We start from the raw sequence: 72089 nt of genomic DNA on the forward strand, positions 1-72089 counted from the left end.
AGCCTGGGAACTTCCATATGCCTCGGGTACGGCCCTAAAAAGCCAAAAAAAAAAAAAAGAATGTGACATCCTTGCAGTCAGGACACTTTAAAAAAAGTATCCACGCATCATCATTTGCCCAGCAATGCCTAGGGCCTTAAATGAAAGTCAGAAAATGCTTGATGAACCAAGTTATGGGCCCTCCTTAGGAGGACATTAGTGGAGAAGAGAAGAGACACCCTCTTGTCAAATGTATTTTGATTGATGCCACCATCAACACAGGGCATTCAGTTAATACACAGGTCCGCAAACCACAGCCCCAGGCCATGGATAGCCCTGGACTCTTGCTTTTGTAAGTCAAGTGTTTTTTTGGAACACAGCCACTCCCATTTGTTTACCCAGTATTGCCTGTAGCTGCTTTCACAGGAGAATGGCAGAGTTGAGTGGTTATGCCAATAGACTGGCTGGTCCTTTACAGAAAAAGTTTGCTAACCTCTGAGTTAGAGAATCACAGGATATAGGCATAGTCAAGTACAGCCATGTGAACGGCCCCTAAATGCTGTCTATGGTAAAGACTCTCTCCGTGTCATTTCCTTCCTCTACAGTATGGATAGTGCCTTCCTCGGCTCAGTTTTCCTAGGCACTGTGTTGGTACAATGACCACAGACCCCTCCCCACCTGAGGGGGCTAGAAGATGGAGGTGCCCCCAAAGCAGGCTTCAGCTGGGAAAGATGCCAACTCTCTTTTCATCTGATCTGCAACCCCCCTGACACCCAACCAGCAATATCATTTTCCCCATCTTCTTGCAAAGCCAAGCAACTTTGCCCACCCATTTGCCATTCGACAAAGTCTTTTAAACAGATGACTTTTAATAAGTTAATCCATTCATTGTCTGGAGCTCTGAAAACTGACATAAAAGCACAATGACGCCTAATTAAACTTGTTCTGTGAAAACTAATTTGTCAAACCCAGAAGCACAGTTCATAGATAAATGCTAATATTTGAAAGTCAAATTAAAGTTGAAAAGGTTTGTAATAACAGTTAATTAACTCTTGTTTTGTTTTCCTTCACTGCAAACTGGAACCAACTGCATTGCGGGCGCCTCTTTAACATTTTGGACCACAAAGATAAAATTCAAAGCTTTGAGATACGCCTTTGATGTTGGTATTCTCTGCAGATTCGATATTATTTTAAGTCTCTTTGTTTAAAAATTCATTTTTATTATCCCTGCATGAAATGCATGGCAATTCCCCAAATAACGAGCCATCAGTGCAATTAACATCGTCGATCGACACCCGCGTCCTGATAATTAATACAGACGCGCTGCCTCCCCAGCGAGAACTGTGAGGGCTTGATTTTTCAGAGCAACTGTTCATTTACAGACTCAGCTTCAACCTAATGAAAATGGATTGTGAAACTTTAATGAACAAGACTTTGCTGTCATAATAATAAAGACTTTGAAACAACGCGGAGGCCTCCATAGCAAGCGTCTGGCACTGTGCTTGTTGCTACGGTACATCAAACCAATTAAGCCATATGATGAATATTTACACCGAGGTTTTTTTCAACTCTATGACATAAGATAAACTCGTAAAAGTGAGCATTAATTCTGCATCAACAGTTTCTGACATTACATCGCAGCAAAGACGCATCTGCCCAGCCAAAAGGCTGTGTCTGCCTACCTCTGTTTTGTCTTAATAAATGTCAACAAAGGATTAGAACGTTCTGAAAATCCAATTTGCATGTGCAGGTTGTGAGTACAAGTGCAAGGAAAATATCTTCCTTGAGGTGCAAGTATGTTTGTGTATGTGTGTGTGTGTGTTTTGCTTGTGGGTATGTGTATGATAGTATCCGGGTGGGCCTGCTTTGTATGTGTGCATCTCTTGCCCTGAGGGAGTGTGTGTCTGCCTTGTGTACATGGGCCTGTGGAGGCAGGGTGTGTGTAATAGTGCATAAACTCATTTCTCTGTGCATATATCATATACGTTACATTTATATTTCTGGGAATGGATATATGAGAGTGATTTTATAGGTTTTAGGTCCATGTGACTATTTATTGTATCCATTTAATAATATTTACTGAGCACCTATTATGTACTAGACAATGTGAAGCTTCAATGATTATAAAATCTTTGAAAGCATCTCTACTCAGGGCCACTATGATCTGGTGGAGACCCTATACATCAACTAGTATCTAATCAGAGAAAAGCATGCTAAGTGCTAAGATGGGAAAGGGAACCTATTTTGGGTATGCATAACAGGGACATTTAAATTAAGAGAGATTAGGAAAGGCTTCTTGAAAAAAACTGGGATGTAAACTGAGACTTAAAGATAAGGAGTTAGCCAGGCAAAGACAGGGAGACAGGTGAATGAAGAGGCATCTAGGTGAAACTGTGTGCCTACATGTGTTGTGAGCATGGAAGATGGATTTTGTCTGTCTGTGTGGTGTCTGTGTGTGTGCTTTGAGGAACACATCCCAGCATGCACCTCTGTATACCCAGGTCTCAGTGTGTCAAGAATCAGAGCACTCCTTGGCAGGAAGCATCTCAAAACCAGACATCATTCATCTGGGTTGTAAAGGATGCAAATGGAAAGCAAAGGGCTATGACTTTGGAAGGCTCAGGGTGGTAACTCTGGATTAAAAGATCTGTCACCTTCATTTCTAATCTATCCCAAGTTTGTAAATCGAGCTCTCACAAACCCATGATTGCCTGAGGTTCTTATTTACAAAGCACAGAACTTCCCAGAGGCTAATGGAAGATGGGTTTACCCTGTGATTTTGAGCACATGCTCAATAGCTTAGAACTTTTCAAGTTAGGGATTTCTAAGCAATTTTCTTCTAGAAGCAAGAGAGTCGGATACAGACAAGTCCACAAAATACAGTAACTTCCAAACCTAGCTGTATCTCTGCATATCCAATGGTGCACTTGTGCATGGACACAAAACAACAATTCCTGATTCTACCGTGGTTAAAAAAACTGGAAGATAGGTTGTAACTGACACTGCATGGTGGAAGATAGGTTGTAACTGATGCTACATGTGTTCAGAGAATATCCAGGTAAAAGGAAGTAAGAAATCAGGTCAAAAGAGCTGGCACAAACCATGCCCTTTATCCACAGGGAGGTTTTCAGGCATTTGAAAACTCATTTCACATTCAAAATTCTTGGATGCTCTTTTCCTAGCCGACAGAAGAGGAGAGGCAGTCAATTAAACTTGTTGAGAGAGCTACTTTTTGCAGATGCATCAGCGAAAGTGATGAGGCTGAGTGTGTTCTGGGGCCATTTATCATGGAGGCACACAGCCCTGCCTACCTTCCCAAGGGCCTCTCTGAGCAGTGGTAGTGTTTATCATGATGACTCTGAGTCCCCAAGAGAAGGTCAAACCACTCAGTTTCTCTGGTGAAGAAAGGTATAAAGATCTGCAGCATAATCATTTTTAAAAGATCCAAATGTTTAAAGGGGTAGCCCTTGGCTATCTAGAAAATTCAAATACCCTAGTTCAGATTCACTAGCATATGCTGGGTGCCAAATGGGCATTGGGACAGATATTTTAACCAGTCATCTCATGGAATCCTTATCAAAATTCTGAGAAGTTGAATTTATTACCCTTATTTTAGAAGAGATAGAAGCATAAAGAAGTTGGGGAGTAAAGGTTAGGGATACTGCTTTTAGTTCTCACTCTTTCTACTTCTAGGTACTTATTCCAGAACAGCAAGTTGCCCTGGGGTTCCAGAGACATAAAATCTTACAACAGATGCTTAAAATTTTTCCATATATCCATTGGCAGGCCACCACTATTTTAGAGGTTCTCTTCTTTTGCATTTATTCAAATCCTCTGCCGGCATCATAGTTCTGTCTTGGCTTCCCTCTCAGGACTAGCAGAAACAGGGATTTCTGAAGGCAAAGCCTGAAAAAGGATTGGATTATGCACAGTGATGCATCAGAAGACACAGATCCCCTTGACATAGCCAAAGGGTTTGGAGAAAGGCAAGTGACAGTTATGCTTTTTGGTATGTTCTCTCATTTAGTCTGTGCAATGGTCTTATAAGTATATACATCTACAGTGTGCATATGTACATAAGTGCATAGTATAGAATTCCCCTATGCTGTGCCAGTCACCGTGCAGTAACTATCTCTGCTCGTAAAGGTATGGCAAGTGGGTAACACAATCCAAAGAAATCTGAGGTACAAAGAAGTTTAGCACATTACCCAAAGTCATGAAACTATGAGTGGTAATGCTGGGATTTGAACAAAGGATGTGTGACTCTGACTCTAGTGTTCTTTCTGTTTTATTGTGCTGCCTCTGAGAATAACCCTCCAGGCTGAAAGGGGCTAAGCTTATCACATCTACAAGGATCTGTCCAGTCTAGTGTTCATGATACAGAAAAAGAGGGTTGATAGTCTCTTATCATGGGCTACTGGGACAGCCCACCTTTCTGGCTGGAGTCTCCCGAGTCTTACAAGGCATGGGGAGAAGACCTAGTTCTATGCCTCCTTAAAGCACAAAAGCCTTGGAATTCCCATAGTGGCTCAGTGGTTAATGAATCTGACTAGGAACCATGAGGTTGCGGGTTCGATCCCTGGCTTCGCTCAGTGGGTTAATGATCCAGCATTGCCATGGGCTGTGGTATAGGTCGAAGACATGGCTTAGATCCCAAGTTGCTATGCCTGTGGCATAGGCCGGCAGCTATAGCTTGGATTGGACCCCTAGCCTGGGAACCTCCATATGCCGCAGGTGCAGCCCTAAAAAGACAAAAGACCAAAAAAAAAAAAAAAAAAAAAAAAAAAGCACAAAACCCTCATCACCCATCCTAGAGATTTAGAATAGAGACCCCAAGGTTCTGTGGTCCTCAAGCATCATGTCTATCCTCTTCGTCATATCCTCTATTGAAAAACTCTCAGTGGCTACAAATTCATCCCAAATGTGTTCCATTCTATCTTTATAGAGAGATTGTGTTCTACAGAATTAAACTAGAGTTAAAATCTGTCTCTTTATAGCTTCCACCCACTGGTCCAACATGGAGCCCTTCCTCTAAGGGATCTCCTTTCCATTCCAAGTGTAGAAGCAGTGAGGTCACGTGCTTCTCCTTGGTATTCAGGCCTGGAGGTTCTCAATATTCTCCACTTTCCTCATTGAGCTTCACTGGGCCTTAGACTTAGGGACTGTCTGGCAGTCAGACCAGCAGTGAGTCCCAGGAGGATCTAACCAGCCCCCTCTGCAGAGGGGCTGAGGGCAGGGTGTGTGTGCTCTGGTCAGGGTTCAGCCTCTGCAGCCTCTGCTGGTCAGACCTTCCGAGAGAGTCCCATCCCATCAGACTGTACCTCCTTTCCAGCCTCAACACTGGAGCCTAGGATCTTTATGAATTATCACCTCCAGGGGTCTAAAGGTCTTTTAAGTCCTTAGCAAAGTACCTGAGTGCCCACGGAGTATATTATTACATTATATTTCTATTAGTACTATCATTTCTGTTGTTACTTGACAATAGTACCCCAGGGTAATGAGCCAGGTTCCAAGGGTGGGAGTGGGGGGATGGAGCACTAAGGTTCACCAAGACCCTATACTGCCTTTGATCTGATAAGAAAATCTGAGTTCTAATTACAGTTTCACCAATAAAAAATGAGGGGGAGGAGGAAGAGGATTTATGATAAGGGCCTCGCCAAGAGCAATCACAATTTCTACCTGGCTGATAAGCACCAGGGACATTGAATTGAATGCTGACAACAACCCTGTGGAGTGGATACTTTTGTTTGCCTCACATTACCGATGAGGAAATTGAGGCTTGGTAACTTGTCAGGGTCACATAACAGGTAAGTAATGGGATGAGAATGTTGGTGGTCCAAGAGAGCTTGCATCCCCACTATTAACCATTGTATGATATTTCCTGTCACTAACCTGCTGTGTGAGTTTGGGCAAGACACTTCCTCTCCCTGGTCTTCAATTCCACATTGCCTGGGGTTTTTACAGTTCCTTTAGGCCAAAGAATTGACTTGACAAAGTTGGTGGAGGTCCAGGGGAGGCTGAATCTTCCCCACTGGGCAGCCACCCTCTACCTTCCTGCATCTGAATTCCCTCCTGGCTGCCAGGGCAGCTCTCAGGCTCATCTGAACATGCAAATCAGAATTAATTATTCAAGACTGGGCCTACTTTGCATGCCAATTCCATTTTCTTCTGTGTGGGAAGGTTCTCACCCCTTTTAACAGTTTAGAATAATGTGCATCAGACCTCCAAAATGAAAACAAAAGTTAAAAAAAAAAAATGGAGGAAGACAGGATAAGCTGGTTTTTTCCTCTGAGTGTTCTCTGGCTGGGACTGGGCTGGACTGGCTGGAAACCAGGAGGGCAGAGGCCTTTGCCGGCTGGATGGTCTCTGCCATTAATGGTGGACCAGGAGTTCTTGAATTTCTGCATGGTGGCTATCTCTGAGAATCAGATGAAAGTTGTGGAGTCTCATGTCCTGAGAAGACGCACATCTATAAAATGTGGCATACAGTTATGGAGTGTTTCCTGAGAACCTGAAACTCAGCTCTGGACTCTTGGTAGGGAGCCAGGAATGGCTCAAATCAGAAATATGAGGATGAAGGTCCATCGGATTCCTGAACATACAGGTATGTCAGGGAGAGTTAGGAAACCTAGTCAAGCACAGTTTACCTGAGATGCCTAAAGCTCCCTGGTCCTTCACTGAGCTAAAGTTGGACAAGGGCCAATCTCAAGGCACAAAAGCCTTGATTGGCTCCCCTGAGAGTACGTGCTTCAAGGAAGATATCTTCAAGCACATTTCTGCAGAAGATTAAAAAAAGGGTTGTTTATAAATTACACTTCTTTATATCATTACAACTGTAACGTAATCACATGGAAACAAAGATGAGCACAAAATAAGTAAAACTTTTGTGGAAGTTATCACTGAGTATAACAATAGGTACTATTTTTCTCTTTGCTGATTTTCTATTTTTTTTCTAATTTTCAATAATGAAAAGTTTTGCCTCATGATGGAAAAAAACACAAAATTTACCTTAAACATTAAAATGGAAGACCCATGGGTGGCCCATGATTAGTCTCTGAAAACAGAGGAAAATGGGCTCTATTGTGATATTAAATATAAAAATAATAAATGTTGGATTAATATGTAGGGACAGCTATGATGATCTGAATGCAAGCAGAGGAAAAAAAAAATGACCAGAGGAGAAAGAGAAGAATGAACAATATGCTCAGAGAGAGGCAGAGCCTATGTACCCTCTACCCCCCACCCCAAAAAAGGGAGAAAAAGTCACACCCTGTCCCCTGACTCTCTCAGGAGATCTGGCTGAGTTCTGTGACCCCGCTTTCATCTTTCTGCAAAATCTGCTTTTTGCCTAAACTGGTTTGGGTAGGCTTGGTCACGTGTAACCAAATAATACCTAAGACAGCAGGAAGCTGAACAGGACACATAAGTCTCATCAATGATCTAGGGTCTGTGACATCTGGTTGAGTGTGGGTGACATCTGAGAAATTATGTGTAACATCTGCATGGGTGTGTTTGTGTAACAGGCTGAGTGTGTGTAACATCCAAGCATTTGTGACATGTTGAGAGAGAGTGTGTGTGAGATCAAAGGCAGTGTATGTAGCACCGGAATAAGTATGCATAGTTAGCTGGAGTCAATAAATGTTTAAATCTGTGACCTGTCAGTTGTAATTTCTATCAATTTCCCCTCCACAATCTGGTCTTACACTGAGCCCAAGGGTTCCATCTCTGCAAATCTCACTTGGTGCCAGGGCAGACTTTCTCAGGATTCTTTTCTGCCCAGCTCCCCAGGCCTGTGGAGAGCAAAGCAGCCTGTCAAGTTCAACCCCTCCCTGCTCTTCAGGCAATATCAGCAGATTCTCTGCAACCCCATTGGAAAACTTAAGCCCAGAGCCAAGAGGCATCTCCGCCTTGATCTTAGCATCAGGCTAGGATCTCATCTGATGCTCAGAGCAACTCTTGAGTGTCATCAGAGCAGAGAAAACTATTCCCATGTCACAGATGAATAAAACTGAGGTCCATAGTGATGAAAAGATCATCCATGTCACACAGGATCTGGGATGAACAGTCAGGATTTGGACTTAAGTCTCTATTCCAGAGCCTGTGTCCTCCCCAGTATGTTCCACTCCTCCCAACCAGACGCTGCAGGTGCCATGATTACTCTTTCTCACCCTGCTCTGGTCTCGGTTCTCTTCCAATTTCCCATCAAGGGCTCCCAGATGGGCATCCATGGCAACACTGAGCCTGTGGCAGCAGGAGTAACTATAGCCACTTGCTATTGGCTTTGAGCCTACTGGCACAGGAGCTGACACAGGGACGAAGGACATCAAGCCTGCAAAATGTAAGGGGCCACCCCTGAGTGGCACTGGAAAGGCAGATTCATTCTGTGAGTTTCTTAGGATTGATTTTACTTGGAACACAGAGATTGCTGCACACAAAGCCCTGCTAAAAGTATTTCACCAAGGCTGGATGCAGAATCCTGAAAGCCCTGACAATAGGGCCTAGTTGAGCAAGGGTATGTTTCTAAAGCTCTTTTAGGAAAATGGGGAGACTCTAGCCATATCCAATGGGTTACGAAGGCATGATTCTTGGCCAAGGTCTAGAAGAATGTATTGTTTCATTAAATGTTGAGGCCACTGGTATTTGTGGCATCAGGAACTGATCTTATTTCATCCTGTTTCTCCCCCTATTGGTTCAGTGAAATCTGCCCAGCCCACAAGGCCAGCTGCAGTGACCAATGAAATTATGTGGGTTGGAGTTCCCATTGTGGCTCAGTGGTTAATGAACCCTACTAGCATCCATAAGGACTTAGGTTTGATCCCTGGCCTCCTCGCTCAGTGGGTTAAGGATCCAGTGTTGCCATGAGCTGTGGCATAGGCCAGTAGCTACAGCTCTGATTGGACCTCTAGCCTGGGAATCTCCATATGCTGCAGGTGCAGCCCTAAAAAGACAAAAAAGAAAAAGAAAAGAAAGGAAAAAGAAAAAAAAGAAATTATGTTGGTTAACTCCTATTCCATTACCCCAAACTGTGTGACTTTCCCAGTAGCAAATTCCTACAACTACAACAAGGCTTGAAACTCCAATAGGATTTGATCTCTAAAGGGAACCTTCTGGTTCTAACCCCATTCCCACCTAGGGATCATGCAGAGCAATAGCCTTCCTTGACAGCTCACTGTGAATAAATCCATCAGAGCATTTACTAAGAGTGAGATTCTATGGCAAAGAGGTGGGGCTATATATGGAATCTGCCCAATGTTGGGGAGAGGTAGAAAGTATGGAAGCACAGAGACATAAAGGCAAGCTGAAAGCATGGAAGACAAGCTGTACCAACACCTCAAATTGCATAAGGCCTGTCCACTCGCGTTCAAAGTAGAGATCCTTGTGGTTGAGCACTGATGGAATGATTTCTGCATGTTGGGCACAGTTGCGAGATTAATGCTCTTAATCTCTTTTTTACTCCAGCTCTTGGGCTCACTACTTTGCACAAAAAAGTAATTCATGGGCTGAAATGTTACCAAAATGGCTAAGATTGATAGCTGGGATAGTGTGATAGTAGTAAGAAGAAGGAAAGAGAATGAACTAAGGGAAATTCCTTTGTGTAACTGACATTAGATTTGAAAATGTTTTCCTGCCCAGATTTTTCATAAACTCTTTTCAGTAATCAATTTTTGTCTTGGCTGTCTTTTTCCCACTTGGCTAAGAAACCATTGAATGAAAAATGGTAGATTTCTATTAGAAATAGAGGGGAAATCACAAGCACCACTATTAATGAGGTGATTTAAAAATATATATATTCAATCAAGAGTAATTGGGGCTGAGCATAGTAAGTCATGGAAAATTATAAGCTCTGCCCACTCTAGGGCATGACTGACTATTAAAATCTTTTTCACACCATTGCCTACAGAAAGCAGCTGGGCACCATGCCACCAGGGAGGTGGCAGCAGAATGGCCTCATTCCCTAAACAAGCTTGCAAAAGAGAGGACAATCGGTTGGATTGCTGAATCAAACTTAACCCTTTTTATGCCACATCAAGTGAATTTTTGACAGAGAACAGTCAAGAGTTAACTCCTTAAGAGCAAGCCATGGAATGGCTTATTCATTTGAAAAACATTTATTGACTGCATTTATGGCATGTTCACTGTGAGATTTTGCATCAGTTATACATACCATTTCCTTTATTTTGGTTATTGTATTTTGCATCTCTGCTGGTTGAATCTTTAAATTTTATATTTCTTTGTTCAATGATTCTTGTAATTTTTTTTTTGACCTTTTAGGGCTGCACCCACACCATGTGGAGGTTCTCAGGCTAGGGGTCCAATCGGAGCTGCAGCTGCTGGCCTACGCCAGAGCCACAGCCACACAAGCAGGATCCAAGCCACATCTGCGACCTACACCACAGCTCCCAGCAACGCTGGATCCTTAACCCACTGAACAAGGCCAGGGATCGAACCCACAACCTCATGGGTTCCTAGGGTACCTAGGTCAGATTTGTTTCCGCTGCGCCACGACAGGAACTCCTGTTTCTTGTAATTTAATGATCTTTGCCTCCAATTCTTTTCTAAGATCTTGGATCATCTTTACTATCATTACTCTAATGTCTTTTTCATAGAGGTGCTAATCTCCAGTTCACTTAGCTGTTTTTCTGAGCTTTTGTCCTATTCCTTCATCTGGCTCATATTTCTCTGACTTTTCATTTTGTAGAGCTTTTTGTGTGGTCTCCTTTATGTAGGCTATAGGGTTGTAGCCTCTCTTGCTTCTGATATCTGGCTCCTGGTGGGAAAGGTTGATATAGGGGCTTGTGGCAGGTTTCCTGATGGAAGGGACTGGTACTTGCCCACTGGTAGATGGAGCTGAGTCTTTTCCCCCTGGTGGGTGGGGCTTTGTCTCTGCCTGTGATTAGAGGCAGCTGTGTACCTAGGAAGACTTTAGGTAGCCTGTTTGCTGATGGGTGAGGCTGTATTCCCACTTGTTTGTTGTTTAGCCTGGGGCTTCTCAGCCCTGATGGGTGGGGCCAGATTATTCCAAAATGGCCACCTCCCAGGGAGCTCATGCTGATGATTATTCCTAGGACCTCTGCCTCCAATGTCCTGCCGCCACAGTGAGCCACAGCCACCCCCTGCTTTCCCAGGAGACCCTCCAAGACCCTCAGGTATGTCTGACCCAGATTTTTATGGAGTCCCTGCTTTGCCCTTGGACCCAGTGCACATGAAACCCTGTGTGTGCCCTCCAAGAGTGGAGTCTCTGTTTCTCCCAGTCCTGTGGAGCATTTGTGCACAAGCCTTACTGGCTTTCAACGCCAAATGCTCCAGGGGGGTCCTTCTCCCAATACCAGGCCCCCAGGCTGGCGAACCTGACATGGGGCTCAGAAGTCTCACTCCTGTAGGAGAGCCTCTGCAATATAGCTGTTTTCCAGTCTGTGGGTTGCCCACCAGACAGGTATGGGACTTGCTTATATCACAAAAGCACCCCTCCTACTGTCTTGATGTGACTTCTTTGTCTTTGAGTGTAGGAAATCTTTTTTGGTTTCCAGTCTATTTTGTTGATGGTTGTTCAGCAGTTAGTTGTAATTTTGGTGTTTTAATGAGGGAAGGTGAGCTTGAGTCCTTCTACTCTGCCATCTTGTCCCAATCTTCCCATTTCCTTTAATTCTCAAATGTATATATGTGTATGTGTGTGTATATATATATATTCCATTTGATTCACCCTTGTTCATAAAGGCTAAAACTGGAGTTCAGAGAAGCCAAGGTGATCTTCCCGAGGCCACATGGTCAATCCATGGCAGAGCTGCAGTGGTACATGCCAACTCCACTCCCAGAGCTCTTATAAGCCCACAAACACATCATTTGCTTGTTCTGCATTAATTCAGCCATGGTTCAACCTCAGATAACCAGGACTTGCACCTCGGGATTTTCTTGAGTGTTCTTCCCTATTTGACTTGTAGTTAAAGAGAAAACCCTCCCATCTCAACCTTGGTAGGTGATAAACTTGGAGCAATGTCTGGACCTCTTTTATGTACTGGCCTGTGCAGAGAACGTGGTGAATTAGTCTTTCTAGGAAGGAACCACTTGCAGAAATGATTTCCTTGATCATATTTCTCTTGGTCCAGGACTATGAGTGGTGGGAATCCCAGAATCCCTGCCTGGCCAGGTTCTCATATGCAGACTCTTATCTTCTTGCCTCTCCTTTCTTTTCCCCTGCCCCCACCCCCCTGACATGTTACAGATTAGGACCCAGAAAGAGGCAGGGGCTTGGTTGACTTAGGTATATCCTGATCCTAGCATGTATCTTTCTTTCTTATTAATAAATCCTTTACATGAAGCTGCTTCATTCTATTTCACATCATATTCCAAAAAAAGGCAAAGGAAAAATTTATATGATATTTTAGTGAAGTATTTGATTAGTTAGAATCTATTTTGTCAAGGTTAGAGGCCACATTATATGATGGAAAGAACTCTAAACCAAGAATTAGTTAACAAGGGTTCCAGCCTCAAATTCACCATCTGTTACAGGTGTGACCATGTGTCAATTTCTTCAACTTCAGGTGGAAATAATAGTACTTACCTACTTCACAAGATGGTTGTGAAAATCAACTAATAAAATGAGTATTAAAAGTATTTGGAACATGTAAAAGCGCTGTCAAAATTGTATACGACTTGTGCTTGTGACTTAGCCCAGCAGCATCTGCATTTTTGATACATGTAATTTAAGCATTACCAGGGCCTAAATAGATAGCATGAAAAGAGCAAAGTCTTTGGGATCAAACTGGCGCTGGTTCAAATGTTGAATCTACCACTTGCTATTCGAATGCCCTTGAATAAATTAATTATGCTCACTGAGTCTCAATTTTTCACCTATAGAGTGAAAATAGCAATACTTTTCTCATTGAGTTGTGGAGAGGACTAAAATGGTGTGTGCTCTTAAATGTTTAACGATCAGCTTTCTGAACTGGAAAAAAAAAAAAAAAAAAAAGCCTTGGTTTGTGGCATTTGCTGGTTTCCATGGTGTAAATACGCTCATCACAGCTGACTTCAGGTTACTATCACTGGTTGCTGAATTAGGAAGCTTTGAGCACTTGGCCCTGCCAGCCTGAGATAGTAGCCAGCACCTGCCCACCTCTCAGGTTAGATGAGTTAAGAAATGTGAAGGCCCAGGACAGCTTTTCCATTTACCAGGAAATCAGTAAATGGACTTGACTTTATTTTGCTTGGACCCTGTCCTCCAAGGCTCAGAATCTGAAGCAAGCACTGAAGCCAGGTGGGAGGCAGGGATTACGGATGGCTGGTGGGATCTACAAGAAGATTCATTCCTGGGATAAAGGAAGAGAGGGTGATAACTAGGAGGAAGGGGCATCCCAGGGCTGCAGTGAGGATCAGATAATTAGAGGAAGATAACAGACAAAGAAGGAATCCTTCCCCCAAGCCCTGGATGCAGTGAAGGATCGGATTTCACACCCAGTCTTGATGCCATCCAGGTCCTCTTCATTCCACCATCACCTAGGTAACTGGGGCAGTGCAGGATTAGTTGCCTGGCAACACCACCCACCTCTCTACTCCTGTGCACATCACCTGTATGCCCTGACTTCTGGTGACATTCCTGCCTGCAGGCCACTGCCTGTCCCAGCCACACATCTTCTGCTGCCCCCAGCCCCTGGCTAAGCCAGGCTCAGGGCCCATGTCACCAGAGCACACCAGCCCAGAAATCCACAAGTCTTCTGCTCTCATAGAAGAAAGGCACCAAGGACAAAGAGCCCGGACCAAGAGCCAGGTGTCTTGGAGCCTAGTCTCAACTCCACATAGGACCTGCCGCTGTGGGGCCTTGGGCAGGTTGCTTAACCTTTCTGAGTTTTTGTTTCTTCATCCTCCTAACTGGAGATTTCCCTCTCATCTGTACCATGGGGATTTTCTTTCATCTGAAAAATGGGAATTATAACGCTTGCTGAGCCAATACACAGAGTGTCCTTCGGTCCCTGTGAGAGAAGAGGCCTCCTATCAAGTGCAAGGGGTGACAAGTTGACTATTAAAATTGCCAGCAATCCTGGCATCACACAGGCTTCCAGCCTTTCGCATTCCCTGAAGCTAGGCAGAGGCCTTGGCACCAGGAAACCAAGGGATGAATGAATACGAATCTCTTCCAGGACAAAGCAGGTGACGTGTTCTAATAGATTCTGAAAAGGGTTGGTGTTCCTGTCCTTAACCATCATGGAGCCATTCGTGCAGGCAGCCCGGAATCCTGCCCAGCTCTTTCTCCCTGAGAAGAAAATTGGCAGCCCTGGGAAGTGAGCAGCTCTCAGGTTGGACTTGATTAGGGACCAATTTGGGCCTGTTAGCAGAGCCTCCAGTATCATCTCGGCCAATTACTGGCCCAGCCTGGCCTGCAGCTGGCTGCTCCCTTCCAAGCAGGACACTTTTATTTCCAGCAAAGCTCTCCCTGCGCCTGAGGCAAGAGACCAGGGTGACTGTGGCCCATTAAAAAGATGGAGAGAGAAATAACTCACTCAGTAAGGTAATGGTGTAGGCGGGGCTTGAGCTGGAGCTTTAATTAAAAAAAAAAAAATCCTCAATAAACAGTCTTGTGCCTTGCGTGTAATAAGTATGGGAATTTATAAACTCTCCCCAGCTATGGGGCTCTGATGACTATTAAACTCCGTGTCTGGCGGAGGAATTTTGGCCTTATGGGCTAACTGTGCTACTTTACCTCTGCCAAGGCAAACAGACTGGCAACCCAACCCGGGAGGGAAGCTGGTGAAACTGTGTTCAAACTGCCCCCCACCTGCCCAGAGCTCCTGGGGTCGGGCTATCCCACTAACAGCGCTAGAGCCTGGCCCTTTGGAAAACCAGGATCTGCCAAAAGACTCTCCTTCCGGCTCCTTCCCCTGCCTCTGCAGGAACCTGGCACTGACTCCGGCTCCCTCCAGTCAAAGCATTGCTCCCAGGAATGCAAGCAAGAAGGGTCAAATCTCAGAATAATGTATTACCTCTCCCCCATGGTGAGCGCTGCCTTGTGTATTTAACAGCCCTCATTTCTCAGCATGGCATTCAAAGCCCCCCACAATCTGGCCTCTTCTTACCTCATTTCTTGCCACTTTCTGCCTCCCAGTTAGCCCTCGTGTACTCTTCATATACAGACTCCTGCCACTGGGCCTCTGCTTATGCGCTGCTGCCCCTGCCTAGCTGCCCATTCCCTTATTCTTGTCTGGAGTACCGTAGCCCTTAAGTGCATGGACCCCAGGGCCAACCTAGAGTTTGAATCCTTGCTCACCAGCTGTTTTACTTTTGCAAATTTAACCTGTTAAGGCCTCAGTCTCCTCAACTATAGAGATTATATATGATACCTCGATCATCAGGTTAATGTGAGAATTAAATGAGCACGTGTGTATTTATACATGGGCACTGCATTTGGCCTATCAGAAGCATAGCTATTTGTCATCATCATTATTTTTTAAGAGAAATGTCAGCAAACTACGGCTTGCATAACAAATCCATCTACCTGTCTTCATAAAGCTTTATTGGAGCATAGTAACAGCCACACCCCCTTGTTGACATACTGTCTATGACTGTTTTCCTGCTACAATGGCAGAGTTGGGCAATTGTGACAGAGACACCATGGCCCCAAAGCCTAAACTGTTTATACTCTCTACATCTTTAAACTATTTATTATCTGCCAACTGTGTTGGCCCCTGTTTTAAGATCCAGTTAAAGAAGATGCTGATGCTAACGCCCCTCCATCCCAGGCTGCCTTGGGCACCATTTTTTTCTGTCCCCACTGCCCCACCCCAATCCTTTCCCATTTAGCACATGCTGTGATGATCTACTGCGGGTCTGCTTCCACCATTAAACCATGAGCCCTTCAAGGCAAAGAGCCCTATTTGCTTTGCTTTTCTTCCATAGTTCATAGCAAATAAATTATGACTAATGGATGAACTAGGAACGATCATACCTTGAGACACAAGAGATTCAAACTGAACAGTGCATCCCAATTTGGGACAGGGCACACCTAGCTCACTGAGAGGGGACACCTGGGACCTTGACGGGCATCCTTAGCCTTCTCTGCTTCTTGTCTGGGCTTCCCAAGACAGAGCCATTTCAGGTGGAAATAGCTTCAAAAACATGAGCTGATGAGGCAGAACAACCTTGATATCTATGCACAAGTTTTTGTTATTAGCTGTCCATGTTCCAATGTCTCTCTTCTCCTCCTTCTCCATATCTCACTAATCTAGTGTAGAGCTCAGAGGTGGCTCACCAAGTTATATGCATGGTTTGAGGGAATTGGTGGTGATGAGGCAGGAACAGGGCTGGGGAGCCAAGAAACACAATAGGAAATAACATTCCCAAGCCTGAAGGAGGCTGAGAAAACGGAAAGGTGGCCAAGTCTGAGGTTTTCCAGAACTTTCTTCCACCTAGCCTTCAGTCAAAGGGTCACTTGGCTGTAGAGCAGAAATTGGCACAACATTGTAAATCAACTATACTTTTAAAAAAATGAAAAAAGAAAGACATCTAATCTTGAAGGTAAAAGTGGTAGGAGAAAGGATGCAATGATCTTGATGAACACCTTTTGTCACAATCATACAAGCAGGAGCTCTTAACTCAGAGCCTTTAGAGAAATGATTGTCTTGACATCAGAGATGGAAAGTCCTTTATGAGTCATAGAGAGAAAGAGGGGATTTAATGATGGGTAAAGAACACACAGGTGCAGAAGGAAGCTCAGTCCCTGCCTTCAGAGAGTCCATCATCGAATGAGAGGTTAAAAACAGTAGGACTGTAATTGTCCTTGTAAACCTGGATGAAAACCCAACCAACAATGTGCACAATGAACCCCAGAGACTAAGTCAGTTCCTATTACTATGAAATCTCAGTTTAACCAAAGATTCCCAGCCAGTGACGCACTGACTGTAAGCAATATTTAAAACAATAAAATCACCCTGTAACAGGAAAAGAATTCAAAGAAGCCCTTGGGGTCTCTATAAAAAGTTTGGCCTACATAAACACTTGCTGCATAATTGAGAACCTAAGAATGCTGGGCAAAAGATTAGGTGAGATGTAACTTTGACAAAGTTACCAATAGGACCGAGGGTAGCAGGAATTTCATAATAGGAAGGTGCTACAAACTTAGCATTTTCTTTTCCTTTTTTTTTAATTTTTATTTTATTTATTTATTTTTTGGTCTTTTTGCTATTTCTTGGGCCACTCCCGTGGCATATGGAGGTTCCCAGGCTTGGGGTCGAATCGGAGCTGTAGCCACCGGCCTCTACCAGAGCCACAGCAACGCAGAATCCGAGCCGCGTCTGCAACCTACACCACAGCTCACGACAACGCCGGATCGTTAACCCACTGAGCAAGGGCAGGGATCGAACCCGCAACCTCATGGTTCCTAGTCGGATTCGTTAACCACTGCGCCACGACGGGAACTCCCAGCATTTTCTGAAGTATATTCCTTGGGATGTTTCTAGATACTTTACCTAGAAATTGTTAAGTGGCATTTTACAGTAGAACCTTTGATATCTTCTTACTTTGTAAGACTCTTTGAAAGGGATAAGGTAGATGGCATTTCTTAAATTTCTTACCGGTATTTGATCAGGAAACATCTTTCCTATAGCGTATCACCCAGATCTCATGTTCTGCAGAGAGAGGAAAATAATAAAAGTGTGCATAACATTGTGAACTCTTTGTGGAAAAGCTGCTGTATTTCTTTTGGCCTTGCCAGTACCCAGGACCACACTTGGCACTCAGTGCTTAGAGAAGAGTGGAGAGGAACCGCCTAAATTAAGAAGCTGTTGGGAGTTCCCATCATGCCTCAGTGGGTTAAGAACCTGACATAGGGTCCATGAGGATGCAGGTTCCATCCCTGGCCTTGAGTCAGACTCCAAAATGGTGAGGGCCTATGAACCTTCTTTCAGAACCTGAAGTAACCAACCAGTTCGTGACTCCCCCAAGGTAGCCATCACCCAAAGAAAATGCCATGTGTCACTTTCATTAGAAATTACCAGGATTTCCTGAATACTAATATTTTACAGAACATTGAGTAGAAATACCCAGGCCAGATATAAATGAGTTTCTAATAATCTCATGAACAAAATTGTGTTCTATAACACTCTTGCTGTAGCCTTATATACACTATTAAAGTGCCTGAAAATTATAGAAATTATTTTATCGGCTATGTTAATTTCCTCTTGAAACATCTCAACATATCAACTTGAAATTAAGCATCAGAATTCTGCGGTTGCATTTAAATATGTTAATAATCTTAGGTAAACAAACCCAAGGCTGAAATTGTCTACAAAGAATGGAAGGCAGCTTGTTGAAGGTTCACAAACACAATATCGAATAATTATACATTACAACACTTAACCTTGGGAACACGCAGAAAATTTACAAAGATCAATTGCTCATAAAAAAAAGAAAAAAATTTAATCAAATGAGAGCGTTATCTAGTAAATGGTTAGGCAACTTGATGGGAATTCCTTTGATAATACCATTTTGATTTGATTAGTTGTACTATTTCTGTATCTTTAGTAAACAGAGTTTGATTATACTGATGAGTTTCTTTTCTGCAGAAATATTACAAACCCATTAGTGGTGAAGAAGAAGATGTAGGAGGAGGATTCAAAATACGTTTTTAAAATTACAACCCACCCTTCTCTCTCTTTCTCCTTGTTTTCTGGTGATCCTAGTTTGTGAGGGCCACTGTAATATAGTATAGTAGCCCCCCCATCCACAGAGGATATGACCCAAGATCCCCAGTGGATGCCCAAAACCAAACCGTAGGTATACAGTTGGCCCTCCATATTCATAGGTTGTGCATCCACCAATCCAACCAACCATAGATCAAAAATATTTTTTAAAAAAAATTCTGGAACATTCCAAAAAGCAAAACTTGAATTTGCCATGTGCCAGCAATCATTGACATAGCTTTTACATTGTATTAGGTACTATAAGTAATCTAGAGATGATTTAAAGCATAAGGGAGGAAGTATAAAGGTTGTATGCAAATGCCACAACATTTCATGCAAGGGACTTGAGCATCTGTGGATTTTGGTATCAGGGGACTTGGAATAAATCCCTTCTGGATACAGAGGGATAGCTGTACTATGCTTTTCCTATACCTACATACCTATAATAAAGTTTAGTTTATAAATTAGGCACAGTAAGGGATTAATAACAATAACTAATTAAAAATAACAACTATAATGATATGTTGTAATAAAAGTTCTGAGAATGTGGTCTCTCTCTCTCAAAACATCTTATTATACAAAAGTAATGCCTTTTCCATCTTAAGCACCTATCGTACCATGTGGCTGTCACTTTTGCAGCCTGAGGCATGACAGTAAAACTAGCATAGATTTCCTTTTCCTCCTTGACAATTTTATGGGTAGGTGATTCGTTCTTACCATAGATCTTAGCAACTTCAGCATACAATTTTTTTTTCCTTATTACAAACTTTCACCTTTTACTTAAAGGAAGCACTTTACAGCTTCTCTTTGGTCTATCCAAATTGCCAGCATCACTACTCTTGCACTTTGGGGCCATTTTAAAATAAAACAAAGATGACCTGAACATAAGCTTTGTGATACCAAGACAGTTTCTCTGATAACCTAGATGGCTACCAAGTGACCAAGGTAGGATGTACTGGACAGAGGGACAGTTCACATCTTGGAGGCATGAAGCAGCACAGCATGGGATGGTGCAAGACTTCATCACCCTACTCAGAATGGTGTGCAGTTCAAAACTGATGAATTGTTTATTTTCTGACCACATTTGACTTGAATAATTGAAACCAAGCAAGCAAAGCATGGATAAGGGGAGACTACTATACCACAGACTTTGTGACCTAATAGAAATTGAGGTTCTCACAATTTTGGAGGCCAGAAATCTGAAATCAAAGTGTTGGCAGGTTGGTTCCTTCTGAGACCTGTCTCCAGGGCTTGTGGATGGTTGTCTTTTCCCTGTGTCTTCACGTGGTCTTCCTCCATATCTACCTTTGTCCAAATTTCCTCCTCTTATAAGGATACCAGTTGTATTGGCTTAGGACTCACCCTAGCAACTTCATTTTAGCTTAATCAGTTTCTTAAAGGCCCCATTCCAAATACAGTCACAGGAGTTCCCAGTGGTAATGAACCTGGCTAGTATCCATGAGGATGCAGGTCACTCTCTGACCCTGCTCAGTGGGTTAAGAATCTAGCATAGCTGTGAGGTGTGGTGTAGGTAGAAGAATCGGCTTGGATCCTGCATTGCTTTGGCTGTGGTGTTGCTGGCAACTGCAACTCCCATTCAGCCCCTAGCCTGGGAACTTTCATATGCCACAGGTGAGGACCTAAAAGGAAAAAAAAAAAAAAGAGGTGTCCAAATTCAGTCACATTCTAAGGTACTAGGGGTTAGAACTTCAACATATGAATTAGGGGGCGGGTGCACAATTAATACCATAACACTTCTCTTCCTCCATTTTAAAATTTTTCCTTTTAAATATTTCCATTATTCTCTGTCATTCATATTGAATCACAATTCTTTCTATTGATTTTTATCTCCTCAATTTCTTTCTCATTTTTCTTCCTCAAGTCCTCATTATCCCTTACTTAGATTCCTACAGCAGCCTATTCCCTGACTTCTCCCATCATCCAGCAGCCAGAGTGATCTTTCATAAAAATCTTGTAGCTGCTCCCCTGCTTAAAACTTTTCCTTAATATTTAAATATCCAAAATTCTAAGAAGCTATAAATTACACTTCTAAGGATTTATCCAAAGGAAAGAATCAGAAAACTGTACAAGTATGTACTTGCAAAGATTTTCTTATAGAATTGTTTGCAATAGAGAAAATTGAAAATCACCCAAACCCCCAATAATATAAGACTAGTTAAATACAACTTAGATGTGTATTCACGAAATAAAATACCATTCAGCCATGAAAGTGATGAGATCAAGGAATATGTTTGTTGACAATTTAAAAATATCCTCTGTTAAATTTTTAAAAATGCTAAACACTATCTATACTATGTTCTTACTTAAAATATAGACGAATAAAGGATGGATAGATTAAGGGAATTCTGGAGAGACAAAGATCAAATTTTGCCAGTGTTTATCTTTGGTAGTATTACAAGTGATTTTTTTGTTTATCTTGTACCATCTGTTTCTTCAAAAACAGCAATATATTGCTCATAGGATATATTAAATTTTAACAAGAAAAACTCTGCTAATCCTCTTTTCCCCACAGATATAAATTCAACCTTCTTAGCATTTGTCCAAATATCTTCACCTTGGAGCTAGACTAACTTTCCAGGCACACTTCCTATTACCCCACATTGCCATCCTCCAACCCAACCCTCTGCCACTCTCTGTTCCCCTAGCATGTCCGGCAGTCTCCTGTCTCTATGCCCTTTCATAGGTTTTTCTCTCTATTACTGAATTAACTTTCTTCACAATGTTTGACTGACAAACTCCTATGCATCCTTCAAAACCAATTTCAAACATCACCTCCCATGTGAACTTTTCCCTACCCCTCAAGATACAGTTGCTCCCTCTTCTGGATCCCCACAGTTCTTTGTTTACAAGCTCAACATATAGTTTCTTTCATCTTGATTATTTTTTATGTTCCTTTTACTACACTGTGGCAACTTCAAAGACTAAATTCAAACCTTAGTAGTTAAAGATCCCACAGGAAGTTGGCCCCCATTTATGATGGGGTACATCTGCTGTAGGGAGGAATGGGAGGATTGAAAGATGGCTTGAGAACTTAGATCCAGTCCCCCTTTCTCAGGGCTTTTTCTGACCATCCCTACTCTTGCCTCAGGCTAGACCATGTCCCTCCAGGTTATCTTGGCCATTTCCTCCACTGATTACTGCCAGCCTCCCTCTTGAGACTTTCTCCCTAGGAGCAGGATCCATGCAACTCAATGTGCATGTCCAATGCTCAGCACTATAAGCACTCAGATCTTTTTTTAATAACTAAGTGAGAAAAGTTGCCAGCGCAGTGCCTGCCCCACAGCAGCCTCAATCTAGGCAACGTGTCCCCTTTCCCGAAGCCTTCCTCAGATGCTCTGAATATTCCGCATTCTGTTCTGTGCCCAAGAAAACCCTACCCTCTACAGGAGTCCCTGGCAGAAATCACATCACTGTTCTCTTTCAGAATGATTTTGAAATATTCCCACCAGAGATGTTCTTTTAAGGCTGGAGGAAGCTCTACCTCATGCTCCATAATGAGCTGTGACATTTCTCTCAGCTTTATTTATGGCTCTTTTAGGAAGGACCCCTTTCAGGACCATTAAGAAGAATGTAGACAAGGATATATGCACTGGGAAGAAAAAAAAAAGAATAAAAGGAAATATAATAAAATGTAAACCCTGGCTTTCTCAGGGTAGTGGGCCAGTGTGAGAGATTCTTCTCCATACTTTTCTATGATTTCTATATTGAACATGCATTGTGTTTATAATAATAAAATAGCATCCTTTTAAAGAGAAAGGCTGGAGTTCCTGCTGTGGTGCAGTGGGTTAAGAATCTTATTGCAGTGGCTCTGGTTGCTGAAGAGGTACGGGTTTAATCTCTAGCCTGGTGTAGTGGGTTAAAGGATCCAGCATTGCCACAGCTGCAGAAGAGGTCACAGCTGTGCCTCAGATCCAGTCCCTGGCCCAGAAACTTCCATATGACATGGGTGTGGCCATAAAAAAAATAACTAAAAAATAAAGAGAAAAACTGTCCTGTTATGTCTGCAATAACATATGAGTAAATTTCAGATTGCATTCCATCACTGTTACATGCAGACATAATCTCACACCCTGGGAAAATGAGCCCTTGTGGGACAGCAGAATGGGGCACAAAATGGCCTCAGTCTCCTTCCCAGCTCATGGGATACCCACCTGTCTGGGCCAAAGAAGCAGGAGGTAGTCCCAGGAAAGCTCCATGGGCCTCAGGAGGAAAGTCACGGAGCCTCCAGAAATGAAGAGAGGTCTGAGAGTCTCTGAAAATATTCCAGAATGATTTTCCTGGCCTCACTCTCAGGTGGTTTTGTTTCCTTTCTGACAGACTAAAACCTTTCACTTGATTCAACTAGTCACATATGACCTTATTTCCATCCATCTGGTTCCCTCAGTCTGTGGCAGCTCCCTCTTCAAATGTGCCTCCAGATCTGTCATGACCACAGCAGGCTGCTTTAGGAGCCTCGCCTCCCTTATGGGGAACACTATACACTCATGAATCTTAAGATCCAGCTACTATAAAAGATTAAGAGCAGAGAGTGTGGAACTAGAAGGCTCAGTTGAAATCTCAGCTCGGATACTGTGTGACATCTCCCCCAAACTCTGACATCTCTGCCCCTTGGTTAGGTTGATGGTAATGATAGTACCTACCTCAGGGAGTAGGTAGGATTATTAATGGGGTCCCTCCATGTAAAGCATTTAGCATAGTTCCAGGTACAAGGAATGTGAGGCAAGTATTAGCTGTTACTCTCATTGTGATCAAAACTGCACTGGTTTTCCTTTAGGTTTTTCTGTTTGGGTTTTGTGAGGGGAGAGGAGTTTAGCTGCTAAAACTCGCCATCAATGGATAGGAAGATTAAAGTCAACCCTGCACCCCTCAGATCTTGGACTTTCCACTTGTCAGAATTGTGCAATTGATTTTCGAACCTAGAGGCAGCACAAGGAATTTGCATATTTTCCAAAGAAATTCCAGAGAGAAAGTGAGAGGCCAAGTGAGAGAGGAGCAGAGAAAGAACAGTGATAGAGACAGAGAAACAGAACAGATTGAAACTGCTAGCCTGGCAACAAGAATGAGGGCCTCAGAAAAGCTGTTCATTTTCCCAGCTGGGGTGTTTTTTTTCTTCCGTTTTTTTTCCCCGGCTTTCCTTTTTTCATTTGTGTTCACACTTCCCCCTCTTGTGGCTCATCAGAAAATCACAAGTGCTCATGGTTTTCCAGCAGATTTTGAAGTTGGTGAATAGTCAAACTGGCAGTCCTAGGTGAAGCAGCTGGATCAAACCCAGAGGTAGGGATGGAGGGAGCAGGCCACACCTGCTCCTTATTCAAGTGTCCTGAGAGCAGAAAGAGCCTGCTCCTCTCTCTCTCTCCATTAAAGAAAGACCCACTCAGAGTTCCTGTCGTGGCACAGCAGAAACGAATCTGACTAGGAACCATGAGGTTGTGGGTTTGATCCCTGGCCTCGCTCAGTGGGTTAAGGATCCTGCATTGCTGTGGCTCTGGCATAGGCCAGCTGCTGAAGCTCTGATTAGACCCCTGGTCTGAGAATCTCCATATGCCACAGGTGTGGCCCTAAAAAAAAAAAAAAAAAAGACGAACTCTAGGAATGGGTGTCATTTCCTCAGATGGATCTCCCAATGGGCTTTTTTGGGGGGAAGGGGAGGGTGTAGACTCCTTTGGGAACAGGCCAGTAGGAGAGCAAATGATCCAAGTTCAAGGAGAACTGTGTCCCTCATTGCTCATACGCACCCTCTTCCAAAGCATCTCAGTGTCTCTGCTCACCCTAACCTACACCAAGTGCCCATCCTTCAAGAACTAGGGTAAATGTCACCCCTTTCATGATCTTTTTAACCCCTGCTTCCAAAACCCTTACTCCCAGTGGAGGTGGTTTTTTTTTTTTCTTGTCCCTCCCCACAGTACCTATCTAGGATGCTAATGTGACACCAGTCTGCTTTGCTTTCTGGTGCAATTATACATACCTATGTCTTATCATCCCATGAGAGAGTGAAGCAGAAAGCGGAGGGCCTGGGTTTCATTAATCCCCAAAGACCCAAGTCTCCAGCACAAAGCCTGCTCTGTGGGAGGGGCTTAGAATACACTGGACCAATGCTCTTGGGTTTCACACTGGGATGTGTGACTTCACCCACGGGCAATGGTACCATTCCATGGTAGAGGGGCCAGGTGAGGCTGGATCTGAGGGTCTAGGAGTCCCCAAGTGCATCCAGTCCTTTCCATGAGGACTTTCCTGACAAAGGCCATCACACTTATCTATACGTCCATTTCAAATTTATAGCCCACCTGCATTTGAAAAGTATTTAAATGATATCTACCACTTATTTCCAAAGGATTCAGAAGCAAAGGAAGGTAGTGAAGGAGGGAGGGAGGGAAATAGGGTGGGAGGAAAGGAGGAAGGGGGGGAGGAGAGGAAGACAACAGTGAAGAAGAAGATGGGGTGAAAGAAAGATACAACAACAAATGTCATGGTTGGCGAATCCAATCCCAGGGTATGTGGACGGCCATTGTACTTTTCTTTCCATTTTTCCGTACTTTGGACATTTTTTCTAAAATGTTGGAGAAAATGAAAAAGAGAACATTGTTTGCAAGTTTAAAAATAAAGGAAATGGCAGAGTAAGAAATACAATCAGGGCACAATAAAAATTACTGTCTTAACCTACGGACTATGTATGGGCTTTGGGGGTTACAAAGCTCAGGAAATTTTAAGTACAAATGCTATGTTAGTGCATTCTCCTAAGGAGGAGGTTTACTTTTTTCACGAGATTCTCAAGGGGTTTGTAATATTGCATGCACCTCAAAAGTGTTAAAATAGTAACCTAAAAGGAACCGAGAGAATAGCCGTTACCAGACATGGGAGAATCAGTGGCCGTAAAATGACAGACTTGAGTAATCAAATTTCAGAGACAAGAAATACCTTGGAGATCGCACAGCCCAGACCTCTATATCCAGATGGGGAAACTAAGTCCATGGAAAGGTCAGTGAGTTTGACTCCAACAAATGTAACATGTTTCACTGGCTCATAAATGATAACTGGGCCCACCATGTTCTCCTTATGCCAGGGGGAATTTCTCCCCCTAGAAAAGCCATCCTGAAACACATCACCAGACAATGGCCATTTGTCGGCCCCACTAGACAAGGACACACATCTTTGTTCTGAGCCAGATGACTACATTCTTACAGGGCTGATTGCAAAGGAAGCTTTGTCGAGGAGGTTATGGGTGTCTCAGTGGGACCGGGAACACGGAGCGGTAGGGTAGAAGGAGCGGGGCCACTAACTAAGATTGATGGATGGTGCGAGCCCAGGCAGGCCAAACACAATGCAGAGACGGCCAAGCGGGGGAGCAAAATTAGTTTGCAAGATTAGAACGTATTAACACAAGTCAGACAACTGTCATGTCACAGCTCCTCACCGTAATGCTGATTGGCAGGCAAGCATTTCTGATTCTGATGGCCACGGAAGCGAGGTGTCTGCAATCTGTCTCGCATGACATCCGCCGGCTGTCAGATCCCCCCTGCTTGGAGAAGTCAGCTTTTCTTGGAAAACTGTGTCCCCTGGGTCTCATTGGGCCAGCCTCCTGGGCCAAAGGTGTGTGGCAAGATAGGAGAAAGTGGGGAGGATGTGGCGGCTGTCAAGAATTTCAGCTGAAGTAGAAAGATAGAGCTCAATTCCTGAGCTCAGTGCAACAGGTAATTTCAGGTCACTCACAGGCCTGAAACTGGATGGGGACGGCAGGGAGATGCAAGAGGCTCCATGATTTGGGCCTTAAGGAATGTTTGATTTCACTGGGGAGCCCAGATATACATGTGGCCAAGTTCAGCAAGGATGCATAGCAAGCCAGAGGCAGCAAAGACTATCCCTGGCCAAGCTCCATCCAGTTGATTCTAAGGAATGCCCACTTATCTCTGCCCCACTCACTCTTCTTTAGACTAATAGGTCAGCAGTTCAGTATCATTATCATTCAAACCTGAAAATTTGGAAATAGTTATGGCTGGTTACCCAAGTCTTGGGTGGCACTTTTTCTTTGCTTGTTTGCATTGTTTGACTGAGAATCTGGGTTTAATAGATACAAAGTATTGCCTTTGGAATGGATAGGCAATGAGATCCTGCTGTATAGAACTGGGAACTATATCTAGTCACTTGTGATGGAGCGTGATAGAGGATGGTGTGAGAAAAGGAATGTGTATAAGTGTGACTGGGTCACTTTGCTGTATAGTAGAAAATTGACAGAACACTGTAAACCAACTATAATGGAAAAAATAAAGATCATTTAAAAAAAAAAGAAATGTTGGGAGTTCCCTTCATGGCGCAAAGGAAACAAATCCATCTAGGAACCATAAGGTTGCAGGTCTGACCCCTGGTCTCACTCAGTGGGTTAAGGATCTGGCATTGCCATGAACTGTGGTGTACGTTGCAGACATGGTTCAGATCTGGCATTGCTGTGGCTGTGGTGTAGGCCAGTGGCTGTTGCTCCCTTAGTCTAGGAACCTCCATATGCCATGGGTGCGCCCCCCCCAAAAAAAGAACTTTTGAAAAAGCATATGTACTAGTCTACATAGGCCAGCTTATACTTGGGTGACAAACAAGCCTGAAATGCTACTGGCTTCACATAACAAATACGGATTTCTTTTTCTTTTCTTTTCTTTTTTTCTTTTTTTTGCTTTTTAAGGCTGCACGTGCAGCATATGGAAGTTCCCAGGCTAGGGGTCTAATCGGAACTGTAGCCTCCAGCCTATACCACAGCCACAACAACACCAGATCCAAGCCACATCTGCAATCTACACCACAGTGCACAGCACTAACCCACATCCTCATAGATACTAGTTGGGTTGGTTAACCACTGAGCCACAAAAGGAACTCTGGATATCTTATTCTACAAAATCAGCTGCTAATCCAGACAACTCCTTATGATAATTTTTCAAAATAGTGATATTCAGCAATTCAGGCTGCTTCGGTCTTGTGGTCCCTCCATCTCAATGTGAAGCCATGGCAGGAAAAGAGTCAGCTGAAAATCACCATACCAACTTTTTTATGCTTTGGTCCAGAAATCAATCAATCAATCAATCTCTCTCTCTCTCTCTCTCTCTCTCTCTCTCTCTCTCTCTCTCTCTCTCTCTCTCTCTCACACACACACACACACACACCCCAATTCTGCCTACAGCTCCAGTTCTTCCTACAGCTAATTGGCTTGGACCAGTCAGATGGCCTTAACTTAAGGGACTGGGAGGGAACAGATGACATGTCTCTGTACAATGTGTAAACATAGAGCACACAATTTTGTACTCACCAATGAACTGAAGAGCATTATTAGTATGTGTGCCCTCTGTCACCTTCTCAGAAGCCAGCCCCTTTCAGTCCCCCCTCAGAAGTAACTGTCCTCCTGAATTTTGTATTTATTATTTCCTTGTTTTTCTTTACATTTTACCACATATTATTGTAACTTGAAAGAACATAGTTGTTCAGTTATGCATTTTTTGAACTTCATACAAATGGATGCATGAACTTTGTGACATTCCTTTTTTACTCAAGATTTATTCATTTTTTTGGCATGGCTGGGGTTCAAACATTTTTCACTGTTTTATAGATTGCTACTGAAGGAATATTAGCAAGTGACCCTTCATACTCTTGAATGGACATTCGGGTTTTCTCCACTTTGGAATATTATAGAGGATGCTGCTATATACATTTTTGCATATGTCCCCGGGGTGGACTTGGGCAAAAATTTCTCTATAGGAAGTTATCTGAGATGCAAGAAATAATGTTGAGCATAGGTGTTAGTAATTATGTGACTCTAAAAACAATCATGTCTTCTGGGTTAGAAAAAAAGGATAAATACAAATGAAACCATAACAGTTGTCTGACAAGGATTGATTTGAAGTTAAAATACCTTAAGGTCCTTGGAATGCTTTGGAGGATAGTAAATATATTGTTTAATTTTTTTTTTTTTTTACTTTGACAAGTTAATCAGCAAGATTCACTTTTAGGGTAACCACGAAAAGACAAGACATTAAGTAAAGATGAATAATACAAAGGAAAAAATTATTCAAAAATGGCAAAAAGAAAGAGAAATGGTAAGACATATAGAAAGCACAAAAGAAGCTGGTAGAAATGAATAGTTACAATCAATGTAAATAGACTGGGTCTCTTTAAAGACAAATATTATCAGACTGCTTTAAAAAATGAAGCAGCCAGAGTTCCTATTGAGGCTCAGCAGGTTAAGAACCTGACTAGTCTGGAGTTCCCATCGTGGTGCAGCAGAAACGAATCTGACTAGGAACGGGTTGCAGGTTTGATCCCTGGCCTCACTCAGTGGGTGAAGGATTTGGCGTTGCCATGAGCTGTGGTGTAGGTCGCAGATGCGGCTCGGATCTGGCATGGCTGTGGCTGTGGTGGAGGCCGGCGGCAACAGGTCCAATTAGACCCCTAGCCTGGGAACTTCCATATGCGACGGGTATGGCCCTAAAAAGACAACAAAAAGTCACACACACAAAAAGAACCTGACTAGTCTCTGTGAGGATGAGAGTTCAATCCCTGGTTTCTCTCAGTGGGTTAAGGATTCAGCACTGCAGCAAGCTGCATTGTAGGTCACAGATGTGGCTCAGATCCTGCATTGCTGTTGCTGTGGTGTAGGCCAGCAGCTGCAGCCCAGATTCTACCCCTAGCCTGAGAACTCCCATATGCTGCAGGTATGGCCCTAAAACGAAAAAAAAAAAAAAAAATTAAGCGATCATCTCTTACCAGGAGGTACCTCCAACAGTAGATGAGGTCATCACACAGGGCTCTCTGGAACTAGGAGTGACCCCCACATCGAATATCTACCCTCAAGCTTTGGGTTTAAGGCTTCCAGGACAGAATATGCATTCATACTATAACAGTTTCTTGAAATAAATTGCAACCCTTCCATATTTGTCCCTGGACTGGAATAGTTGTCCAGTTAAAGTCCTTTAAATGTTAGCTCCAACTCAGCTCTCAAACCCATCTATTTTAGATGCAATTTATAAAGTTTCCTCATGGATGCAGTTAAGGAAAAACATGTACAAAAAACTTATTAATGCTTAAATGAAAGTTGGAGTTAAGCTGATGTGCTGTTGGACTCAATGTGGGTTATGAGAGAAAGGTGGAATGAGGTATCCATTGAAGCCTTTCAGCCTGAGCCCTGAAATCATGGCTAATGTTTCTCTGAGATGAAGGCGGCTGTAGGAGCACAAGAAAATTTCCTCTAGGGTATGTTAAAGCATCCAGGCCACCTGATATAAATTTTTTTTGTCACATGAAGGGCAGTTATATACAAATCTTTAGTGAAAATTTTCAGAAGAGTGAAAAGGTTAGCACTAAGAAAATTCAAAAATCATTTCTCTTGAAGAAGTATCAAGTTTCATTAATTATGCCAAAGAACCATGATGATTTGCAAAATTCCGTGTACGTGGGTAGTCAACAGTTTGGGTCTGGGGAATTTGGGGAGAACCTGGCCTTAGGGTGCAGTGTTGGATAGCCCCAGGGACATTTAACTCTGCTACAATGTGAGCAGTGACCCCTGGGAATTGTGCAATCAATGGCCCTGGCCTGACCAATCTAATGCTACTCAGAAGAGCTGTGGAGAGAGACAGGAGAGCAAACCTCTGTAGCAGGCACCTCTAATGAAAAGCTTCCTTGATGAACACTGAACAGATGTGGACTTGAACTTCCAATGGAATGAAGCCTGGCTTTTAAGCCAATCAATAATGTAGACATGTTGCTTTCTTCTTACTGAAAAAGCATGAGTCTTCACTCTGTGGGCAAAACTTTGACTCCCATGGAGCTAAACAGTGAAGACCTTTTGGGGGGTCATTTTTGAAGACTTTCTGAGTACAGGGGAGAAATGTGACTGTGCTTTGGCAGACTCTGCAAAGCTCAGATCCTGTCAAATCCTGAGGCTTTGTTGACCATGCTCTGCTTAGCAGCATGTGACTGCGACATCATACCAACACTGATGGAATTATCATCACGAGTATTAGTCATATGGAAGCATTCTCCTTATTGGTCTCTGTTTCTGTTTGGAGTTTTTAAAGGAGCAGGTTGCTGATGAAGCCTCAAACTGAGGACCATGTCCATTTTCATTTGCAAAACAAAAGCATTTTCTTAATAACCAAATTGGGACCAAGTTGGAGAAATACAAATGATGTATTAAAATGATGCAGTTCAGAACAACATGAATTTGGTTTTTGCATGTGCAGTTTGGGTTTGTGACATTCTTTGTTACAATCTCCTCTTGCGTCTTTTGTATTTTGATAAAGCTGATTATAATGATATGTCTGAACAACAAAGACTTAAAAGAAACAGACAAGAAAATGTCATGTGGGATGCTATTCAAAAGATGACCTATTTTAACCATTGCAAGCCATCCTCTTTTCACAGTAGGGTTTTCTTCACCAACTGCTATTGAACCAATTCCCATGAGAGTCTTTGAATAAAAAGAAACCAAATCCAAAAGATACCAGGAATTCCAATTGGCTGTGAAGGAGAAAAGAAGCACCATATCATAGCTGAGGAAGGAAAAAAAGGCCTCTAAAAAATGGAGAATCTGAAAGCATTACACTCTAGGTGCCTAAAGATGACTAGGAGACCTTGGCCATTTGATTTCAAATTAGAAAAGCAGACATCAGTGCCTCAAACAAAGGCTCTAAACATGCAGAAAAACTCACGAAGTCTTATAATTGTGGCTAATTGAATATTTAATAGGCTACTTTAATATGTAATAGGCAAAGATTTCATCAAAGTACCCATTCCAAAAGCATAACTGAGTATTCTGAATGTTTGTGCACCTGGAAGGGAAAAAATATTATGGTATTGATAGAATAATAACTGCTAATGAAATACCTATACCTTTGAAGACAAAATTGTTGACATACTGAGTAGAGCTTCATTGTTTCACAAGCAGGAACTACTAGTTAATTAGGATATTTTATCACCAGGAATTCAGATTCAAATGAATGCAAAAATATAAAAATTGCAGATTACCTTGTATTTCTTGATGAATAACGGATGTTCCATTTTCTGTACCAATTTGAATTTAGTAATGTAGGTATTCAGAGTAATTGTCACTTTCAAACTGCATTTTGTTTCAAGACACTAAAGCCATAAGAAAAACTGCCACAGCGTAGACGCAGTCCATATAATCACATTCATTTTAGCTTCCACGACCTCTGTTCAGAAAGGTTAGGCTGCGGTTATAGGACTGTTCTGAAAATGCTGTGACAGGGTGACTGAAATATCACATAAAGCCTGGAAAATGAGGTAACTAATCAATCATGAAATCTTCCTATGCTAACCTTATTTGAAAAATTATATAAAGTAGTTGGGAAAGTAGATTGGATGTTACAAATGAGACTTCTGGAATATATGTATAGGGACATACTTTTCTTCTGTGACTTTTCCACTCCATGATGAACAGTGTTCAAACTGCCCATTTGCTGTGTGGGCTATCATATTCCATTGCTCGCTAGTCTTGGATAGAACAGTAACTGCACTCATAGCCACAAGTTGTGCAGGTTGAGGTAACTTATAATTGAACAGGGGTTTTATAGAGTCTGCAACAGCAACCAAAGTATATGGGGGAAATACTGGCCTTTTTTGTGGCCCCAAGTTCCACCCATTAAGAAAACTTCTACTTGTCCTTCCTAACTCACTCCTTGTAAAATTAGTGTTTCATTCTTCAAAAATAAGGGATACCACCAGCAAGTCTCTGTTTAATTAATTATATGTAACAACAAGTGACCTAAAATTTTAAAAATTTTTTTATTATGTTGATTTGCAATGTTCTGTCAATTACTGCTGTATAGCAAAGTGATCTAGTAATACATATATATACATTCTTTTCTTCACATTATCCTCCATCATGTTCTATCCCAAGTGATTAGATATAGTTTCCTGTGCTATATATACAGCAGGATCTCATTGCTTATCCATTCCAAATGCTATAGTTTGCGTCTATTAACCCCAAACTCCCACTCCCTCCTGCTCCCCCTTGGCAACCACAAGTCTCTTCTCCATGTCCATGAGTTTCTTTTCTGTAGATAGATGAATGTATATTTTTCAATGAAATTTTTGTCCTGATATAGGCCCAGGAGTGGGATTTCTGGGTCATACGGTAGTTCTACATTTAGTTTCCTGAAGTAGCTCCATACTGTCTTCCAGGGTGGTTGTACAAACCTACAATCCTGCCAACAGTGTAAGAGGGTTTCCTTTTCTCCACACCCTCTCCAGAGTTTGTTATTTGTAGACTTACTAATGATAGCCATTCTGACTGGTGTGAAGCTGTACCTCACTGTAGTTTTGATTTGCATTTCTCTGATAATTAGTAATGTAGAGCATGTTTTCATGTGCCTCTTGTCCATCCAATGTCTTCTTTGGATAAATGTCTATTCAGGTCTTCTGCCCATTTTTCAATTTGTTTGTGTTTTTGTTGTTCAGTTGATGAATTGTTTATATATTTTGGAGATTAGGCCCTTGCCAGTTGCATCGTTTGAAACTATATTCTTCTACTCCGTAATTTGTCCTTTTTGTTTGTTTGTTTGTTTCCTTTGCTGGGCAAAAGCTTTTAAGTTTAATTAGGTCCCATTGGTATATTTTTGTTTTTATTTCTATTGCTTTGGGAGACTGACTTAAGAAAACATTTATATGGTTGATGTCAGAGAATGTTTTGCTTATGTTCTCTTCTAGGAGTTTTATAGTGTCTTGTTTTATGTTTAAGTCTTTAAGCCATTTTGAGTTTATTTTTGTGCATAGTATGAAGGTGTGCTCTAGTTTCATTGATTTACTTGCAGCTGTCCAGTTTTCCCAGCACCACTTGCTGAAGAGACTGTGTTTTTCCCATTTTATATTCTTACCTCCTTTGTTGAAGATTGACCATAGCTGTCTGGGTTTATTTCTGTGTTCTCTATTCTATTCCATTGGTCTGTATGTATGTTTTGGTACCAGTACCACACTGTCTTGATGATTGTAGCTTTGTAATGTTGTCCGAAGTCTGAGAGAGTTGTGCCTTCTGCTTGGTTTTGTTCCCCAGGATTGCTTTGGCAATTCTGATCTTTTGTGGTTCCATATAAATTTTTGGATTGTTTATTCTAGTTCTGTGAAAAATGTCATGGGTAATTTTTGTTTTTCTTTTTAGGACCGCACCCATGGAATATGGAAGTTCCCAGGCTAGGGATCAAATCAGAGCTACAGCTCCTGGCCTATATCACAGCCACAACAACTTGGGATCTGAGCTGCATCTGAGACCTACACTACAGCTCACATCAATGCTGGATCCTTAACCCACTGAGTGAGGCCAGGGATCGAACCCATGTCCTCATGGATACTAGTTGGATTCTTTTCCACTGCACCACAACAGGAACTCCCTGTCATGGGTAATTTAATAGGGATTGAACTGAATCTGTAGATTGCTTTGGGTAGTATGGATATTTTAAAAATATGAATTCTTCCAATCCAGGAGCATGGATTATCTTTCCATTTCTTTGAATCCTCTTTAATTTCCTTGAGTAATGTTTTATAGGTCTCGGCATTAAATCTGTCACCTCCTTGGTCAGGTTTATTTCTAGGTATTTAATTTTGGGGGTGCAATTTTAAAAGTTACTGCATTTTTAAATTCCTTTCCTAATATTTCATTGTTAGTATACAGAAATGCAGTTGATTTCTGAATGTTAATCTTGTATCCTGCTACTTTGCTGAATTCATTGATCAGTTCAAGCAGTTTTTGTGTAGAGTCCTTAGGACTTACTGTATATAGTTTCATGTCATCTGCATAGAGTGACAACTTTACCTCTTTGCTTACAATTTGGATATCTTTTATTTCTCTGTTTGTCTGACGGCTGTGGCTAGGATCTTTTTAGGCAGCATCTCATTGATTTTGAATGGTTCTGTTTTCATTATCATTTGTCTCAATACATTTTTTAATTTCCTTTTTGATTTTCTCATTGACCCATTGATTTTTTAGGAGCACATTGTTTAGTCTCCATGTAGTCAGTTTTTTTCTCATTTCTTTTCCTGTAGTTGATTTCTAGTTTCATGCCATTGTGGTCAGAGAAGATACTTGAAATGATTTCTATACTCTTAAATTCATTGAGGTTAGTTTTGTGCCCCTGTATGTGCTCAATCCTTGAGAATGTTCCATGCGCACTTGAAAAGAATGTATATTCTGGTTTTTTTGGATAAAATGTCCTAAAAATATCAATTAAGTCTATCTTTTCTATTGTGTCATTTAAGATCTCTGTTGCCTTATTGATTTCCTATCCAGAGGATCTGTCCATTGATGTGACTGGGGTGTTAATATTCCCTACTATTATTGTATTCCCATCAATTTCTCCTTTTATGTCTGCTAGCATTTGTTGCATATATTTGAGTGTTCTTATATTAGGGACATATATATTGACAAGTGTAATATCCTCTTCTTGAATTGATCCTTTTATCCTTGAGTAGTGTACTTATTTGTCTTTCTTCATAACCTTCGTTTTAAGGTCTATTTTCTCTGATATGAGTATTGCAACTCCTGCTTTCCTGTCTTTTCCATTTGCATGAAATATCATTTTCCATCCCCTGACTTTTAATTTATATGTGTCCTTTGCCCTAAGGTAAAGTCTATTATAGGCAGGATATTGTAGGCTCTTGTTATTTTAATCCAGTCAGCCTCTCTATGTCTTTTGATTGGAGCATTCAGTCCATTGACATTCAAGGTGATTATTGATAAATATGTATTTATTGCCATTTTAAACCTTGTTTTCCAGTAGATTCTATGTTTCTTCTTTGTTCCTTTCTTTTTTTTTTTTTTTTTTTTGGTTGTATGACTTTTATTTTATGCCCATGTCCTCTTCTTTTTAGTTTTTGTGAATGTATTATTTGGTTTTGATTTGTGGTTTCCCTGTTTTTCAACTATATTAATCCCTTCCTACGTCTATTTGCTTTAGCCTGATAATCATATAGACTCACACTTTCTAAAAAAAAAAAAAAAAAAAAAAGAGTCTAGATTTTAAACATTTCCTTCCCCACATTTTTGAAGTCCTTCTTTAACATCTTCCTGTGTATCCTTTTGCTGTTCATTGTGTTTCTCATCACTTTTACAATAGTTTTTTTTTTTCTTTTAGATCTGTATGCTGGCTTATTTAAGTGATTACTTTCCAATTGTGATTTCCTTCATCCTATTTCTTCTTTTATTTAGAAGAGCCCTTTCAGTATTTATTTTAGAATGGGTTTAGTATTGCTCTACTCTTTCAGTTTTTGTTTGTTAGAGAAATTCTTTATTTCTCTGTCTATTTTAAATAATATTCTTGTTGGATAGAGTATTCTAGGCTGCAAATCTTTCCTTTTTAGAACTTTGAATATATCTTGCCACTCTCTTCTGGCCTGTGGTGTTTCTGTAGAGAAATCAGCTGATAATTATGGATATTCCCTTATAATTTACTCTTTTTCTCTTGCTGCCTTTAAAATCCTCTTTTACTTTTGCCATTTTTATTATAATATGTCTTGGCATGGGCCTGTTTGGGTTCAACTTGCTTGGGGGCCTCTGTGCATCTTGTATCTTGATATCTGTTTCCTTTATATTTGGAAAGTTTTCAGCCATCATTTCTTCAAATATAGTTTCAATCCCCTTTTCTTTTTCTTCTCCTTCTGGAATCCACATTATGGGTAATCAGGCCACTTTATATTATCCCATAGATCTCTTATATTGCTTTCATGTTTTTTCATTTGGTTTTCTGTCTGTTGTCTTGATTTCCATTATTATATCTTCCAAGTGACTAATTTGTTCCTCTGCATTATTCATTTTGCTCTTCAGTGCCTTTAACTCAGCTTGTATTTCTGTAAATGAATTTTCTATTTTTTCTTTGACTCCTTATGTTTTCCAGTTCTTTTCTAAAGTAATCTGCATTACTGTTCATATCCACTCTTAATTCCTTCATATTTTCTCTTAATTTCTTCAGTATTTTTCACTATCTCATTTTTTACTTTGGTGTCTGTTAGACTGCAGAGGTCTGTTTCATTGTTTGCTCCCTCGGGTGAATTCTCCTGTTCTTTCGGGTAGGAATGGTTCCTGAGCTTCTTCATTTTTCTTATATTTTTCTCATTCTGAAAATTCAGGGAAAACAACTGCAGTAGTCATGGAGAGCTACTTAAGTGCAAGAGTGCCCCTGGGTATTTTGTGAGGGCTCATTATTTTTAGTGTGCTGCACATGCTTCCAGGGAAATGGAGGTAAGAGGCAGGGCTAGTAGCCAGTGCCTGTTTTCAGGGCCCTGGGAATGGCTATGGCCCTCAGGCAGGTGTAGGCAGTTCCAGGAGCATTTGGCATTGGCAGCAGTAGGGCATGTGCATTCCTGGACGAGTGAGAGCAAAAATGGGTAGTGTTTGGTTGCAGTGCACTCCTTTGTGCTGAACTCTGAGGTGACTTGGGCCACAGGTGGTGCCTGTTCCCAGGACCCTAGTGGTGGCAGCCACACCCACCTTTGGATTCTGAGCTGAGTTTGCCCCTGCCACCTGTGGACCATGCACGAGGCACCCCACCCTGCTTATTCCATGCAGGAGGTGCTACCACCTGTAGGCTAAGCAATAGGGGCCCATTGCCCATAGCCCACAAAAGAGACAGTTTGCTTCTTGCCACCCTCCAAGAGTCCACATGTGCACAAAGAAATATATTCCTATGGAGGTCCACCTCTCCTCCTCTCACCCTCCCCAACAATGGTACCTTGCTTCTCCTGCAGGCCAAGACCTCCTCCCAGATTCCCTTGGCTGTGGCCCTCACTCCCCAGCCTATGGTGCACTGCTCTCTAGCCTCCTCAGTTCTCTCCCCAGAACTGACCTCCAGAGCCTGAGTCTCACTGCCCATCCCCCTTACGAGCATCTCAGGCTGTGGTGTCCCAAGAGGTGGTACCAATGGCCTTTGCCACTCTCTATCTCCTTTGCCCTCCTCAGCCCAGCTGCTATGGTTTTCTCTGAGGCTTTGAGGTCCCTCCTGTCTCGGCTGATCTCCTTCTCAGAATGCTTCCCAGGGTGTGGGTTCCTTTTCTCTTTCACAGCTCCCTCTCAGGATTGCTAGTCTCATACTGATTCCTTTCTCTCTCTCTCTTTTTTCCCTTTTGTTCTACCTAGTTTTGTGGAGGATTTCTTGCCCTTGTTTGAGGTTTAAGTTCTGCCAGTGTTCCATGGATGTCCTGTGATAATCCTTCTACAAGTAGATTTTTTTTTTTTTGTCTTTTTTGTTGTTGCTATTTCTTGGGCCGCTCCCACGGCATATGGAGGTTCCCAGGCTAGGGGTCCAATCGGAGCTGTAGCCACCGGCCTACGCCAGAGCCACAGCAACGCGGGATCCAAGCTGCATCTGCAACCTACACCACAGCTCACGGCAACGCCGGATCGTTAACCCACTGAGCAAGGGCAGGGACCGAACCCACAACCTCATGGTTCCTAGTCGGATTCGTTAACCACTGCGCCACGACGGGAACTCCTACAAGTAGATTTTTTTAATGTGTTTATGGGAGAGGTGAATACCACATTGTACTCCTCCACCATCTTTATCCTGCCCCCTAAAAATTTCTGACAGAGTCCTATGATGTCCAGTGTAGTTCTTAAGTTATCTGGAAAAGTTTCTGTTCCAATGTGTCCCCGACATTCAAAACTTTGAATAATGTGCAAAGTAACTCTTTGAGATCACATCCATTGAACTCCATCCCTGACCAAAGATGAACAAAAGAGTGACATATTTCTTCAACTCACAATTTAAAATGTGGAGGTTGCGGGATGCCCCCATTACTTCCTAAGGAACACAGAGTGTATGAGTTCACAATTGCCTTTGTCTATTTCAGTGGTTCCTGGATGACTGTTATCTACCTTCCTTCTTTGGCACCCTCCCTGTGAATGACGTTAGCATTTCTCACTGAAGGTGGAGCTAACTCTGAATTTTCCTTCTGAAATATATAAGCCTGAGATAAAGGCTGGACAAGGGCTTCCCTTATGTCCAATGGGGCCGTAGAAAAATCTGTCTCTTATTTAGGTCCTACCTAGTCTTAGTTGTGTCTAGTCTCACTAATGAGGAATGATCAATATTTCTTTTTTTTTTTTAATTTTATTTTCCCACTGTACAGCAAGGGGGTCAGGTTATCCTTAGATGTATACATTGCAATTACAGTTTTTTCCCCCATCCTTTCTTCTGTTGCAACATGAGTATCTAGACATAGTCAATATTTCTTTTTATGGCACTTAACCTAGTGTATTCCAAAATTCCATGTCACTAATGAAAGGTACTGTGAAGTCTCACTCTTCTACTTTCTTTCTTTTTTTTTTTTTTTGCTTTTTTTTTAGGGCTGTATCCACAGCATATGGAAGTTCCTGGGCTAGGGGTTGAATTAGAGCAGGCCTACACCACAGTTCATGGCAATTCCAGAATCTTAACTCACTGTGCAAGACCAGGGATTGAACCCACATCCTCATGGATACTAGTCGGATTTGTTTCTGCTGAGCCATGACAGGAACTCCCTCACTCTTCTACTCTTAATTGGAGAAAAATTTTCCAAGAGATTATCTAGACTCATTATGTGGCTCTTCTCCTGGCCCTGTGGAGATATCCAAACTGCTTCATAAAACACCTTACTTTGATGTGAGCCTTGATGATACCTCTTTGAGAACAGTTGGTGAGATGCTGCTTTGGGCCTTGATTTTGTGTGATATATGATAAAAGTGTAATATTTCTCTCTTAATGGTATAAGTGTACCTGGAAATGCTTGCCTACAGCCTTTAAAATATCAGAATGGGCCTTGGAGAACATGAGATGATGCTACATGAAAGAACAGTAGTCCAGATATCTTTTATCCCTTCTTCTGTTGGTATTAGAGTATCTCATCCCTTCACTAATGATGAACAAATGTGGGACATTTCCCTTTTCCTGTGACTCAAAGGGACATAGCTTTTATTTACAGTGAGGCAATGGAATGGACTCTATCTTTTTATAGATGTATAACTTTAGAATCTATACAACAAATTGCTCTGTTCTTGGTGTCATACTAGAAAGATCTTTATTTTAATCTATTTTATTCCCTTCTCCAAAAATGCAAATAATCTTCCTCTAAGGTTAAAATGGACTCTTGGGCTGGTTCTCACTTTTTCTCCACATCTAAGAAGCCTTTTAACACCTTATCCTTATATTCTGGTGAACACCCTTCATTCCTGGAAATCATTTTAGAACTTGAACAAGTATCTGTCTAGGATCCCAGGCCTGATTGATTTTGATCCTGAGTACCAGCAAGTACTTCTTGTCTTTGAGAATCACAAGTGTCTTGGAAAGTTTCATTTAGACAAAGAATATCATGTACTTATAAGTTTTAGAAAAATTTTACTATGGTGACTGAAAGGAAAAAATATTGCTGTAAGATACAGATAGATTAAAAGTTAAAGGAAAAAGAAAAAATATGTATCTTACAAATACTGTACTAAAGGAATAAGATTTTTTCAATGAAATATAAACATGGGAGTTCCCGTCATGGCGCAGTGGTTAACGAATCCGACTAGGAACCATGAGGTTGCGGGTTCGATCCCTGCCCTTGCTCAGTGGGTCAAGGTTCCGGCGTTGCCGTGAGCTGAGGTGTAGGTCACAGACGCGGCTCGGATCCTGCGTTGCTGTGGCTCTGGCGTAGGCTGGCAGCTACAGCTCCGATTGGACCCCTAGCCTGGGAACCTCCATGTGCCGCAGGAGTGGCCCAAGAAATGGCAAAAAGACAAAAAAAATGTATATATATATATATATATATGTATATATATATATATATATAAACATGAAATTCAGAGAATACCCCAAACCATAATTCCTTTGAACAGTCTAATAAAATTTACAAACTTCTGACAAACATGACTAATATAAAAAAGAAAAGCCCAGAAATACTAGAAATGAAGAATAGGACATAATTCAGATTTGGTAGAATTTAAAAGGTAATAATGAAATGTTCTGATATTTTTATGCCAGTAAATAATTGATACATGATTTATAAAACCCTTCAAAAATGCAGTTTACCAAAATTGACCCTATGAAAAAACAAAAAGGATAGTCCAATAGCCCTTAAATAAAGTAAATTGGTGCTTTAAAAAAAAAAAAAAAAAACTCGCAAAGGTCTTATTGATTTGTCTTACTGATTAGTCAAAATATTCCTATCTTAAAAATTATTCCAGAAATAAATTTATGTAATTTTTTTTATTGAGTATCACATAACTTGGATTTCAAAACCGACTATGGATAAAGAAATTTGGTGAAAGAGACACTGCAGAAAATCTATTTGCATTCAAAGAACACATGTAAAGACTGTAATACATTCATTCTGCCCGACATAAGTATCACCGTTGACAGATATTTTAACTTTAGAATTCTTAATCCACAAAACATTCTATTAGTGTTCACTAAAATGTACCCACATATTTGCCATTTCCTTTACTTTTGCTTTCATCCCTCAGGTCTCCCATTTATTTTTCTTTTCTATTTTTAGGGTTAATTTTTATTTCTTAATTAAAGTGTAGTTGACTTACAATGTTGTGCCAATTTCTGCTGTGCAGCAAAGTTACCTAGTCATACATATATATACAGTCCTTATTTATGTTACCTCCCATCATGGTCTATCCCAAGAAACTAGATATTATTCCCTGAGACCTTCCTTCTAAAACACTTCCTTCCTTCCGCTTAAAACACATTCTTTAGAATTTCCTTTAGTGAGGGCTATTTGACGACAAATTTCATAGTTTTTTTTTTTTTTTTTTTTTTTTTCTGAAAGTGTTATTTGCCCTGCATTCTTTTTTTGAGGGCCACTCCTGAGGCATATGGAGGTTCCCAGGCTAGGGGTCAAATCAGAGCTATAGCTGCCGGCTTTTGCCACAGCCATGTGGAATCCCAGCCGCCTCCGTTACCTATACCACAGCTCATGGCAACCCCGGATCCTTAACCCACTGAGTGAAGCCAGGTATCAAACTTGCATCCTCATGGATACTAGTCAGGTTTGTTACCACTGAGCCATGATGGGAACTCCTCCCTTTATTCTTTTTGTTTGTTTTGTCTTCTTAGGGCCGCACCCACAGCATAAGGAGGTTCCCAAGCTAGGGGTTGAATTGGAGCTGTAGCCGCTGGCCTCAGTGGCCTTCCTTAGCCCACTGAGTGAGGCCAGGGATTGAACCTGTGTCTTCATGGATACTAGTCAGATTCGTTTCCACTGAGCCACAATGGGAATGGCCTCCCTTTATTCTTAAAAAAATTTCCCCATAATGGAGTTCCTGTCGTGGCGCAGTGGTTAACGAATCCGACTAGGAACCATGAGGTTGCGGGTTCGGTCCCTGCCCTTGCTCAGTGGGTTAATGATCCGGCGTTGCCGTGAGCTGTGGTGTAGGTTGCAGACACGGCTCGGATCCCGAGTTGCTGTGGCTCTGGCGTAGGCCGGTGGCTACAGCTCCGATTCGACCCCTAGCCTGGGAACCTCCATATGCCCTGGGAGCGGCCCAAGAAATAGCAACAACAACAACAAAAACAAAAACAAAACAAAACAAAAAATTTCCCCATAGTTATTTTCTCTCAATACATGGAAGGCAGAATAATATCCCTCCCCAAAGATACCTACACCCTAATGCCTGGAACCTTTGAATAGATTACATTCTGTGGCAAAGGGAATTTGCAGATGCAATTAAGGCAATTGATCCTAAAAAGAGGGAGTACCCAGGTGAGTCCAGTCTAACCACATCAGCCTTTAAAAGCAGAGGACTTACTGAAATCAGGCATATGTAGCAGAAAAGGAAGAGAGATGTGGCAGAGGAGAGAGATTCCAAGCATGAGAAAGATTTGAGGCGCTGCTGGCTCTTCTCTTATCCACCAGGAAGAAAGAAAACTCTAGGATCTGAGGGCAACTCCAGCTGACAGCCAGCAAGGAACAGGGACTTCAGTTCTGCAGGTGCAAGGAACTAAGTCATATCAACAACCTCAGTGAGCTTGGAAATGGATTCTTCCCAGGGCCTCCCAATAAGATGCCGGCTGGCTAACAGCCTTATAAAACTCAGAGCAGAGAAACTGGCAGAGTCAACCTGGACTACAGAACCACAAAACCGTGAGATGGTGTATTTGTGTTATTTTAAGCTGCTAAATTCATGCTCATTTGTTGTGACAGCAATGGAAAACTGTTGCTCCTACATCGACAGTCTCATTCCATGTACGGCTTTCATTTTTGCTGTTGAAAAATGGCGGTTGTTCTAATTATCATTTCTTTTAAAGTGTTTTTTCCTCTGCCTAACTTTAAGATCTGGTCTTTGATGTTCTGTGATTTCATTTTTGTATGTCTGCACGTGGATTGCTTTATATTATTCCAGGCGGGAAATCATATCTTTTGTCAGTGCTGGAACATTTTGAGTCCTGATATCTATCTATACATATGATCACTGCTCCATTCTCTTTCCTTCTCTTTTGGAATTTTGGAATATATTTTTGATATATACTGAAACTGTTGACTATTCAATTTTTCTTACCCTCTTTTCTATATTGTCCATCAAAGACACTCAGATATATGCTTTTTTTGTATATATTCTTCCAGTTTATCAGTTTACTCCTCAGCGGCGTCTAATCTGCCTTTTCTCTTTCCAGCTTTATCGAGATATAATTGACAAACAGCACTATATAAGTCTAAGGTGTATAGCATAAAGACTTGATTTCCTTCTTTTTTTTTTTTTTTTTTTTTTTTTTTTTGCCTTTTAGGGCCGCACCCACAGCCTATGGAGGTTCCCAGGCTAGGGGTCCAATCGGAGCTACAGCTGCCAGCCTACACCACAGCAATGCGGGATCCTTAACCCACTGGGCGAGGCCAAGGATCAAAAAACCCTCAACCTCATGGTTCCTAGTCTGATTCGTTTCTGCTGCACCACGACAGGAACTCCATGACTTGATTTACAAACATCATAAAGTGATTATCATAGTTAAGTTTAGTGAACATCCATTGTCTCATACAGATCAAAAATTGAATAGAAAATTGCTTTCTTATGATGAGGATGCAAGATTTACTCAGCAGCTTTCATAAATTATGTAGAGCTGTGTTAATTATATTTATCATGTCATACATTACATCCCTAGTACTTAATTTATCTTATAACTGGAAGTCTGTCCTTTTGGACTGCCTTCATTCAATTCCCCCTCCACCACCCCCACCTCCACCTCTGATAACAAATCTGATCATTTTTTAATGAGTCTCTTTATGAAGTATAATTGACCTCCAACACAATTCCTGTTACACAGCATACTGATTCAATATTTCTATAAATTTCACAATGCTCACTTTTTTAAAACCATCTATTTTTAATTTATAATAATATATATTTATTGTTTTTAGAAGTTTATTCCTGTTTTAAACCCATTTCATAATTTGTCTTGCCTTTTTCAAATAGTGTGTATCCTCTTTTCATTTCTCTAAAAATTAAATGTTCTCATTTATAGTCTGCATTTGATGATTCAAATATCTACATTCAATGTAGGTCTATTTCTTCTAATTTTTTTTCTAGCCCTTAGAGTGCTTAATTTCCTCTTGTTTTGTTGGGTTTGTGGGCTTTTTTTTTTTTTTTTTAATGAAGTTTATATATCCTGGACCCTTATCTGTGGAAATGCTTCGAGGCCTTTGAAATTATTTCATCCAGAGAAAATTGTATTTTCATCTGATTAAAGGACCACTTTAATTAAAATCCTGGGCTTGGATTTTTTTTTTTTTTTTTTTTTTTTTTTTTGTCTTTTGTCTTTTGTCTTTTAGGGCCGCACCTGCGGCATATGGAGGTTAGGGGTCCAATCAGAGCTACAGCTGCTGGCCTATGCCACAGCCATGTAGGATCTGAGCCACGTCTGCAACCTACACCACAGCTCACAGCAACGGGATCCTTAACCGGCTGAGCAAGGCCAGGGATTGAACTTGCAGCCTCTTGGTTACTAGTTGGGTTTGTTAACCACTGAGCTGCTACGGGAACTCCCAGATTTTTTTTTTTTTTTTTTTTTGACTGGCCCAAATAATGTAAATTCAGGCTTCAAATTCTTGTGAGAACCATCTTGTGGCATAAACTTTTCTGCACTGGTGCCAAGAATCAAGACAGGCAGTTTTCCTTCCAGCCTCTCCTGGGTCAGAGGTTCGGGCTTATTTCTAGTCCACACGTATACTGAGGATGCAATTCTTTAGAATCCCAACTTTTGGCTGGCAGGCTTTTCTTTAACTTTCCACTTCAGGCAGGCCCTCGACTTGGTTTTCATTTAGCAGTACCACAAAGGCTCTGAGAGCCATGCTCCTTTTCATCTGGTTTAGCGAATGGCCTCCAAGTAAAAGCCTGCTTCTTGAATTTCTACTTTCATTTGATTCCTAGAGTCTTATTCCCTTGCCAGCTCGTTAGAGCCTTTAATAAGGTGTTGTCTATAATGTATTTACTGTTTTCAGTTGTTTTCAATAAGGCCAATTAGGGCACCCTGTATCTGGCACATGGCTAGACATGGAAGTTCCAGGGGCTCTTACCCTTCTGCATGATGAATTCTACCAGGGGAAGGCAAGTTAACATCTGCCTTTTCTCTGTCTTTCTCCTATCTCTGGTACCTTCTGAGGCACTAGAACCCAGCAAGATAGAAGCCCCATCCTACTCTCCATTAGTAGGTGTAGACTTACTAGTCTGATTCACGCTGCTGTCCTCTCCACTATTCCCACTGTGCCTAATGCTCTGGCCATGCCTGCTCCAGTTCTGCATCTTCCTCACGGCCCCCATTCTGCTGACCCAAATCAACCTCATCAGATTCCCATACCTGGCACAGAGATGAGTTACATCGGACTGCACTTGATCTCTGATTGCCAGTTCCTTTCCGGGAGGTCTCTTTGTCTGCTAACATTCCTGTCTGGCCCGATCCTCCCTGGGACAAACATGGACGAGCACTGTACCCTAACCCGTGCTAGAGCCAAGTGTTTACAGTCATGTTTCAGAATGCAGCATGCAGTAAGAAAGGAAGAAGCACAAACTTTGGTCCCAAAGTATCAAAGTTCACAGCCCGGAACTTTACCACTTAAATTGTCTCTGCCTCCATTTCCCCACGTGAAAATAACTTTTGTCAGATTATTAAAACTACTGGAGAGGATGTATATAAAGCAGCTTTTACAAAATAAATGTTTTAATTTGGTACCAACTGACAGAAGAATATAAACAATGGCTATGGTGTTTCTGTGGTTGAGATTGTTATTCTGTCCTGTGAAGACTGGATTTTGAATAATTACAGAAAGAATAAGTCTGCTGTTAGCTATCAGTGCTGATGTATGAAAGGAGAATCAATTATCTGCTGCCAAAATGGAATGTGGACTAGTGTGGGATGTAGGAGGATTGACAGCCAAAATACTAAAACCAAAACTGAGAATGTGGCAGAAAAGAGAACTTGGGTCAAAGCAACAAACACCACCTGGGGAGCAAATGGTAAATCCTTGCCGTTTCTTACACTGCTCTTCCCTCCCTCGCCCCTGGCAGGCATTACTAATCAATGATGATGAAAAGAATAATAGTTCTTTACCAAATTCATTTATTTATTCCCCAAAATAATTCCACGATACAGGTATTATTTTTGTTAGACTTTTACAGCTAAAGACACTAAAGCATGTAGAGGAAATGTGTTTAAGATAAAGCAAGCAACAGAGCAGCCTGGCTCCAGAATGCAAGCCTTTAGCCACTTATGATATGTTTCCTCTGTAAGAAGAGTATACTATCCTGCTCTTAAGAGACTTCCCACCCATATAGCCATGCAGGAAGCCACTAACAATTATCTGAGTTACCTCCTAAAAAAAAAAAAAACAAACAAACAAAAAAAAACAAACAAACACCCAAATCTGACAACTGACTTTCATCCAACAATTAAAAAAAAATGAGTGAAATTTGCTTAAAAATGTAATTTCAACTCAAATCATACAACTCTTTCTTACGTTGGGTGAGTATGGTGTAGAAGAAATAGTTATATAAAGATCGAGTTCCTTTTCAGAAGAAAAAAAAAAAGAAGCAATTTCATGGTTATCAACATTTATACCAGAAGAATTAATGGAATTCTTTTCATTTGTTGGTAAAGATAACCCCAAATTTAGATAATTTCACTAGCAAAAAAAAAAGTGCAATAATAATTCACTTTCTTGTCTTTATTAAGTAACAACAAAATCTGAGTTCTAGAACTTTCTTCTGGAGGGTGGGGGTGCACTACACTTGCGGCATATGGAAGTTCCCTGGCCAGGGGTCAAATCAGAGCTACATCTGCAGGCCTACACCACAGCCATTGCAATGCCAGATCCGAGCCTCATCTGTGACCTACACCACAGTTTATGGCAATGCCAGATCCTTAACCTACTGAGCAAGGCCAGCGATCAAATCTGCATCCTCATGGATACTAGTAGGGCTCGTTACTACTGAGCCACAACAGGAAATTCCAAGAATTGTCCATTGATATGTATGGAGCAAGCCCCAAATAAAGGAACTGTGTGTTTTAGTTCCCTGAGCTGCCTCTTCTCAGTACATGGATCTCCATTTAAATCTACTGACTCACCAAAGATCCACAGAACCTAGATGGATGAGAATTGACTCTGGAAGAATGTTCAGAAAGTCAACTTATATCCAGGATCTGAGAAGATTTCCTTTCCTGCTACACAAGGACAGAGCATTCGCTGAGCCAGGCCCAGAAAACAAGAACATTGTATTGTATGGTTACCAGACGGCCCCTTCCCCTCTCTTTGGAATTTGACAAGCAAATTGGCATTTGTGCTGCTGAGACTGTCACAGAATAGTGATTGTTAATTATACCCTAGATGTCCTGCCTCATTCTGTCATGGATGTATTATGCTAAATGTGTGTAGTGAGCAAAAGATCTTAAATTTGATTTCAAGTTGCATATCTCAGCCTGCTGCCAGACCCGCCCCAGGGCAGAGAGCCTCTAAAGCAGGCTGTTGAGAGTTTGGCTCCAGAATTCCTGGTTCTAACTTAGGCTGGGAAGTATTCAAAGGGTCCAGAAGATGTCAGTATGAATCCTTGAGTCTCTCCAGGTCAAGTACTAACACATCAAATTACATCAGCTACTGCCCTGGAGAGCTCTCTCTAGACAGGCCGTTGTATGAGCATTAACTTCGGAGACAATATCTCCCCTAAGGATCTACTCCTCTCATTGGTCAAATTCTGACCTCATGTCTCAACCCCAAAGCAGGATGAATAATGCAGTCTCGGTTTTAAAGAACTTCAAGAGACAAACAGGTGAATACAAAACAGGCAACATACAAAAGCAAGTTAAATAGTAACCTGAAAGTTACAGAAAGACTCCCAGACATTCTTACAAGCGAACAGCCTGGAGTTTCACCTGCTTGTCTGGAGTCTCTCTTGTCCAGGGTTTGAGCCGTGACTCGACCTAAGATTCAGCAAAGCGAAGGAAGCCTTGATTTTACTTATTTTTTTATTTTTTTGCTTTTTCGGACTGAACCTGTGGCATATGGAGATTCCCAGGCTAGGGGTCCAATCAGAACTACAGCTGCTGGCCTACACCACAGCCACAGCAATGCCAGATCCAAGCTGCATCTGTGACTTATATCAGAGCTCACAGCAACGCCAGATCCTTAACCCACTGAGCGAAGCCAGGGATCAAACCCACAACCTCATGGTTCCTAGTTAGATTCGTTTCTGCTGCACCATGATGGGAACTCCAAGGAAGACTTGATCTTAAAGGTAGAAGATAACGCACAGCTGAAGTGGGCCCACATGGTCCACTGTGGGAAGGAGAGGAAGGCCCACCAGCACGTTCAAACTCTCCAGAAGGCCATCAGACTCAGTTGCCAAGAGATAGACAAGGAGATGGCCCTCCTGGGCAAGATCTTAGAGAAGGTGAAAATATCCACCGATCATTTGACTCAAAGCTACCAGCATGGATGGAGTGATGGGAACCTTACCTGAGGAGCAACCTCAGAGAAAGAGACACAGACTGCCTTCACCAAGGACCACTTTCTTCCTATTTGGTGATGTGACATCCAGCATCTGCAAGCATCTTCTACTTTTGCTGGCCAATTTCTTCACTACTCTCTGAAGAATCCCTGTGGGAGAGCTCCATGTCACTGCCAAATACTAGGCCCTTGAGGAAAATTCTGGAAAGCAAGATAGGATTTGTCTTCTGGAGGTGGGAGATGAGGTTGCATGTAAATTTTAAGGAAAGGCCTCCACCTTCTTTTCTTTCTTGCCTTTTTCTTCCAGCCTTATCCATGGCATATGGAACTTTCTGGGCCAGGGATGGAATCTGAGCTGGGCTGTGACCTGCACCCCTGCTGCAGCAACATGGGATCCTTAACCCAGTGCACCAGGCTAGGAATTGAATCAGTGCCTCCACAGAGACAAGCCAGGTCATTAACCCCCTGAAATACAGGGGGAACTCCAAGACCTCTACTTTGCTTGCCTGCTACAAGGGCCTTGGAAACGTCTTGTTCAAAATTAGGAAATTGGGAGTTCTGGTTGTGGCACAGCAGAAATGATTCCAATTAGGAACCATGAGGTTTCAGGTTCGATCCCTGGCCTCGCTCAGTGGGTTAAGGATCTGGCGTTGCCATCAACTGTGGTGTAGGTCACAGACACAGCTCAGATCTGGTGTTGCCATGGTGTAGGCTGGCAGCTGCAGCTCCGATTCGACCAGCCTGGAAACCTCCATATGCTGTGGGTGAGACTCTAAAAAGCAAATAAAAAATTAGGAAATTGCCTGCAAGGACCTCTATAAGGAAGCAGCTAACCTAGTATGAGGCAGTGAATTTCCTCGGATGGGTCATGTGTTGCGTTTCTCAGGACAATCCATCTAAATGAAATTTCCCTGAAGAACTTTGAACTTGAGAAGCTCTGTAGAATGATAGGTAAGCTCATTATTAAAATTTAATATGTTTAAGGCATAAAGAAGAAATGTTTTCAAAGACTCAAGAAGTGGTGTGCCCCTCCTCCCACCTTGTCCTTCAAGGCGTGTCTGGGTTCAAGGGAAAGCACAGCAGAGCTGGAGATGTGGGAGAAGCCTAGCCTGAAAAGTGGAGCTGACAAAGACCCTGAAAGCTTCTCTCTCCCTCTTTCCTGGCCTTCCCCAAGGCCAGAAACCTGAGGAGCCTCACTCACATGTAGTGTCACCCCCATATCCTGGCCATCATCCACCGTTACCATGGTCTGCACCAAACTGAGAAATGACTCTGCTTGAAAGATTGATATGCCTGCAGTGGGACCAATTTAGTCTCAGGATGGAGGAGAGATCACAGACTTTAAAGAAAATGCCATGTAAGTGATGTAAGTAAACTGACAATCTCATTTTTAAAATATGTGTTGGCAAAATGTGAAATATGCAAATAGCCCTTTATGGATTTCTGTTTGGACTCCGTGGTTTTCTTTGAGGGCCTCAAGTCTAAGACTTACAAACACACACATAAATATAGTCTCTAATTTCTGCTTTTATCCGTCATGGATAGCCTCAAACTGTATAAAGAATCACTGATAAAAATCACAAGAAAGGAGACAGAAGACTGTGGACATAAATAGAACCTCTACAAAGGGACCATCAGAAATCTCTAACAAAAAGGAATTTTAAAACAATTGTTCCCAAAAGCTGTCATTGCGTTAAAAATGGAGCTGATAACATATGGCATCTACTTTGATTTGTCTTTGATGCTTAACTCTGAAACTAGGCTAAGGGAAAGCTATTTGAGAGATTTTTCTGGTATTGATCAGAACTGCACCGGATTTCTACTTTGATTATTTAAGTTATATTTCATTGTCACATTCCTATTCACTTTCTCCCTGAAATAATCTTCATATCTACTGCTGTAATTTTAACAAATGAATAAATAAAATTTTTTTTATCAAAGCTTAAAATTATTTCATTTGAAATGGGAGTTCTCATCGTGATTCAGTGGTTAACAGATCCAACTAGGAACCATGAGGTTGCAGGTTCGGTCCCTGCCCTTGCTCAGTGGGTTAGTGATCCGGCGTTGCCATGACCTGTGGTGTAGGTTGCAGACACGGCTCGGATCCTGCGTGGCTATGGCATAGGCCGGTGGCTACAGCTCTGATTAGACCCCTAGCCTGGGAACCTCCATATGGCGCAAGTGCGGCCCTAGAAAAGACAAAAAAGGAAAAAAAATTATTTCATTAGAAATGCAAACTTAAGTGTGAGAAAAAGAATGTGTGTGTGTGTATATATATATATACATATACAGGTCACTTCGCTGTACAGCAGAAATTGACAGAATATTGTAAATCAACTATAGTAAAAAATAAAAATCTTTAAAAAAATGCAAATTAAAGCTATATTTTTCAAACAAAGAGAAAGTTCAGAATTTGTCAAAGTGCTATACTTCTGTTTTTAAGATCAAGCATGATGTTTGGACTTATGTGTAAAATACTTGTGCACCAAAGTGGAATGTTCATGGGCTTAGTGTCAGACAGTCTTTGTTCAAATCCTGTCTTCCATGACCAGTTTTGTGATGTTGGGCAGGACGAAGAGTCTCTGTGAACCTCAGTTTCCTTATATGTAAGAAGGGATTAATAACTATTAGCACAGTCATTTTAGAAATTTAATGAAGCTGTGGACATTATGGTACCTGGTACAGAGCAGGTGCTCAAAATAGGGCAACTCTGGAGATAGTAGCTGTAATTTTTTGGACCCAAGTCCTAGCTCCTACCTTAATTTGCTGTCTAATTTTAGGCAAGTCTCTTTACTCCTAAGTGTACGATGTAGAGATGGGACTAGATGGTCCCTACATCCTTTGCAGGAAAAAGTTTCTGTTTCTAACAAGTTATGGATCTAATATTTGAGGCACTGTAAAAAGGGTCAGGGAAAACTGCATAGATGCAAACATGAGATTTGGTTGATTTTAAATGTAGCCACATTTACTGTCATCAGGCACTGGTCTAAAACTTTTTCATTTATGAACACATTTAATTCTCACAACTCTATGATTAAAGCATTATCATTACCCTACCTTACAGATGAGAAAACAGAAAAGCACAGAGAGGTTATGTACCTTGCCCAAGGTCACACAGTAAGTGGCAGAGCCAGGATTCAAACCAAGGAAAGACGTAGAACTCTTATTTGTTTTAACCAGTATGCTTTATGGGTTTTCTAAGGAGATTGGCTTACTGATAACTAACCCTCCGTCCTCCAGTCTCAATTCACAAGTAATACTAACATTTATTCATTATTACTTTTCTTTCCTGGGCCCAGAACAGACCCTTGTAATATGTTTGCCAGAAGACGATGGTTCTACATAGGTCCAGAGGCATAGTTACCTTCTAGTAAGTATCTGGTGCTAAGTGCATGCTTTTTTCCTAATTAATTAGCCTCTTAATCAAAGAAATGTGGTTTCAATCCTCACATTAGTAACAACCATTTGATTTTGGCAATATATTTCACCTCTCCAAGCCTCTGTTGCCCTATGTGTAATGAAAGATATAGATGGGAATCTTTTTAAATTTATTTATTTTTTATTGAAGTATAGTTGACTTATGATGTTGTCTTAAGTTTCAGATAAGCAGCAAAATAATTCACATTTTTGTGTGAATTATATTCATTCACATATATATGTGTGTATATATATATATATATACACACACAAACACATTCTTTTTCAGATTTCTTTCCCTTATAGGTCATAATGAATTATTGAATATAGTTCCATATACTATATGGTAGGTCCTTGTTGGTAATCTATTAAATATATAGTAGTATGTACATGTTAATCCCAAACTCCTAATTGATCCCTACAACCCCCTTTCCCCTTTGGTAACCATAAGTTTGTTTTCTAGTTGATTAAGAGTGTTGTGTCAATTTCTGCTGTACAGCAAAGGAACCCAGTCATATATATTCTTTGCCTCATATTATCTTCATCATGTTCTATCACAAGAGATTAGATATAGTTCCCTGTGCTGTAGAATAGGATCTCATTGCTTATCCATTCTAAATGTAGCAGTTTTCATCAACCAACACCAAATACCCTGTCCATCACATTCTCCCCACGCCACTCCTTGGCAACCACAACTTTGTTCTCAATGGCTATGAGTCTTTCTCTTTTAGGTGCATTTGTGCCATATTTTAGATTCCACATGTAAGTGATATCATGGTATTTGTCTTTCTGACTTACTTCACTTAGTATGAGAATCTTTAATTGTATCCATGTTGTTGCAAATTGCATGATTTCATTCTTTTTTATGACTGAGTAGTATTCCATTATAAATATGTACCTTGCTTCCTCCTTTTTTTTTTTTTTTTTTTTCTTTTCAGGGCTGCACCCACGGCATATGGAGTTTCCCAGACTAGAGGTCCAATTAGAGCTGTAGCTGCTGACCTATGCCACAGCAACAGCAATGTCAGATCTGAGTCACGTCTGCAACCTACACCACAGCTCACAGCAAGGCTAGATCCTTTTACCAGTGAGTAAGGCCAGGGATTGAACCTGTATCCTCATGGATGCTAGTCAGATTCATTTCCACTGAGCCATGATGGGAACTCCTGTTCTTTTTTTTTTTTGTCTTTTTTTGTTGTTGTTGCTGTTGTTGTTGTTGCTATTTCTTGGGCCGCTCAAGCGGCATATGGAGGTTCCCAGGCTAGGGGTTGAATCGGAGCTGTAGCCACCGGCCTACGCCAGAGCCACAGCAATGCGGGATCCGAGCCGCGTCTGCAACCTACACCACAGCTCACAGCAACGCTGGATCGTTAACCCACTGAGCAAGGGCAGGGACCGAACCCGCAACCTCATGGTTCCTAGTCTGATTCGTTAACCACTGCGCCACGACGGGAACTCCCTGTTCTTCTTTTTATAATTCTTACAGTTGGTAGGTTAGGTTGTTGATTTGAGATTTTTCTTCTTTTTTGAGGAAGGCCTGTTTTGCTGTATACTTCCCTCTAAGAACTGCTTTTGCAGCATTCCATAGATTTTGAATGGTTGTGTTTTCATTGTCATTTGTCTCCAAATTTTAAAAATTTTCTTTTTGATTTCCTTGTTGACCCATTTGTTTTTTAATAGCATGTTGGTTAGCCTCCATGCAGTCAGTTTTTTTTTTTTTTTTCACATTTTTCCCCCTTGGTTGATTTCTAGTTTCATTCCACTGTGGTCAGAGAATGTTTGAAACAATGTCTATACTCTTAAATTGGCTGAGGTTAGTTTTGTACCCCAGTACCTGATCAATCCTAGAAAATGTTCCATATGCACTTGAAAAGAAGCATATTCCGGTTTTTTTAGATGTGATGTTCTGAAAATATCAATTAAATCTAATCGTTCTATTATTGTGTCATTTAGGATCTCTGTTGCCTTGTTGATTTTCTGTCTAGAGAATCTGTCCATTGATGTGAGTGCAGTGTTAGTGTCTCCTGCTGTTATTCTATTCCCATCAATTTCTCCTTTTCTGACTGCTAGTATTTTCTTGTATGTATTTGGGTGCTCCTATATTAATGGCATATAAATCAACAAATGTAACATTCTCTTCCTGAATTGATCCTTTTATCCTTAAATAGTGTCCTACTTTATCTTTCTTTATGGCCTTTGTTTTAAAGTCTTTTTTGTCTGATATGAGTATTGTGACTCCTGCTTTCCTGTCATTTCCATTCGCATGAAATATCTTTTTCCATCCCCTGACTTTGAATTTATATGTGTCCTTTGCTTAAGGTGAGTCTCTTGTAAACAGCATATTGTAGGCTCTTGTTTTTTTAGCCAGTCTGCCACTGGCTTTTGATTGAAGCATTCAGTCCATTGACATTCAAGGTAATTATTGATACTATGTATTTATTGCCATTTTAAACCTTATTTTCCTGTTGATTCTATGTTTCTCCTTTGCTCCTTTCTTTCTTTGGTTGGATGATTTCCTTTCATTTTATGTTTGTGTCCTTTTGTTTTTAGTTTTTGTGAAAGCATTTGATTTTGATTTTTGGTTGCCCTGTTTTTCAAATATGTTAACCCCTTCCTATATCTGCTTGCTTTAGCCTGATGGTCATATACGGTCAAATACATTCTTAAAAGAGAGAGAGAGTGTCTAGATTTTCTTAATCTCCTTCCCCACATATTATGATTTTAATGTCTTTTTTTTAACATCTTCATGTTTATCCTTTTGCTGTTCCTTGTGTCTGTCGTCACTTTTACAAATAATTTATTTTTTCTTTTTGATCTATATACGGCCTTATGTAAGTGATGACTTTCCAACTGTGATTTCCTCCATCCTACATCTTATGTCTTTCCTATTTAGAGGAGACCTTTCAAAGTCTTTAAATATGTTTTGCCACTCCCCTCTGGCCTGTAGAGTTTCTAATGAAAAATCAGATGATAACTGTTCTGCAGACTCTTGAGAACAGGCAGATTCAGTCTGGATTCGGACAACCAAAAGAAGAGCCAAGACACTGTGGGTAGGTCTGACTACTGGCTTCACAAGTGGTGGTGGCAGCAGCATCAGTGACAGGGAAAGTCCCGCCCACCTTTTATACTAGTACAGAGCAAAGCTGGCAATTTGCCAAAATGTTACATAAGGGGTGGTCATCATCCTATCCTGCTGTGCCTGTACATGTGTAAACATCATTATGTAATACTTGCTGTATCATTCCTCACTGGAACAACATGGCAGCTAGGCAAAAAGAGCCAGAGTTACTCCATTTCCCCACGATAACCTTATAGGGGTTCTCATGTTATATTATTTGTAGCTTTTCCCTAGCTGTTTTCAGTATTTTTTCTTTGTCTTTAATTTTGGTCAGTTTGAGTATTATGTGTCTCACAAGTAGGTCTGACCCTATTCTTATGGAGTCTATGCTTTGCCCTGGGACCCAGTGCACCTGAAACCCTATATGTGCCGTCCAAGAGTGGAGTCTCTATTTCTTCCAGTCCTATGGAGGACTCCTACACACAAGCCCTACTAGCCTTCAGTACCAAATGCTCCAGGGGCTCTTCCTCCCAATACCAGACCTCTGGGCTGGGGAACCTGACATGGAGACTAGAACTCTGACTCCTGTGGGAGAGCCTCTCCAATATAGTTATTTTCTTGTCTGGGGGTTGCCCACCCAGCAGGTATGGGATTGCTTATATCACAAAAATGGCCCTCCTACCATCTTACTGCGGCTTATTCTTTATCTTTGGGTGTAGGATATCTTTTTTGGTAATTTCTAGTCTATTGCTTTGATAGTTATTCAGCAGTTAATTGTAGTTTTGGTGTTTTAGTGGGAGAAGGTAAGCTTAACTCCTTATTTACCACCATCTTGCCCAATCAGATTCTTGATATTTCAATTTTATTGAATTAACCAATGCTTAATTTGTGGTCCAGTATGTGATCTATCCTGGAGAATGTTCTCTGTGCACTTGATAAAAATATGTAATCTTCTGACTTAGAATGTAACACTCTATAATTATCAAGTCCTCTAGTATAATGTATCATTTAAGGCCCCTGATTCCTTGTTGATTTTTCTGTCTGGATGATATGCCTGTTAATGTAAGTAGGATGTTAAATCCCCCCCCATTATTGTGTTACTGATTTCACCTTTTATGGCTGTTAGCATTTGACTTGTTGTTGAGGTGAGCCTCTGTTGATGCATATATATTTACAATTGACGTATCTTCTTGGATTGACCCGTTGGTCAATATGTAGGGTCCTTGTTTGTCTCTAATAACAGTCTTTATTTTAAAGAGTGATTTGTCTGGTATAAATATTACTATTCCTGCTTTCTTTTGATTTCCATTTGCATGGAATACCTTTTTCCATTCCCTAAGTTTCAGTCTGTGTTTCTAGATCTGAAGTGTGTCTCTTGTAGATAGCATACATACAGATTTTGTTTTTTTTTTTTAAATGCATTCAGCCAGTCTTTCTTGGAGAATTTAATCCATTTACATTTAAAGAAATACTCAATACGTATGTTCTATTGCCATTTTGTAAATTGTTTTGGATTTATTTTTGTAGATCATTTTTTATCTCTTTTTCTCATCTGTTGTGATTTGATGATTATCTTTAGTGTTGGATTTGGATTCTTTTTTGTGTGTCTCTCTTATTACAGATTTTTTTCTTGGTTTGTGGTTACAATGAAATTTTTATATAATAGTCAATATTTGTAATGATGGTTAGATATTGCTGATTTGATTGAAATGCATTTAAATCTGCTTTCATCTCTTCTCCTTTCCTGATTTCCAGTTTTTATATTATTTGTGTAGGGATTATTTTCTACATTTACTGATGAGCTTTTCTTTTTCACAATTTTTTGATTTATAGTTGTGGCCCTTTCTGTTCTGCCTAGAGAATTTCTTTTAGCATTTGTGATAAAGCTGGTGCAATGATGCTGAATTCTTTTAACATTTGCTTGTCTGTAACATTTTTTATTTCTCCATCAAATCTGAACTAGACCATTGGCTTGGGAGAGTTTTTTTTTAAGTTTTATTGAATTACAATTGAGTTACAATGTTTTAAATTTCTGCTGTACAACAAAGTGATTTGGTTATACATATATACATGCCCATACCTTTAAGTTTCTCTTCCCAAATAGGTTATCACAGAATATTGGGTAGAGGTCCCTGTGGGGAGACTATTCTTAGTTGTAGATTTTTTCTCTTTCATTACTTTAATTATATTATACCACTCCTTTCTGACCTGCAGAGATTCTGCTGAAAAATCCGCTGATAAACTTATGGGGAGTGACTTGTATGTTATTTGCTGCTTTTCCCATGTTGCTTTTAATATTTCCTGTCTTTAATTTTTGTAATTTGATTACTAAATATCTCAGAGAGTTTCTCCTAGGGTTAATCCTTTATGGACCCTGTTCTTTCTGTACTTCAGTGACTGTTTCCTTTACCAGATTAGAGAATATTTCTACTATTATCTTTTCAAATATTTTTTCATCCCCTTTCTCTTTCTTCTCATTTTGGGATCCCTATAAGCTAAATCTGGGTGGATTTGATGTTGCCCCATAGGTCTCTTAAACTGTCCTCATTTCTTTTCCTTCTTTTTTCTGTTCTGCAGCAGTGATTTGTACCAGCCCATCTTCAAGTTAACTGATCCTTTCTTCTGCCTCATTTATTCTGATATGGATTTCTTTTTGTGTATTTTTTATTTCATTTATTGTATTTCTCAACTATGTTTGGTTGTTATTCATATTTTATAACTCTTTGTTTAAAACTTCTTATAACCCCTCACTCTGTGTATCCATTCTTTTTTTTGCACTTGTATGAATATTTTCATTTTTTAAATAAATTTTATTGGAGTATAATTGACTTACAAAGCTGTGTTAGTTTCAGGTGCACAACAAAGTAAATCAATTATACATATACATATGTCGATTCCTTTTTGGATTCTTTTCCCATATAGGTTATTACACAGTTTAAATAAATTACCCCACACTATAGAATACATCCTTGTTACCTATCTATTTTATATATAGTAGTACATATATATCAATACCAAGCCCCATGTTTTCCCTTTGTTAACCATAAATTTGGTTTCAAAGTCTTTGAGTCTGTTTCTCTTTTGTAATTTCTTTTATTAGATTCCACATTTTAATGACCTCATATATTTGTCATTGTCTGACTTACTTCACTTAGTATGACAATTTCTAGGTCCATCCATGTTACTACAAATGGCATTATTTAATTCTTTTTTATGGCTGAATAATATTCCATTGTATAAATGTACCAATTCTTCTGTTGATGGACATTTAGGTTGCCTCCATGTCTTGGCTATTGTAAATAATGCTGCAATGAACACTGAGGTTCATGTATCTTTTTAAATTATGGTTTTCTCTGGATAGATGCCCAGGAGTGGGATTGCTGGATTATATGGTAGTTCTATATTTAGTTTTTAAGGAACCTCCATACCATTCTCCATAATGGTTGCACCAGATTACATTCCCATCAACAGTGAGGAGTTTTCCCTTTTATCCACACCTTCTCTACAATTTTATTGTTCGTAAACTTTTTGATGATGGCCATTCTGACTGGTATGAGGTAATACCTCATTGTAATTTTGATTTGCATTTCTCTTTTAATTAGTGATGGGTATCCATTCTTTTCCTGAGTCCTTGGATAATTTTTACAATCATTACTCTGAACTATTTCCTGGTTAGATTGTCTATCTCCACTTCACTTAGTTATTCTGGGATTTTACTTTATTCCTTCTTTTGGAACATATTGTTCTTCTGTTTTGTTGTGTCTAAATTTCTATTTGTATTTTTATGTATGTGTTAGTTTATTTATTTTTCTTGACCTTGGAGAAGTGGGTCTCTGTAGTAGATGTACTATGTGTTCCAGCAGAAAGTCCCTCTCATCATTCAAGGGCCAGGGGCCAGCTGGACCCAAGGGTAGGTTGTGACCTGCATTTTCAGACTCAATTCTGTGGGCTGTTGATTGTAGTTTTCTTGCTTCTAGTCTCTGTCCCCTGATGGGTGAGGCTTGTCTAACAGCTTGCACAGGCTTTCTGGTTGGAGGACCCAGTGCCTGCTCACTGCTGGGTGGATTTGGATCTTGGCTTTCTAATGGGCAAGGATGTGTCAAGAGGCAGCTGTGGTCCCAGGAAGTCTTCAGGAAGCCTTTCAGCTGACGAGTAAGGCTGTGTTCTTCCCCTGTTACTTATTTGGCCTGAGGTATCCCAATGCTGGAGACTACAGGCTGTTAGGTGGACCCAGGTCCTGGCACCAAAATGGCAGCCTCCAAGAGAGTTCACACTGATAGATATCCCCGACTCCCTCTATCAGTAGTGTCCTCATTCCTAGAGAGTGAGCCACAACCACCTGCCTCTCCTGGAGACCACAAAGACCAGTAGGTAGGTTTGGTCCAGGTTCAATAAAGTCACTGTTTTTTCCCTGGGTTCCAGTGCACAGAGAAACCTCCAAGAGTGTGAGCCCTCCAAGAGTGATGTCTTTTTTCCCTCCACTGCTGTGGAGCTCCTGCATTCAAGCCCCACTGGCCTTCAAAGCTACATGCTCTGGGGGCTTCTCCTCCTGACCACCACGCATGGGAGTCTGTTGTTGGGCTTGGAACTCTCACTCCTGTGGGAGAACTTCCACAATATAATTGTTCTCCAGTTTGTGGGTCACCCACCTGAGGGGTATGGGATTTAATTACGGCATGAGTGAACTTCTCCTACTGTTTCCTTGTGGTTTCTTCCTTATGTCTTTGGATGTAGAATATCTCTTTTTGTAATTTCCAGTCTTTTTTATCAATGTCAGCAGTTGGTTGTGATTTTGGTGTGCTTGTGAGAGGAAGTGACCTAAAGAACCTACTCTGCCATCTAGTCACCTCAAAAAAAAAAAAAATTGGACATCCTTAAAGGACATATTTCCTCTTTTTTTCTTGTTGGAATTTGGGGATAATGTCAGAGCTGGATCAGCCATTTTCATTGGATGTAGATAGCACATATTTTTTTTTTTTTTGTCTTTTTGTTGTTGTTGTTGTTGCTATTTCTTCTTGTTTCTTGGGCCACTCCAGTGGCATCTGGAGGTTCCCAGGCTAGGGGTTGAATCGGAGCTGCAGCCACCGGCCTACGCCAGAGCCACAGCAATGCGGGATCCGAGCCACGTCTGCAATCTACACCACAGCTCACGGCAACGCCGGATTGCCAACCCACCGAGCAAGGGCAGGGACCGAACCCGCAACCTCATGGTTCCTAGTCGGATTTGTTAACCACTGCGCCACGACGGGAACTCCTAGATAGCACATATTGAATTTCCATAGGCCTCTCTCTTCCAGCCTACCTACCACCACAGGAACTCAACAACGACTTTTAAGATACAACACCAAAGTCATTATTCATGAAAGAAATAATTTATGGGCTGAACTTTATTAAAATTACAAACTTCTGGTCTGCAAAATATGGAGTTCCCATTGTGGCACAGTGAAAATGAATCCTACTGGGACCATGAGGTTGTGGGTTCAATCCCTGGCCTTGCTCAGTGGGTTAAGGATCTGGTGTTGTTGTGAGCTGTGGTGTAGGTCACAGATGTGGCTCAGATCCCGAGTTGCTGTGGCTGTGGTGTAGGCTGGCAGCTGTAGTTCTGATTTGACCCCTAGCCTGGGAACCTAGGCTGTGGGTGCAGCCCTAAAAGGCAATATATATTTTTATCTATATCTATATAGATATATAGATATATATCATGTCGAAGTAATGAGTAGACAAAACACAAATTGGGATAAAATATTTGTAAAAGACCTATCTGGTAAAGGCCTATTTTCAAAAGTATACACAGAACTCTTAAAACTCAGTAATTAGAAAAGCAACCTGATTTTATAAGTAGGCCAAAGACCTTAACAGATACCTCACAAAATAAGATATACAGATGGAAAATAGGCATAGGAAAATGTGTTCAATATCATATGTCATTAAGGAAATGCAAATGAAAATAGCAATGATACACTACTACACACCTATTAGAATAGCCAAAATCTCATTTGACAGCGTCAAATGCTCATGAGGATGTGAAACAAAAGGGAACTTTCATTCATTGCTGACGGGAATGGAAAATAGTCCCAGTCACTTTAGAAGACAGTTTGGTGGTTTCTTACAAAACTAAACATACTCTTACTACACACAGCCCAGCAATTATGCTCCTTGGCATTTATCCAAAGGAGTTGAAAACTTATGTTCACACAAAACCCTGTGCATAGATGTTTATAGCAGCTTAATTTACAATTGTCAAAACTTGGAAGAAACCAAGATGTCCTTCAGTAAATGAACAGATAAATAAGTTGTGGTACACACAGACAATGGAATATTATTCAGTGCCAAAAATAAATGGGCTATTAAATCATGAAAAGATATGGGGAAACATTAAATGCACATCTCTAACTGAAAGAAGCCAAACTGAAAGGACTACATAACATATAATTCCAACTATATGACATTCTGGAAAAGGCAAAACTATGGAGACTGTTAAAAAATCAGTGGTTGTTAGCGTTCCCATCCTGGCACAGCAGAAATGAATCTGACTAGGAACCATGAGGTTGCAGGTTCGATCCCTGGCCTTGCTCAGTGGGTTAAGGATTCGGCATTGCTGTGAGCTGTGGTGTAGGTCGCAGGCGTGGCTCGGATCTGGAATAGCTGTGGTTCTGGTGTAGGTATAGCTACCGATTAGACCCCTAGTGTGGGAACCTCCATATGCTGCAGGTACGGCCCTAAAAAGACAAAAAAAAAAATCAGTGGTTGTAGGAGTTGAGATGAGGAGGGAAGAAAAGACAGATCCCGGAGGGTTTTTAAGGCAGTGAAATACTCTGTATGATATCATAATGATAATCACACTTCATTATGCATTTGTCCAACCCAGTAGAATGTACACAGCCAAGAATGGATGATAATGTAAACTATGGACTTTGGGTGATCATAATGTGTCAACATAGGTTCATTGTAACAAATGCACCATTTTGGTGGGGGATATTGATAACAGAGCAGGCTACGCATGTGGGGGCAGGGGGTATGTGGCAAATCTCTATACCTCACCTGAATTTTGCTGTGAAACTTAACAGCAAGTAAAATTAAGTCTTAATGATAATGATAATTTCAAAAGAATAGGAAAGAAAGATCTAAGGCTGAGGGAACCAAGAGCCTTTTCAGTAGTGTTGAAATACAAATGACAGAAGGGATACCTCCATTGTAAAATCCTCTCTGAGGCTATACTGCCCTCTAGGGACTTGTAGCTCTGTCCTGTCTTTTCTCTGGCTATATTGAAGTTCAGAATGATTACTGTCCTTTTAATATCTCTTGTAACACCCACATATTCATAGCATAAAGAGATGATGTAACAAAGAAAGGAAACTTTATTAAAAAGCAAAAGAAGAGAAGGTAGAAACGTTAATATGGAATGGGAAACTCAGGCTAAAAAATTGAAGAGCCTTAAAAAAAACAATGTTATTTAGAAAGGTGGAATTTTTTAAAGAGAACATTTAAAAGAGGAATGAAAGAGTGACATCAAACCATTGATGGAATTTACAGTTAAAATCTGTAGGTGGTGGGATAAAGTCCTGCCCTCCTCCTCTGGGCTATAAAGGTCAGGACAGACAGGATGATCTGACTCAGCCTTAGCTGATGAGATTCTCAAAGTCTAGAGATTTTACAACAGCCTGAAGTGTGGACCGCATGCTTGGCTGAATCTGTGAGCAGCTTCTGGGAGTGGCTGATCTAACCAAGATGCCAGCTGAAGAATCCTACTCTGGCTCTTAGAATAAGTGATACATGAAAAAGTCCTTCCTGGAGTTCCCATTGTGGGTCAACAGGTTGAATCCAACTAATATTCATGAGGATGTGAGTTCAATCCCTGGCCTTGCTCAGTGGGTGAAGTATCTGGGATTGCCACAAATTGAGCCGTAGGTCACAGATGTGGCTCAGATCTGGCATTGCTGTGGCTGTGGCATAGGCTAGCAGCTGCGGCTCCAATTTGACCCCTAGCCTTGTAATTGCCATATGCCACAGGTGCAGCCATTAAAAAAAAAAAAAAAAAAAAAAAAAGGTCCTTCTTTAGCTCAGTGGTTTCATTTGAGGTCTGCCCACTATCAGAGTTAATGCAGATCCTATTTAATGACCATCTCCTGCATGCAGTCATTTCCCCATGCATCACCCCCTCATAATTCTCATATTTGTGAATTAAGATTCCTGAATATGTTACAAGATGGCAGAGTGGAAGGACTTTGAGCTCGCCTCCTCTCACAAGCACACCAAAATCACAACTTGCTTCTGAACAACCATCAGTAAAAAAAAGAATAGAACCAACAAAAAAAGATGCCATACCTCCAAAGACATAAAGGAACCACAATGAGATGGTAGAAGTAATATATTCAAATATATTCAAATCCCATACTCCCCGGTTTGGATGACTCACAAACTGGAAAATAATTATATTGCAGAATATTTCCCAAAGGAGTGAGAGTTCTGAGCTCCATGTCAGGCTCCCCAGCCCAGGGTCCAGCATTGGAAAGAACACCCAGGGCATTTGGCTTTGAAGGCAGTGGGGTTTAACTGAAGGACCTCCAAATTCTGGGGGCAAGAAAGACTTCACTCTCAAAGGGAGAATACAAAATCTCACATGCACCAGGACCAAAAGCAAAAGCAGCAGTTTTATGGGAGCCTGGGCCAGACCTATATGCTGGTCTTGGAGGGTCTCCTAGGGAGGTAGTAGATCACCCTGGAGACATAAAAACTGGTGGCAAACATATTGGGGAGTATCCACCTGCAGGAATTCTTACTGGAGACTGACATCTTGCTTGGGTCATTAGCACCAAGACCTTGTTTGTCCCGTCGTTTGCAAATGTGTTCTCCCAGTCCAGAGGTTGTCTCTTCATTTCATTTTTTTATGGCTTCATTTGCTCTGCAAAAGCTATTAAGTTTGATTAGGTCCCATTTCTTTATTTTTGCTTTTATTTCTGTTGCCTTGGGAGACTATCCTAAGAATATGTTGGTACAATTTATATCAGAGAATATTTTGCCTCTCTTCTCTTCCTAGGAATGTTATACTGTGTTGTCTTATATTTAAGTCTCTAAGCCATTTTGAGTTTATTTTTCTGTATGGTATGAGGGCGTGTTCTAACTTTATTGATATACATGTAGCTGTCCAAACTTTCCCAGCATCATTTGCTGAACAGACGGTCTTTTCCCCCATTGTATGTTCTTGCCTCCTTTGTTGAAGATACTTGACTGTAGGTATCTGGGTTTATTTCTGGGCTCTATTCTTTCCATTGATCCCTATGTCAGTTTTTGTGCCAATACTATGCTATTATGATTACTGTAGCTTTATAGCATTGTCTGAAATCTGGGAGGGTTATGCCTCCTGCTTTGTTCTTTTACCTCAGGATTGTTTTGGCAATTCTGGGACTTTATGGTTACACATAAATTTTAGGATTATTTGTTCTTGTTCTGTGAAAAATGTCATGGGTAAAATTGGATAGATAGAGATTGCATTAAATCTGTAGATTGCTTTTGCTAGTATGGCCATTTAAACAACATTAATTCTTCCAATCCAGGAGCATGTGATGTCTTCCCATTTCTTTGAATCATCTTCAACTTTCTTATTAATGTTTTGTAGTTTTCAGCATGTAAGTCTTCTACCTCCTTGATCAGGTTTATTCCTAGGTATTTTATTTTATTTTTGATGCAATTTTAAAAGAGATTGTTTGTTTACATTCCTTGCCTGATGTTTCCTTCTTAGTGTAAAGAAATGTGAAAGATTTCTCTATGTTAATCTTGTATCCTGCTATTTTGCTGAATTCATTTATCAGTTCTAGTAGTTCTTGTGTGGAGGCTTTAGGGTTTTCTGTATATAGAATCACCATCTGCATGTAGTGACAATTTACCACTTCCCTTCCAATTTGGATAGATTTTACTTCTATTTCTTGTCTGCTTGCTGTGTCTAGACATTCCACTACTATGCGGAATGGAAGTGGTGAGAGTGGGCATCCCTGTCTTCTTCCAGATTTTAGTGGGAAGTCTTCACCTTTTCTTTGCTGAGTATTATGTTGGCTATGGATTTCTCATAAATAGCTGCTTTTATTATGTTGAGATATATTCCCTCTATACCAACTTTGTCAAGAGTTTTTATCATGAATGGATGTTGAATTTTGTCAAATGCTTTTTTCTGCATCTGTTAAAATAATCATGTTATTTTGGTCTTTTCTTTGGCTGATGTGATGTATCCCATTGATTGATTTGCCTGTGTGAACCATTCTTGTGCCCCTGGGTTGAATCCAACGTATTTATAGTGTATGATCTTTTTATGTGTTCTGGATTCAGTTTGTTAATATTTTGTTGAAAATGTTTGCGTTTCTACTCATCAAAGATTTTGGATGGCAGTTTTCTTTTTTGGTAGTGTCTTTGTCAATTTTGATAGGCTGTATGTTTCTAGGAAGTTGTCCATTTCTTCTAGGTTGTTGAATTTATTGGCATATAATTATTCATAGTAATTCCTTATTTTTTTATTTATGCAGTATCAGTTGTGATTTCTTCTTTATTTCTTTTTTTGGCCACACATACAGCATGCAGAAGTTCCTGGGTCAGAGATCAAACTCATGCCACAGCAGTGACCTGAGCCACAGCATTGGCACTGTCTTGTCATTAACTGCTAGGCCACCAGGGAACTCCTTCTACTATTTCATTTCTTATTTATTTGGGTCCTCTCTCTTTTGTGGTTGCCCTATTTTTAAAATATGTTAACTCCTTCCTATATCTACTTGCTTTAGACTGATAGTCATATAGGCTCAAAAAAATTCTAGGGAAAAAAATTGCATTTTCTTACTCTCCTCTATATTTTATGATTTTGATGTCCTTTTTTATGTTCATGTTTATACTTTTGCTGTTCATTGTGGTTAGCATCACTTCCACAGAAATTTTTTGATTAAAAAAAAATCTAGGTACTAGGTAGTAAGTGATTGTCTTTCCATTGTGATTTTTCTCTTTCCTGTAGATTACTTCTTCTCCATTTAGAGAAAGCCATCCTGTTTTAATATTGCTGTGTTCTTTTAGTTTTTTTCTTGTCTAGAAATTCTTTATCTTTACTTTGATTCTAAATGATAATATCCTAGTTTGCAGATTTTTCCCTTTCAGGACTTTGAATATGACTCACCTCTCCCTCCTAGCCCTTAACGTTTTTGTAGAGGAATCAACAGATAGCCTTATGGAGTTTCCCTTGTAATTAACTCTTTGTTTTTCTCTTGCTACTGTTGAATTATTTTAGGATACTCTATTTTTAATCTCGATATCTTAATTATTATATGTTTTCTTGGGTTCATCTTCTTTGGAACCCTCTGTGCCTCCTATACCTAGTTATTTGTTTCCTTCTTTGTATTTAGGAAGTTTGCAGCCATAATTCCTTCAAATACATTTTCAATCCCTTCCTCTCTTTCTTACCCCTTCTGGGATCCCTATTATGCATAAATTGGTACACATTATTTTATCCCATAGGTATCTTATGTTGCTTTCATTTTTTTAAAATTTGGGTTTCTGTCTCCTGTTCTAGTTGGGTGATTTCCATTTTATTTATTTATTTATTTATTTATTTAGGTCTGCACCCATGGCATATGGAAGTTCACAGGCTAGGGGTTGAATCAGAGTTTCAGCTACCAGCCTACACCACAGCCACAGCAAGGCCAGATCCAAGCCGCATCTGCAACCCACACCATAGCTCATGGCAGCATTGGATCCTTAACCCACTGAATGAGGCTACAGGTCAAACTCAATCCTCACGGAACTAGTCAGTTTCGTTACTGCTCAGCCATGATGGGAACTCCTGATTTCTATATTCTAACTTCCAAATCACTTAATTGTTCTGCATTTTTCATTCTGCTAGTCATTGTCTTTAATTCAGCTTTTGTCTCAGCCAATTAATTTTTAAATATTTCTTGGCACCTCCTTATAATTTTTAGTTTCTTTTTACAGTAATCTGCATTTCTGCTGATAGTGTTTCTTACTTCTTTCACTATTTTCATTTTCTCCTTTTTGAACTCAGTGCCTATTAGACTGAATACATAGTTCTTTCAGGCGAATTCTCTTAATCTTTTAATTGGGAGTGGTTCCTCTGCTTCTTCTTATATTTCTCTTGCTCTATGGGTTTACAAGAAATAGTTATCTACGCTAGTATTGGAGAGCTGTTATTATGTAGGAGCATACATTTGCGACCTGTGCGGATTTAATATTTTGGGGGGTAAGAGCCGTCTTTAGTATGGATGTCTGCCACCTCTTTTCTCAGTGTATGCTGGCCATTATCCCCTTGATAGGAGGTGTGACTGGTGTTGTGGTTACCAGAGCCTGTACTGATATTTAGTGGACTTCTCTTGTCTCTATGGTTTTCACTGCCCTGTAATGGGCAGGGTTGTTGGAGTAGAAACCCCCAGATACTTTTCTGAGCTGCAGTTCTGATCAGTGTGTGGTAGGCAGAATTGGAGTGCTCTCACTGGGAGAGGAGCTATTGAGTATTCCTCTGCTGGAGCTGTTCACTGCTGAGTGTGTTCTGTTGTGTCACCTGTCACCCATTGTGCTGGCTCACAAAGTACATTATTGTTGGCATTGCCCTCAGCCCCATCTCAACCATAGGAATACCATCAGTTAGCCCTGGTGCCTCTCAAGTACTGTTTTCACAGGTCCACCAGCAGAGATACCAAGACTGCAATCATCATGCACCTGGACCTATATGGCAGCTGTGGAGGCAGCTCAACCCCTGCCCCCATGGTCATGTGCCCATAAAGGCTACAGCTGCTAAAGCTAGACCTAACCCAGCCATGGGAGCTTCTATTGTCTGTTCGTATGTCCCACAGGTGCTGAATTTACAAAGTTGGCAGATTAGGTGTACATTGGCTTGCACAGCTGTAGAAGAGATTTCAACCCTGCTTCCTAAGTCATGTGGTCCCTGGGGCTCAGCTGTGATTTCAGCCCAAACTCTCCATGTGGGAAACTCACTAGCATCTGTTCCTGGGTCCCACCAAGGCAGTGGTTGGCATGGGACCTGGCTGGGTCATATAAGCCTTACCAGGCAGGAGCTGGCTGAGGCAGCAGGTGGGGAATGCAAGCCAGCTAGGATGGTGGCTGAAATAAGCAAGCCTGGAACCCATAGATGCAGGGGCTTGTATGTGGAGGAAGAGGTAGCTATGGCAGCCCCATTCTCCATGTGCCATCTAATAATGACGTGTTGCTTCTGTGTCAGGCAGGGCGTTCCTCTGTGATCACTCATGGTGGCAGCCATGTCACATTCCAGCCCCTTTAGGTTGTCTCCAGGCAACCAATGCCAGTCCTCTCCCCAAGTCTGTCCTCTAAACCCTGAGTTCCAGGACTCAGCTCTCACCCATTCCAGTGAAAGCTGTCTCAGGCTAAGGTGCATGAGGCAGTGGCATAGACCATCTGTGTAGGTCTCTCTTTGTATTTCCTGTCACAAACCACTTGTTTCACCCTCCTCTGAGCCTCTGAAGCTGATTGTCTGTCCTGGCTGATCTCCTTGCCAGTGAGGGGGCTTCCCATCATGTGGGAATCTCTCTTCTCTTTCAGCTCCCTCCCAGGGACAAAGGTCCTATCCTGCTTCCTTTCCCCTCCTGGGGCAAAGGTCCTGTCCCCCTTCCTACCCAGTTACGTGGAGACTTTTTTTGTCCTTTTAGGTATTTAAGGTCTTTTGCTAGTGTTTAGTAGGTGTCCTATGAGAATGTTCCCTGTGTAGATATAGATAGATAGATAGATAGATAGATAGATAGATAGATAGATAGATAAATAGATAGATAGATACATGCATGCATGCTCATTTGTCACATCTTATTTACCCATTCATTTGTCGGTAGACATTTTAGGTTGCTTTCAGGTCTTGGCTATTGTAATTAGTGCTACATTATGTCCAAGAATTGGATTGCTGGATCATATGGTAACCCTGATTTTTTTTAGGACCACACCAAGGCATTTGGAAGTTCCCAGGCTAAGGGTTGAATCAGAGCTACAGCTGCCAGCCTATGCCGCAGCCACAGCAATGCTGGATCCCTGACATACTGAGTGAGGCCAGGGATCCAGCCTGAATCCTCATAGATACTAGTCAGATTCGTTTCCACTGCACCACAACAGGAATTTCTGGTAACTCTATTTTTATTTTTAAGGAACTTCCATACTGTTTTCTATTGCAGTTGCACCAATTTACGTTTCCTTCAACAATGCAGCAGGGTTCCCTTTTCTCCACACCCTCTCCTGCATTTGCTACTTGTAGACTTTTTAACGATGGCCATTCTTACCAGTGTGAGTTGGTACCACATTGTAGTTTTAATTTGCATTTTTCTAATAACTAGTGACGTTGAGTATCTTTTAATATGCCTATTGACCATCTCTATGTCCTATTTGAGAAATGTCAATTTAATTATTTTACTCACTTTTTGATCAGCTTGTATGTTTTCGTTCTTGTATTGAGTTGTATGAGCTATTTATATATTTTGGAAATTAAGCCCTTGTTAGTTGCATCATTTGCAAATATTTTCTCCCAGTCCATATGTGTTTTTTTTTCATATATTTATGGTTTGCTCTGCTGCACACAAGTTTTTAACTTTAGCTCTCATTTGTTTATTTTTGCTTTTATTTCTATTGCCTTTGAAGATTGACCTAAGGATACATTAGTACAATTTATGTCAGAGAATGTTTTGCCTATATTCTCTTTCAGGATTTTCATGATGTCATGTCATATTTAAGTCTTTAAGGCATTTTGAGTTTATTTTTGTGTATGGTATGAGGGTGTGTTATAACTTCATTAGCTTACAACAGCTATCCAAATTTCCCAATACCACTTCCTAAAAAGCTGTCTTATTCCCCTTGTATATTCTTGCCTACTTTGTCAAAGATTAATTTACTGTGCATATGTGGGTTTATTTCTGGGCTCTCTATTCTTTCCATTGACTTATTTTTCTGTTTTGTGCCAATACTATGCTATTTTGATCATTGATTTAATTGCATATTACTATGTGGCTTAGTAGTCTTGTCTGCAATTTTGGAGGGTTATGCTTCTGCTTTATTCTGTCCTCTTCAATGTTTTGGAAGAGTTTGAGAAGGATCCGTATAAGCTCTTATTTTTATATTTGTTTACTTGGATCCTTTCTTTTCTTCTTGGTGTCCCTGGCTGGGCACGAAATTTGTCAATTTTGTTAACCCTTTCAACAAACCAGATCTTGGTTTTATTGATTTTTTTCCTACTGGTTTTAAACCTCTATTTTATTTATTTCCTCACTGATCTTTATTACTTCCCTCCTCCTGTTGACTTTAGGTTTTGTTTGTTCTTGTTTTTTAATCCTTTTAGGTGGTAGGTTGGTGGGGGTTGAGTTTTTTTTTTTTTTTTCTTTTCTGAGAAAGTCTTGTATTACTATGAACTTCCCTCTAAGACCTGCTTTTGCTGCATCCCATAGATTTCGATGGTTGTATTTTCATTGTCAGTTGACTCACAGTGTTTTTAAAATTTTTCTCTTTGATTTCATCATTGACCCATTAGTTTTTTAGTAGCATGTTATTTAGTCTCAATTTAACTGCATCTTTCTTTTCTCTTTCTCTGCTTGATTTCTAGTTTCATGCCATTGTCGTCAGAGAAAATGATAGGAATAATTTCTATCCTCTTAAGTTTGTTGGTGCCTCTTTTGTGTCCCAGTATGTGGTCAATTGTAGGGAATATTTCATGTACACTTGAAAATAATTTGTATTTTGTTTGGAGGGCTGTATTATCCTAAAACTATCAAGTCTAAATATTCTATTGTATAATCTAGGATCTCTGTTGCCTTATTGTTTATCTACCTGGAGGATCTCTCCATTGATGTGAGTGGGGTGTTAAAAAATTACTATTACTGTGTTACTGTCAATTTCTCCCTTCATGTCTGTTAATTTTTTTTTAATTTATTTAGGTGCTCCTATATTGGGTGCATATGTTTAGTGAATGGAGACTCCTCTTCTTGTATTGATCATTTTATCATTATATAATGTCACTCCTGATCTTTATTTATATCTTTTGTTTTAAAGTATATTTTTCCTGAGTAGTGCTTTCCCCACTTTCATGTCCTTTCCATTTGCATGAAATATCTATTCCCCTCACTTTCTTTTCTTTTTTTTTTTTTTTTTTTCTTTTTGCTTTTTCTGGGGCTGCTCCCACAGCATATGGAGGTTCCCAGGCTAGGGGTCTAATCAGAGCTGTAGCTGATGGCCTACACCAGAGCCATAGCAACGTGAGATCCAAGGCACATCTGCGACCTACACCACAGCATATGGCAATGCCAGATCCTTAACCCACTCAGTGAGGCCAGGGATTGAACCCGAAACCTCATGGTTCCTAGTTGGATTGTTAACCACTGAGCCATGACGGGAACTCTTCCCCTCACTTTCAATCTATGTATGTCCTTCTTCCTAAAGTGAGTCTCTTATAGGCATCATATTATACACTCTTGGGTTTTCACTCAGTATGCCACTTTGTCTTTTATTTGGAGCATTTAGTCCATTCACATTTAAGGTAATTTTTCAAATATATTTATTGCCATTTTAAACCTGGTTTTCCAGTTGATATTTTATTCTTCCTTTATTTTTCCTTTTGTGGTTGATGGATTTATAATTGTGCTTTCTTCTTTTTGTTTTTGAAAATCTATTGTACATTTTTGATTTGTGCTACCTTGTTTTTCACGTAAACTAACCTGTTACTGTACCGACTTGCTTTATATCTTTTCTTATCTTATTGCATTAGCTAGAACCTCCAGTATGATGTTGAAACTCCACTCTTGTTTAGAGGAGATATCCTTGCCTTGTACTTGATCTTTTGTGAGAGCTTTAGTTTCTTAGTAGGAAAGCTTCCAAGATGATGTTAGGAGTAGGTTTTTTGTAGATATTCTTTATCAAATGGAGGAAATTTCCCTTTATTCCTAGATTATTTTTTTTCATGTTCCAAATGCAAACCCTATGGAAATTTTATTTATTTTTTTAAAATGTTGTAATTAAAGGATAGTTGATTTACAATG

Source organism: Sus scrofa, chromosome 2, assembly GCF_000003025.6.
Source record: "Sus scrofa isolate TJ Tabasco breed Duroc chromosome 2, Sscrofa11.1, whole genome shotgun sequence".
Taxonomy (NCBI): Eukaryota; Metazoa; Chordata; class Mammalia; order Artiodactyla; family Suidae; genus Sus; species Sus scrofa.